Raw genomic sequence first — 68,790 nt, 5'->3', positions numbered from 1 at the left:
TGAGCTGTTGTTCAGCATCTTAGCTGTAGAGGGCAGTGTCACTGGCCCTCATATGTGGGATCCGAACTGGGGCCCTCTGGCGTCCCAAGCCGGCTCTTAACCAACACGTCACTCAGCTGCCCCCCCGCCCCCGTGACTATTTTGTAGCTACAAATTTGCCTTTGTTAATCTCTTCACCTTTTCACCCAGCCCCCAACCCTCCTCCCATCTGGCAGCAATCAGTTTGTTCTCTGTATCTATGAGTCTATTTCTGTTTTGTTTGTTCATTTATACTATACTTTAGATTTCACATATAAGTGAAATTATATGGTATTTGTCTTTCTCTGTCTGATTTACTTCACTTAGCATAATACACTCTAGTTCCATCCATGCTGATGCAGCTGGTAAAATTTGATTCTTTTTTTGGGCCAAGTAATATTCCATTATATTATATGTACCACCTCTTCTTTATCCAGTTGTCTTTTGATGGGCACTTAGGTTGCTTCCATATCTTGGCTATTGTAAATAATGCTGCAGTGAACATAGGGGTACATATATCTCTTTGAATTAGTGTTTTGGATTTTTTTCAGATAAATACCCAGCAGTGGATTTGCTGGGTCATAAGGTAGTTCTATTTTTAATTTTTGAGGAACCTCCATACAGTTTTCTATAGTGGCTGCACCAATTTGCAATCCCACCTACAGTGCACGAGAGTTCCCTTTTCTCCACATCCTCACCAGCACTTGTTTTTTGATTTATTGATGATAACCATTCTGACAGGTGTGAGGTGATATTTCATTGTGGTTTTAATTTGCATTTGTCTGATGATTAGTGACATTGAGCACCTTTTCATGTGACTATTGGCCATCTGTATGTCCTCTTTGGAGACATGTCTATTCAAGTCCTCTGCCCGTTTTTAAATTGAATTATTTATTTTTTTTGTTTTTAAGTTGTATGAGTTCTTTATAAATTTTTTATATTAACCTATTTTCAGATGTATCATTGGTGAATATCTTCTTCCAATCAGTAGGTTGTCTTTTCATTTTGTCAATTGTTTCCTTTGCTATGCAAAAAGTTTTTAGTTTGACCTAGTCCCATTTGTTTATTTTTTCTTTTGTTTCCCTTGTCTGAGGAGATATATATAAATATAAAATAACATTACTAAGAGCAACGTCAGAGAGTTTACTGCCTACGTTTTCTTCTAGGAGTTTCATGGTTTCGGGTCTTATATTTAAGTTTTTAATCCATTTTGAGGTTATTCTTCTGTATGGTGTAAGAAGGTGGTCTAGTTTAATTTTTTGCATGTATCTGTCCAGTTTTCCCAACGCCATTTATTGAATAGACTGCCTTTATCCCACTGTATATTCTTGCCTCCTCTGTCATAGATTAATTGAACTTATAGGTGTGAGTTTATTTCTGGGATCTCTATTCTGTTCCATTGATTTATGTGTCTGTTTTTACGCCAGTACCATGCAGTTTTGATTACTATGGCCTTCTAGTATATAGTTAGATATCAGGTAGCGTGATACTTCTGACTTTGTTTTTCTTTCTCAAGATTGCTGTGACTATTCAGGAACTTTTGTGGTTCCTTATAAATTTTAGAACTATTTGTTCTAGTTCTGTGAAAAATGCCATTGGTATTTTGATAGGGATTGCATTGAATGTATAGATTGCTTTGGGGAGTACGGACATTTTAACGATGTTAATTCTTCCTATCCATGAGTACAGTATATGCTTCCATTTATTAATATTTGTATCTTCTTCAATATCTTATAAGTTTCCGAGAATAGGTCTTTTATCTCCTTAGTTAAATTCATTCCTAGGTATTTTAGTTTAGTTTAGTTTAGTTTATTTTTAGTGCAATTCAACAACTATTTTTGAGTGCCAGCTCAGTCTTGTATTCAGCCTGATGGCAAACAACATGGGCAGAACTGCTGCCCTCTCAGATCCTCCATCTAGAAGGGAAGATGGACAAGTCACCGGGCAATTATTGATTACTTGGTTCCAAAGTGATGAATTTGTGATCAGCTGAGATAGAATTGATGAATAAAAATTGTATACATTTAGGGTATACAATGTGATGATTTGGTATACAAATACATTGTGGAATGATTACTACAAATAAGTTAACACATCCATCACCTCACAGAGTTACTTTGTGTGTGTGTGTGTGTGTGTGTGTGTGTGTGTATGTGTGTGTGTGATGAGAACACTTAACAACACTTAAGATCTACTGTCTTAGCAACTTTCAAGTACAGTATACAACACAATATTATTAACTATAGTCACCACATTGTAGGTTAGATCTCCAGAATTTAATTATCTGATAACTGGAAGTTTGTACCCTTTGACTAACATCTCCCATTTCACCCCACTGCTCCTTCCCCACCCAGCCCCTGGCCACCACTATCTCATTCTAAAGACACTGTTACATCATTGTGTCTTTTAAAACACAGTTAATTATGTTTCCCAAACTTCACTAACTCAGCAAAAATGTTTGACTTCTCAGTCTCAATAACCTGATTCTGTTTTGGGCACACTGTTGAGCATTTCCCTGCTTGAATAAATGTGATCCACTCACTTTCAGATAGTGAAATTTAGGACCCAAAAAGCACCAAATCTTCCCTCTTATTAGAATAAGAAGCTGCTGCTGGTGACATGAGGTGATAACTAAACCGACCAGAGCACCATCAGCCATCCCTTCCTCAGCCTTGGAGTAGAGATTTCTTTAGTGCAACCCTGTGTCCACGAATTGGAACTTTCAGGATCAATTTCCCTTTTGGCCTAATACATAATTTGCAAAACAAGATTATTTGGTGTCTGATGGCCTGCATCTGTAGTATCCACCTACTGGTTTGGTCAGCTGTCATTGATAGCTGAACTCTTGGTGCCCTCCTAGTCCAGTCTTAGTCTAATCCACTCAGTTTGCAAAGCCAAAGTGAATTGGATCTCAAATTGGATCTTTACCCCTAAACAAGAGCTCTGTCCCTGCTTTAATGCAGGGGAAATGACCCGATGAATGACTGAGGCATCTCTACTCTGTTAGATGTCTATTGAACATCTACTACATGCCAGCCTTCTGCCAGATGCTTTGTATACATTCCCTCCTTTAACCCCTCTCAACAAATCCATAAGGTAGCTACTTTTGTCCCCAATTTACTGCTAAGGAGATTGAAATTCAGATAATTTAGGTGATTTGTTTGCTCAAGGCCATGCAGCCATCACAAATAAAGCTGAGAATGTCCTTTAAAATCTGGTCCCCAGCATCCCTATCCCCTCATCTCATTCATCTATTAAACTCCTATTCATCCTTCGGATCTCAGCTGAGGCCTCACTTTCCTTGGGACTTCTACCCTGACATTCCGAATCCAGGTTCTGTGCCTCTTGTGTGTGTTCCCATGGCCCCCTGAAATTACTCCCATCCCATTTACTACAAACTCATGTGTCCTCCTCTGTAATTGCTAAATTGCCAGCCTTATTTCCCAGTTTCAGGTGTGTAGGAGATGTTCATGAAATAGCTGCTGGGACAAATGAAAAGATGTTGGACATCACTAATCATCAGGAAAATGCAAATCAAAAATGCAATGAGATATCATCTCACACCTGGTCGAATGGTTATCATAAAAAAGACAAAAAATAAGTTTTGGAAAAGATGTGGAGAAAAGGGAACACTGATTCACTTTTTTTAAAAATTTTTATTAGGGACTAGCCATGGTCATTGGTTACACATTGCTTTCATGTTACAATGGCATAGTTGACTCTATTAAGGAGGGCACAGCTAAAAGTGGCCCATGCGGAGATCGAACCAGCAACCTTGGTTTTATCAGCACCACACTCTAACCAACTGAGCTAACCAGTCACCCCTGAGTCACTCTTTTAAAAAAAAATAATTTTAATAAAGAAATGTTATTGGGGAACAGTGTGTTTTTTTAGAACCCATCAGCTCCAAGTCAAGTAGTTCTTTCAATTTAGTTTTGGAGGGCGTTTTTCCAGGACCCATCAGCTCCAAGTCAAGTAGTTGTCTTCAATCTAGTTGTGGAGGTTGCAGCTCCTTGGCCCATGTGGGAATCGAACTGGTAACCTTGGTGTTATGAGCCTGTGCTCTAACCACCTGAGCTAACCGGCCACCCCTCACCTGATTCACTCTTGATGGAATGTAAAGCAGCAACTATGGAAAACAGTATGGAAGGTCCTCAGAATATTAAAAATAAAACTACCATATAACCCAGCAATTCCACTTCTGGGTATTTATCCAAAAAATATGAAAACACTAATTCAAAAAGATATATGGGGCCGGCCGAGTGGCGCAATGGTTAAGAACTGGCTTGGGACGCCAGAGGGCCCCAGTTCCGATCCCACATATGAGAGCCAGTGACACTGCCCTCCACAGCTAAGATGCTGAACAACAGCTCAACCTGGAGCTGGGCTGCTGTGAGTTGCCGGCGATGGCGTAGGCTGCAGCCCCTATGGCAGTGGGTTGCCATGGGCTACCGTGTGTAGCCAGCAGCCAGCGTGAGCAGCCAGCGTGAGCGGCCAGCAGCCGCAGTGAGCGGCCATCCAGAAGCCGGCGACTAACCTGCCTCACCCGGGAAGAGCACAATGATGGTGCCAACTTGGGCCAGTGAAGCAACGTCCTCCACAACTAGACTGAAGAACAAAAGGAGAGCAACTTGTCTGTTCCCCTTCCCCCAATTCCCCAGCGCTGTTCCCATCCCCCAATTCCCCAATAAAAATCTTTTAAAAAAAAAGATATATGCACCTTTATGTTCATTGCACGTTATTTACAATAGCCAAGATTTGGAGGCAACCTAGGTGCCCACGGACAGATAAATGGATAAGGAAGATATGGCAGGTACATATGAAGGCTGACAATGAAGTTTGCATCTTGTTACAATGATGTTGTTAACCTGTTTTGATATCAGAGAGAGTATTCATTATGAATTTGTACCAACTGGACAAACAGTTAACCAAGTTTACTATTTGGAAGTGCTGAAAGGGCTGTGTGAAAAGTTAGATGACCTGAACTTTTTGCCAACAATTTATGGCTCTTGCATCATGACAATGCACCAGCTCACACGGCACTGTCTGTGAGGGAGTTTTTAGCCAGTAAACAAATAACTGTATTGGAACACCCTCCTTACTCACCTGATCTGGCCCCAGTGACTTCTTTCTTTACCCAAAGATAAATAAAATACTGAAAGGAAGACATTTTTATGACATTTAGGACATCAACAGTAATATGACAGCTCTGGTGGCCATTCCAGAAAAAAAGTTTCAAAATTGCTTTGAAGGGTGGACTAGGCACTGGCATTGGTGCATAGCTTCCCAAGGGGAGTACTTCGAAGGTGACTGTAGTAATATTTAGCAATGAGGTATGTAGAACTTTTTCTAGAATGAGTTCGCGAACTTAATTGTCTGACCTTGTACAATGGACTACCACTCGGACTTTAAAAAGGATAAAATATTACCATTTGTGACAATTGGATGGACCTTGAGGGTATTATGTTAAGTGAAATAAGTCTAACAGAAAAGGACAAAAATCTTATGATTTCATTCACATCTGGAATATAAAACAAACAAAAAAAGAAACAAATGAACAAAGAAAACAAAACAAAATCACAGATACAGAAAACAGATTGGTGGTTACCAGAGGGGAAGGGGGTGGGGGAGAGAGAGCAAAATGGGTAAAGAGGGTCAAACGCATAATGATGGATGGAAACTTGAATTCTGGTGATGAGCACACTATAGTATATACAGATATCGAATTATAATGTTGTATACCTGAAACTTATATAATGTTATTAACCAATGTTACCTCAAAAATGAAAAAAGATCTTAAACAAACAAAAGAAATAGCAGTTGGATAAGTGAATAAATGAATGTGTAACTGATGCATTCCAAATGTTTCCAGAGCCCCCTATAATCTCCCATCACACACAGTGTTCCTGCTTACTTAGGAGTCTCTGCCCAGTGCTGAGACCCCTAGGGTTGGTGGCAGAGGACAGAAATAAATGAATTCTGCCTGGTGGGTTCACTGCTAGTTGGAGAGACAATCCAGAAAATAACTGAGGGTAATGCAGTGTGCCCTGGCCTGGATGGTGAAGTGGAGGGGGGGCAACTGAGGGGAGGAAAATCTGATGTCATTTGAGATGAGGCAAATAAAGTCTGGTTTGTTCTAATTACTTTATCAATTCAAATGTGCATGAGGAAAATCACATGAATATAAATTATCAACTGGAGAATCGAACCTGACACTTTTAGAGTCAGATGCTGATGAATAGGATAAGCACACACTTTTACCTGTGAGTGAGTTATTATTTACAAGTGGGTATTAATACAAGTGACTTATTTTCTGTCAGTAATTCCAGTTCATTTTGCTCACCGCTTGTACTCTTCTCCCTGTTCTCACTTTCTCAAACCCCAGGTCCTCCATGGGACCTGCCCTCCTCAGTCACACATTCTCTTCCCTCCGGACTCCCAGCTCGGGTCCTTGTTCAGCCAGTTTCCTCTTTGGACAGTATAGGGCTGAGCTCCCAAGAAGGTTGGAAGCAGTTTGAGGACAATAATAATGAGTAACTCATATTTCTTTGCTCCCTCCACAGTGCTTGGGTCAGATCAGACCAAAAGATAGAGAAAGGTATATATGGGTGTGATATATAATGTATTGCTTCCTTATAAATGTGTACAGCCATCTGTTGTCCCAGACCCTAATTCAGAGTTTCCTGATTTCATAGTTTCAGATTTCACTGCTGCAGGCATCTGTAGTTTGCCTCAGCCAGAGATACATTAACTTCAGCTCCAGGCCAAATAGCACAGTTCTCATCACCCACTGTGTAGCCTGAGGGCAGGTGGATAAACTAGAGAAAATTTTAGAGGGAATAGAATTAGAACTTTAAAAACTGGATTAGGGGGCCGGCCAAGTGGCTCAGTTGGTTAAAATTTGGCTTAAGAACTCAAGTTCTGAACAACAGGGCCGCCGGTTCAATTCCCATATGGGCCAGTGATGCTGCACCCAAGCTGAACTGTCGCTGAGCTACCAACAGGTGGCAGGATGGCTCAGCTGGTGTAACAAGATTGCCTGTTTGATGGTGGGCTACGCCCACACACAAGTAAGATTGAACTCTGGCACCTTGAGCTGAGCTGCCACCCGGATGGCTCAGTGGATAGGGTGTGCACTCTTAACAACAATGCTGCTGGTTGGACTCCCACATGGGATGGTGGCTACGCCCACTCACAACTAAGATTGAACACAGCACCTTGAGCTTAGAGGCCACGAGCTGCTGACAGGAAGCCAGATGGCGACTGGCGCCCTCCACAATGAAGATTGAAGAACAACAACTTGGCTGGTCCCCTTCCCCAATTCCCCAACACTGTTCCCCTCCCCCAATTCCCCAATAAAATCTTTTAAAAATAAATAAATAAATAAAAATATATAAAAACTGGATTAGGAGCGGCCGGCTAGCTCAGGTGGTGAGAACGCAGGCTCATAACACCAAGGTTGCTGATTCGATTCCCACATGAGCCAAGGAGCTGTGCCCTCCACAACTAGATTGAAGACAACTACTTGACTTGGAGTTGATGGGTCCTGGAAAAACACCCTCCACAACCAGATTGAAATAACTACTTGACATGAAGTTGATGGGTCCTGGAAAAACACACTGTTCCCCAATAAAATTTATTTTTAAAAACTGAATTAATGGTATTTGGGTGACACTGGTTATTACATTATATAATTTCAGGTGTACAATTCTATAATGAATACATCATTAGGACTTTGATGAAAGGTTCCTGTGTTTCATTCAGGATTTTGGAAATATATGGAGCTTAATTCTTTATGTTCTTTTTGTCATCCTGAAAGGAAAAGGACTATCCTATTTTTGTATTTTACTTTTCTTTCTGTAATATATATTTTTTTCTTTGCTAATAAGGATAGACAATATCATTCCTTTAATTAGGGAGAATAAAAGCAAATTTGGCACATTGCTTTAACATTGCAACTAGAGAACCAGATTATAAGGAAAAGGGAGAAAATCCCCTTTGGATCAGTTGTTATGAAATTCTTATTATAAACAGATATAGGAAAAGATTGATACATATTTACTGTCCGTTGTTGTTCGAAAATGCAGGAAAGTCAGATAAAGGAGGGATTGAAGGTATGGATTTGGGGCTGGTTGGTTTGCATATAAATGGTGTGCTCAAGATCTAGTTGTTCCCTATGTTGCAAGGGGCAGTCTCTCCAGGATTAGCAAGGTCCCCAAATGTCAAAGCATAAAAATACATAAACCATAAAATACAGAAAAAAAATACAGAAAATTTAAAAAACACATGATTAATACATAACTCCACCAGAGAAGAGTAAAGTGATTTGTGCAAAGACCTCTAGATGTCTCAGCTCAGCTTACTTCATTCTCACTTTTCCCACAGCAAGTTAGCATGGCAGATTTCTCTCTATCTCCCTAATTGATAATAGATCCAATTCTCCATGAGTGTTGTGGCATTCTGTGTAAAATGAATGGAAAATGCTTTGCAAAAACCAAAGAAGCTTTGATGCAGCTTCCAAAACAGAACCGGTGCTGCTCAGTGGAGAATGATCTCAATTGGCATGCCCTTCAATTTGGAAATTTCCACCATTGCTTTTCACTTATGTCTCTGAAAATCTACAAACTATAGCTTTTGTTATAATCAAATAATTTAAAAATTGAAATTACTACTAAATAATTTTATAATAAACAAATGTTTCAGGGCCCGCTTTAAATCTCTTATATTTATGTTAATTGATTTAATCTTCACACCAACCCTATGAGGTAAACATTTATAATCCCCATTTTAAAGATGAGGAGGTTGCCAGATGGGAAGGCGGTTGGGAATGAGTGAGAAAGGGGAAGGGATTAAGAAGTACAAATTGGTTGTTACAAAGGAGTCATGGGGATGCAGGTTATAGCATAAGGGATATAGCCAATAATATTGTAATAACTATGTATGGTGTCAGATGGGTACCAGATTTACTGGGGTGCTAGATGGCAGGGGGTTTTTCAGGAGGGGTGAAAAAGCTGAAGGAATTAAGAAGTACAAATTGGTTGTTACAAAATAATCATGGGGATGTGAAGTAAAGCATAGGGAATATAATTAATAATACGATAATAACTTTGTATAGTGTCAGGAGGTGGGTACTAGACTAATCAGGGGGATCACTTCTTTTTTTTTTTTTAGCTGAGCCATCTGCTACCTGTTGGCAGCTCAGCGGCTGCTCAGCTCGGGCTGGACCTGAACCGCTGTTGCTCAGAGCTCAAACTCCTGAGCGAGCTCTTAACCAACTGAGCCACTCAGCCGGCCCTAGGGGGGGGGATCACTTCTTAAACTATATAAATGTCTAATCACTATGTGTACACCTGAAATTTATGTAAAATAATATTGAATGTACAAATAAATAAATAAATAAAAATAAAGATGAGGAAAGTTTGACAGGGAGACATTAAATAACTTACATAGCTAGTAAGCGGCAGAACTAGTATTCAAACCCAAGCTGCCTGACTCTGGGGCCCCCCTCTTCACCACCACACACTACTACTGCAGGAATTTTGGTTCAACTGAAAAGAAAGGTTTAGAAGTTGCTAATCTTCTTTTATTTATGAAAAGATGATCAAAATAGTAAAAGGACAAACCACAGGTTGGAGAAAATATTTGCAAAAGACATATCTGCTAAAGGGCTGTTATCTAAAATTTCAGAAAATTCTTTAAAACTCAACAATTAAGAAAACAAGTTAACTAAACTTATGGTAATTATTTTGCAGTTTATCAAATATATCAAATTATTATGTTGTACATCTAAAACTAATATGTCAATTACATCTCAGTTTAAAATATAGTAATAAAATGTTTTAAAAAGAAAATGAACAATCTGATTAAAAAATGGGCCTGAACAGACATCTCACCAAAGAATATAGGCAGATGAAAAATAAACATATGAAAAAATTCTCTACATCATATATCATCAGGGAAATGCAAAATAAAAAAACAGTGAGATACCACCACACACCTGTTAGAATGGCCAGAATCCAGAATACTGGCAGCACCAAATGCTGGCAAGGTGTTGGTTGTGGATGAGGGTGGAGCAGGCAATATATGGGAACCCTGCACAATTTCTGCTCAATTTTGCTGTGTACCTAAAACTGCTCTAAAAAAGTTTAATTTTGAAAGGATTCAAACCAACAATTCTGTAGTCATTGTAGGCATATTGGCATTTGGAGATTACAAACAAGGTTATAATTATAAATAAGGTTATGGTTATGATTAATCAAAACTATGTAATTTGTAGCAAACTCTTCCCTCAAAAAAATCTCTGAATTGTAAATTTGTGAGCTGAGTGACTATGCAGTAAAAAACACTATCCACCATTCTTTCCAATTTTAGAGTAGTTAATGGTAAAAAAAAGGAACCACCACTCTTCTGTCTTCTTCATTCATTTCGGACAGAGAAAAGCAATTCTTAAATTGTCTTTGATGGTATTTGTGTGACACCATTAATTCTTGTCATTCAGCGTTTTTTTTCTCTTTCAGTTCTCTGCATGGGAAAAGAGGTGGAACAAAGAGAACCCCAGGCCTGACCCTGTGAGTCTTCTCTGCCTTGTGTTAAATCACTGGCTTTCTAATTGGGCCACCGGTGGGGAGGAACCCCCCTGTTTCCCCTTCCTCCCAGCTCCCCCTGCCCCCTGCTGTTCCCCTGCCTCGCCCTACCCCCTGCCCCCCTGCTCCCCGGCTGTTCCTCTTCTTCCCCCTTGGCAACGGTGGGATAAGAAGAGACCCCTACTGCCACCTTCTGGGTGAATAAACAAAGTCAATGTTTGATTGCAGTCAAAGGGGGACACATTGGGATCTTGCTGAAGATTCTTCCTTTTAATGAATTCCTTTACTAAGCAGTTGACACGTGTTTGAAATCTTCACAGTAGAAATTCATACCTTTTAGGCCTTAGTCAGTCACTGAATTCTACCACCTTTGCTTGGCTGCAGTTCTCCAGTGATTCCAAAGGGATTAGAAATTGGTTTAAATATATATATATATATATATATATATATGTGTGTGTGTGTGTGTGTGTATATACACAATTTTTAATATGTATATTAAATAACTTTGTTGCATGTAGCAGTTTGCCAGGCAATGTGTAAGGGTAGTGAAACAGGCCTGGCCTCTCCTCTCCAGAAATTTATCACTGAAGAAGGACACAGTGGTATAAGAGAAAGAGCAGAATCAGGGTGACCCAATACAGGCATACAAAGCTATTTCCTTTGAACATGCTCTGACCAGAGACACGTACATTTTGGAGACAGGGTTAAGAAAGAGTAGCATATAAAGAATGAGGCCGCCAAAGAACAAAATTTTGACGCAGGCAGTTGCGATTAAATCCCATGTAATTAATTAAACAACGCCCACTTAGCCAAGAGTTCAAATTTTCCTACACCATTATTATTGTTATTATTATTATTATTTTGTCATCATCATCATCAGTTTCTCATATTATATATTATTATTACTATAGTACTCATATTATATATATTATTACTTCTTGGCAGCAAATATCACGGCTCCAAAATTCTTGTGCTTTTCTGTTTCTATGTGTTTGTGGGGCCACAGGAGAAGGATGATAACCATGGGCCACACAGCAGAAAATGTAACATTAAACACAGGACACTTACTTTCTTAGACGTCCTCTCAGCTTTTGCTGCTCCCAGGACACCCCAGTGTGTTGGGTACCTGGCTCCCATTTCTTCTTTCCTTCATTCCCCCAAAACTGCCTTGAGTCATTTCCTCAAGGTAACAGTCTAAGTTTACTTTTTGCATAGGGATATCCAACAGTCCCTGCACCGTTGGGTGAAAAGACCTGTCTTTTCCCCCATTGAATTATCTTCTACCTTTGTCGAAATCAATTGACCATAAATGTAGGGGTTATTTCTAGACTTTCAATTCTATTCCCTCAATGTATATGCCTATCTTTATGACAATACCACTCTGTCTTGATTACTGTAGGTTTATATTAAATTTTGAACTTGTGTAGTCCTCCCGCTTTGTTCTTTTTCAGAATTGTTTTGGTATTCTAGGTCCTTTGCACTTCCATATGATTTTAGGTTTAGCTTGTCAACTTCTACAACAAAGCCTTCTGGGATTTTCTGAAGGATTTCACTGGATCTATAGGTCCAGTTTAGGAGAATTGCCATCTTAACAATATTGAGTCTTTCCCATGAATTTGAATTTTTTCTCCATTTATTTAGATCTTTTTAAGTTCCTCAGCAATGTTTTAAGTTTTTAGTACACAAATCTTGAATTTCTCTTGTTAAATTTATTCCTAAGGATTTTATTCTTTTGGATACAATTGTTAATGTAATTGTTTCCTTAACTTTACTTTTGGATTGTTCATTGCTAGTATACAGAACTGCAATTGATTTTGTATGTTGATACTGAAACCTTGCTAAACTCACTTATTAGTTGTAGTAGTTATTTTTCAACACAATCCTTAGAATGCCATTTTCTACATATAAGATCATGTTGTTTATGAATAAAGCCAGTTTTACCTCTTTCTTTCCAGTATGCATGCCTTGAATCCCCCACCCCCTGCTTCTTTTTTTGTTTTTTTTGTTTTGCTGATTACCCTGGCTAGCACCTCCACTACAGTGTTGAATAGATGAATAGAAATGGCAAGAGCAAACATCCTGGCTTTGTTCCTGAAACTAATGAAACTAACTTTTCCTTCACTTCAAATAAGAAGCTCTATACAAAAATATTTTTGATGATGTTTGAACGATAGCAAGAGGTTACTTAACCATATCTTTTTCCATTTTTATTTTGGTATTATATAAATCATTTAAAGAATTGTGGGGCTGGCCGAACGGCTCATTGGTTAAGAGCTGGCTTGAGATGCCAGCTCTGAGCAGCAGGGCCCCGGTTCGGATCCCACATATGAGGGCCAGTGATGCTGCCCCCTACAGCTAAGATGGTGAACAACGACTCGACCTGGAGCCGTGTTGCTGTGAGTCACCGGAGATGGCATAGGTTGCAGCCCCTGCTGCAGTGGGCTTCCGTAAGCTACTGTGAGTGGCTAGCAGCCAGTGTGAGCTGCCGTGAGTCGCCATAAGCAGCCTACCAGTGGCCAGCAAGTGACTGCCTCACCCGGGAAGAGCGCAATGATATTACCAACATGGGCCAGTGAAGCGACGTCCTCTGCAACTAGACTGAAGAACAAAAGGACAGCAACTTGTCTGTTCCCCTTCCCTGATTCCCCAATGCTGTTTCCCTCCCCCAATTTCCCAATAAAATCTTTAAAATAATAATAATAATAATTTGTTATCCTTTGCCCATTTAAAAAATGTGTCATTTGTAAAAACCATACTCTCACAAATTCTTTATGTATGAAAAGATATTAAAACTTATGGCTTTTATTTCTGTGTATTGTTCCAGTTATTTACCTTTTATTTTTGTGTTGTATATTTTGTGAGAAAAGCAATTTTATTTCTGAGAAAGAAAAAGCGTAGATATTTTTGCTGATCTTGATTCTCATGGACCTTCATATTGGGCAACCTGAAGGACGGGTAGAGTGCCCCAGGCAGACCCTAAGGCCCTTCTTGTCCACCCCCTTGCCTAACCCCCACCCCACCACTTCCCCACATTCCTTGACTGGCTCCCATTGGCATTAGCGGACGAGGAATGCTTCCACCCATCCTTCCCCCGGCCCCGTCTCACCATGGCATTCCTTATCGCCTTGGTAAATAGAGGACAAATAATCCACTGGGTTTTTCTGGGGTCTTTACAGCTTCACATTGTATATCCACTCCAGCATGCCCACATCTTGACCCTTCTTGCACTATCTGGTCCCATAGTCCTGACATTTCTAGTTCACTTAGCATAATGCTTTCTCCAAGCTTCACAGATAGCAGTGAAACTTCAGAAGTGTAAGGATCAAAAGAAAACCCTGAAAATGTAAGAGAAAAAAAATAGATTACATTTGTAAGAATAAGGGTCAAGGTGATATTTCACTTTTCATTCGATTGGGTGAAGATAAGAGCTGTTTGTTTATTGATTTTCCTCTGATATATGCAGTCCCCAGAACAGTGCCTAGCACATAGTAGACAACAAATACTTGTTGTATGACTGGAGTCATATCTTTAAAAATACCTTTAAATCTAGATCTATATCAGTGCCCAGTTAACCTTCAAAAGTGAGGACAAAAAAAAATACAGATAAATAAGAATTCAATGATCAATACCCAGAGACCCTAGGTGAAAAATATACTAAAGGATGTATCCAGCTGACAGAAAAATAACAAAAGTAATGGGATGCAAGGGGCAAAAGTGAGCAAAGAAATTGGTATAGAAAAGTGGTATACACAAATAAACATTAACTATCAAAAAAGATAACAATAGGGCCAGCTGGGTGGCTCAGTTGGTTAGAGCACGTGCTCTGAGCAACAAGGCATCTGGTTTGCTTTCCACATGGGCCAGTGAGCTGTGTCCTCCGCAACTAGATTGAAGGATGACTTGACTTGGAGCTGATGAGTCCTGGAAAAAGCAGTTACCCAATTTAAAAAATATATAACAATAATTACATATTTTACACTTTTGATAAGCTAGAAATTAAATTACCAAAAATATAAACATGGGCCGGCCGAGTGGCGCGTTGGTTAAGAGCTGGCTTGGGATGCCAGAGGGCCCCGGTTCAGATCCCACATATGAGGGCCAGTGACACTGCCCTCCACAGCTAAGATGCTGAACAACAGCGCAACCTGGAGCTGGGCTGCTGTGAGTTGCCGGCGATGGCGTAGGCTGCAGCCCCTGTGGCAGTGGGTTGCCATGGGCTACCGTGTGTAGCCAGCAGCCAGCGTGAGTGGCCAGCAGCCGCAGTGAGCGGCCATCCAGAAGCCGGCCACCGATCTGCCTCGCCTGGGAAGAGCGCAATGATGGTGCCAACTTGGGCCAGTGAAGCAACGTCCTCCACAACTAGACTGAAGAACAAAAGGACAGCAACTTGTCTGTTCCCCTTCCCCCAATTCCCCAGCGCTGTTCCCATCCCCCAATTCCCCAATAAAAATCTTTAAAAAAAATTATCTTACAAGATGAGTGGTGAGTATTATATGGATTGTACTCATGAATGCTCGGCATTCTGTATCCATGCTCATATATTAGATATAATCTAATGATTGTAAATAGATACAGTCTGAAATTATGCAAATCAAGTTGATAATATTGGATATATTTTTAGAAAGTTGGGTTAAGTTTTTTTTTAATAAATTTTATTAAGAAGACTCATGAGCTCCAAGTGAAGTAGTTGTTTCAATCTAGTTGTGGAGGGCGCAACTCAGTGGCCCATGTGGGGATCGAACCAGCAACCCTGGTGTTATGAGCACTGCGCTCTAACCAACTGAGCCAACCGGCTGCCCCAATATTTGAAATATTTATTTTGTTACTGTATTTCTGAATTTTTTCATTATAATCAAGTATTATATTTTTATTTTAAAATTGTAAAATATATATTCACAAATTATTGATACTGGAAAACTGCATATAACAGTACATACAGAAGTGAAAAAGTATGATCCAAAATGATAAATACAAGGGAACCCAATTTTATAAAAATACATTCATGTTAATATAAATATGAACATTTAGAAATACATAAATGTAAAGTACAGAAATGAGAAATTGCTAGGATGTTGGGTTTATGTTGTCGTTTATTTCTACAACGTAGTTCCTTCTTTTATTTAAAACTTGCAAAAAGCGTGGATGACTTTTCTAAAGGTTAGCGGTAATACTATTTCTGAGATGATGCCCTCTTCCAGGCCTTTAGCTTCCATTATTTCCTGACAACACGGGAACTTTGTGGGACCTAACGTGGAGTTAATTAGTGCGGACTCACAAAGCCTAGGTAAAGTAAAAATGGAACTCTAGAAATGATATCTGAGTTTGCAGTTTAGACCTCAGATTGATTTCTGATTCAAAGAAGAAAGGCAACTGCAGCAGCAGTGAGCAGGTTTCCCGCAAACCAGGCAGCAGACAGCCTGCTTTCCAGAAGCTTCAGGTTAGGTGGCATTGTTTTCAAACCTGAAGGGTGGAAGGCCATGTAGATGGGGGTGGCCTGAGGGAGTGCGGGTGTCTTGGCATTTCTGGAGCAACACTGTCCCCAAGAGGAACCTCTGACAAAGCATCAAGTCATGTGGGCGAACAGGATGACCCTGCAATACCAGAAAGAAAGAAATTCATTGTTAGAGTGGAAAGTCCAGGAGTCCTGAGAAAACGCTCCTGAAGACAAGCTGAAGATGATCCCACTGATTATAGATGGGACAATTTGAGCATCAACAAGGATTATAATTTCAATGGCTCAAAACCCATTGAATATAAACATGCTTAATATCCACAAGTTCACAATGACACAAATAAAGATGGCTCTTTAGTCACCTTGGGAAGATGCTTGGGAAACAACTCTTTATATTGAAAACTGGTAAATACAGGGAAAGAATCAAGCACTTAACCTGTTTTTCTTACACTAGCCAAAGAGTTGGCTAAGGGAAGTTATCCTTTATAGATATATCAGGGCTAATAAATGAAGAAGGAATTAGAGATCTGCACATTCTATTTTGTCAGCCCTTGTGAATAAATGGATCCAGGCACTGCTCATCAATGACTGATGGCATCACAAAGAGAGAGAGAACCAACAGTATGTGCCTAATTATGGAGGCACAGAGCATCCTTATAAAGCTATCTTGAATATATATATATCAGGGTAATGTGAAGGCTGAATGATATTTGACAATATTTAGGAAATATTTTTTTCTACCTGAGAAAATGTGATTAGGGATAGATTTTTTAAAAGAGTCCTTATCTTTCATAAACACATACTGAGATTTTTTAGATGAAATAATATGATGTCTGGGATTTGCTTCAAAATACCTAAGGGGCCCATAGTGGGTGGGATGGTTTATAGATGAAATAAGATTAGCCACCAGGTCCATAAAGTTTCAAGCTGGGTGATGGGTATGGAATGTTCATTTTGCTGTTTTCTAGACTTTTGTGCATTTCTAATTTGCTATAATAAAAAGTAAAAATAAAATTTGATTACTTCAATTATGCTTTTTGCAAGTACAGTGCCCTTAATTGAGGGCTAGCCTTAAACACACTCTTAGAACATACTCCACTTATATAACGTGTATACAGAGAGCTTGTGTGAAATGTGACTTGAAGTTTTAGATATCCTAGTTTCATACAACCCTGAGTCATGTCACCACTTATGAGTCATTTCCCAAACCCATGGCACCCACGTACTGTTAAGGAAATAAGTTCAAAACAGTCAGAGGTTCTCAAACTTGCCCTGAACCATTTCATAGTTAATTGCACATGTAGGAAATTCCTGTTTTAACCACTTGTGAGAAATGAAGTGTTAGCTGTTAGCATTACTTAAAACCCTCCAGTGACTCCCTGACAAATAGAAGACACACTACTTCCTGTAAACTGTAAGGCTACCTATTTCTCCAGTCTCACCCCTCATTAAGTCTGCCTTGTACTATACACTCCGACAACAACTACAATCATAAGTAGCCAACACTTATCAAGTGCTTACTATGTGCCAGGCACTAATGTTTTAAATACTTTCCACATATTAGTCCAATAATCCTCACAATAATCCATGAGGTAGGTACTATACTCCCCATTTACAGATGAAGTAACTGAGGCACAGAAAGGTTGAGTAGGGCCGGCCGAGAGGCTCAGTTGGTTAAGAGCGCGAGCTCTGAGCAACAGGGTCGCCAGTTGGATTCCCACATGGGCCAGTGAGCTGCTCCCGAGCTCAGCTGCCGCTGAGCTGCCAACAGGTGGTAGGATGGCTCAGCTGGTGAGAGCACTTGCTCCTATCAACAAGGTTGCTGGTTCAGCTCCTGCATGGGATGGTGGGCTCTGCCCACCCGCAACTAAGATTGAACATGGCACCTTGAGCTGAGTGGCCTTGAGCTGCCGATGGGCGGCAGGATGTGACTGGACCTGAAGCTGAGCTAGCTGCGCCCTCCACAACCAACATTGAAAGACAACAACTTGGCTGTCCTCCTTCCCTAATTCCCCAATAAAATCTTTAAAAAAAAAAAGTTGAGTGACTTGCTCAGAGTCACACAAGGAATAAGTGGCAGAACCAAGATTTGAACCCAGGCTATCTGGCTCCAGAAGCTCTTTTTAGTTTTCCCAGAAATTACATAGAATTCTAGGTCACCATGCATTTGCCCACACTTCATCTTTGGCCTGGAATTATAGGCAAAAACTTACTCATTTTTTAAAAAAGATATTGCTTGTAAGTCCCCTTCTCTCTGTAGCAGTTCTGCTTCTCCCCTAGGTAGAAAAGACTTCATGACTTACCTCTTTTTGTTTTTTAAAACAAAAGAAAACAAACAGTTTAAAACATCATGGCTGGCAGAGTGGGCCAAAGTCAGGCTCTCAATATCGTTTTGCCTCAATCAAATTATATATATTTCTACTTTGAAAAATTTCAAACATATAGAAAAGTTGAGAGAATAATATAATAAATATCCATGTATTCATTATCCCATTTCAACAGTTACCAATTCACAACCAATTTTGTTTCCTCTATAGTCTCTACCTATTTCCCCATACTGGATTATTCTGAAGCCATCCCAGATAGCATATCATTTTACCCATAAATATTTCAAGATGTTGCTCTAAACTATAACTCTTTTGAACAAGCTAGCCATACATCATTATCATATCTCAAAAATCCAACAATAATTATTTAGTATCAATTATCTATTTCGTTTCTCTCTCTCTCTCTCTCTCTCTCTCTCTCTCTCTCTCTCTCTCTCTCTCTCTCTCGCTATTCCATTTTTCAGAATAATGTTCTGGTTTGCTAACATCCTGTAGTGTGGCAAATGATATATTTTAGCATCATTAGGATCTCATGGATAGTTCATGTATTTCAATCCATTGCAGTTATTATTTTTGATGCTCAAATCACTCCATCTTCAGCCAGTGAGAGCCTTTCAAGCTTGGTTGATGTGACCCCAGTAATTTTCCATAACTTCCTTGCTTTGGGGTATAACAAGACTTTTTTTTTTTAATTGGGGAATTGGGGAAGGGGAACATTGTGTTTTTCCAGGGTCCATCAGCTCCAAGTCAAGTTGTTGTGCTTCAATCTTAGTCGTGGAGGGTGCAAGCTCAGCTCTAAGTCCAGTCGCAGCTTTCAATCTAGTTGCGGGTGTGTGTGGGGGTGGTGGAGAGCAGCCCACCATCCCATGCGAGAGTGGAACTGGTAACCTTTTTGCAGACTGGGCCATCTAGCCGCCCAATGGCAGCTAGGGGCTGCTCAGCTGAAGGCACCATGTTCAATCTTACTTGCCGGGGTAGTGGGTGGGTGTGGGGGTTGGGGGTGAGGTGGGCAGCTCACCATCCCATATGGGCGTTGAATCTGCAACCTTGCTGCTAAGAGCACATGCTCTTGCCAGCTCAGCCGCAGCTTATTTTGGGCACAGCTCACTGGCCCACGTGGGAATTGAATTGGTGACCCTATTTATTGCTCAGAGCTCGCACTCTTAACCAATTGAGCCACTCGGCTGGCCCCAAGACTTTCAAAATAGAATATAATTATATAACATAATGATTATTATATTTACATGGTTTCAAATACAATAATAGTATGGTATATTCAGACGTAGCTTCTCTCCCTGTCTCCACCCCTTTCATCCCTCCACCCCTCTTCCCATAGGAAACCATTTTATCTTCCCTTTTTTTAAAAAAACAGCTATTTATATATATTTTTTGTTTTATCCTTCCATAAAAATATATAGTTAGCTACCTTTTAAATTTAAAAAGTAACTTCCTAGCAATGGAATTCTTGGATCAAAATATGTATAAATCGAAAACTTTGATAAATATTGCCAAACTTCCTCTAAAACTCTTGTTTAATTTTGTACTTCCATCTACTGTATATTATCACATTTCCTCATACTCTTGTTTCCACTGGATATTAGAACACAAATTTTTATCAATCTGAAAAGTAAAAATATTTTATTTAGTTAGAATTTCTTCACGTATGAAAGAAATTAAGCATATTTTCCACATATTAATTGGCTATTTGTCTTTCTTTTTTGTGAACTTTCTGTTCATACCTTCTGTTCATTTTCTATCCATTTTTGTATTTTCTTACTGATTTACAAATTAAAGAAGTTAGCCCTTTCTTTTGGGTTCTGAACCAAATTCCACTGTGGGGAGGGAGGGTTTCCTCACACATCAAACAAGCAATTCACAGACACTAGCTAGTTGTCCAACAATTCAATTCAATTCTGACACTATCTACCAAGAAACAAAATCAGATTCTGCAGGTTGAGGACTCAGACAAAGACTGTCCCCTGCCAACTTCAGACACCAATTGCCAGATAAGGTTATCAACTATGTTTCTGATCCACTGGCTATAAATTGGGAATTCCCACAACCCTAAACTTGGGTTTGATTAATTTGCTAAAGTGGCTCACAGAGCTCAGAGAAACATTCACTTACTAGATTGCCTCTTTATTATAAAATGATATAACACAGGTACAGCCAGATGAAAGAGATAGGGCAAGGTTAGGGAAAAGAGCACAGAGGTTCCATGCTCTCTCTGAGTGCGCCACTCTCCCCAAATTTCCTCGTGTTTACCAAATCAGAAGTTCTCAAAACCCCATCCTTTTTGGGGGGATTTTACAGAGGCTTCATTACAGGACATGGCTGATTAAATTATTGGCCTTTGGTGATTGAACTCAATCTCTCCAAACCCTCTCCCATCTCCGGAGACCATGGGGTGGGAAAGTTCCAAGCCTCTAATCTCTTGGTCGGTTCCCCCTGGCAACCAGCCCCCAGCCCTAAGACTTCCAAAATCACTTCCTTAACATAACAAGAGACACCTTTATCACTCCCATCACTCAGGAAATTCCAAAGGTTTTGGTAGCTGTGAGCCAGGAACTGTGGATAAAGACCAAATATAAATATGTAAGAGAAATATAAATCACAATACTACACCCTGTCTTTCATGTATTGAAAATATTTCCCACAGTTTATCATGTGTCTATTGATTTTGTTTTGGGTACATTTAGTTGTTTAGGAATTTTTCAACTATATCTTGTAAATTATATCTTAAACTATGAGTTTTGCTCTGAGATCAGATTTAGCTATATCTTATACATTTTTATACATAACATTTTGATTAGAGAAAATTTTTTCAGTATTATTACTCCAGATTGCAAATTTCACTTCATTTATACATTGATGTAAGAGTAACTTAGGAGAGATATTAAAATTTTTTTCTAAGCTATTGGAGTTTTGTTTTTCTTTTAAAAAAATCGACGTTTATTACATTATGGTCAGAGAATATGATGTGTATCCATTCTTCTTTTTTGAATTTATTGAACTGTTGTGTCCTAATATGAGCGTCAATGATTATTAATGTTCCATAGTCACCGACAAGATATATTCACAGATATAAGAAAATAAGCTTGCTAGAACTTTATTAACTATACTATTTTGCTGTGTCTACTAGATCTATCCTAGGCTGACAAAAATCTATCCTATTTCTCACATTTCCTGGAGGTTATACTTTTTACATCTTGCCATTCTATTATTTAGTACATTCAGATTTATGACGGTTATAGCATTATTATGAGCTGTTCTCTTTAGCACTGTAAGTGCTTGTGGAGTCATTTTGGATCTCCAGTGCTAAATTTTGAACAATGTCATACTTTGCTTTCTGGCCTTTTGACATGTTTGCAGTTAGCATTTATTTGTGCATTCATTTTCTTTAGGCTTCCAAGAATCAACTACTGCAAATATAAACACAGTATTAGTGCTGGAGGCTTGTTACAAGGATTCATGAGAATATGGTAAGATCGGGAATATTCCTTTTTTTTCTAATAATAGATAACATTTATTGATGTGATAGCATTACAAAAACTTATTGAGGCATATGCCATTAGTATCATTCCTACTTCACAGACAAGATAATCTTATCCATAAGATAATGTGCAGAGATGTTTACTTGAGAAAACAGGAAGATCCAGAATTTGAACCTAGATCAATCTAACCAGAGTCCAAGATGTTAAATATCTGCTCTTCAGGAATATTATTGTTTTATCATCCACCCAGTCATTTGGAATTCCATCACTTCCAAATCTGATTGCTTAGAGCAGCCCCAGAATAACTCAGCATCATTGGGAAATCACCCACACTGACATGACCCTTAGGTCACAGTCCTTTGTACCCTGATCATTTATATTTAATGCTGGTTGTCTTGTTTGTCAGCACTAACTCTGAGCCAGGCATCATGAAAGAGGACTTTAATTGCATTAAATTATTGAATCTATTGAACAATTTGGTGAGAATATTATCACCGTCATAACTTTTACAGATGCTGAAACCAAGACTTAGAGCATTAATTTCACCAAGAGTAAACATTCATTTAAAGTACTCTTCAAATATTTATTAAATAGCAACATAGGTCATGCCAATAAGAATTTCAGATCCAGAAGTCAAATCCAGTTTGAACTTCAAATTGTCTTACTCCAAAGCCCATTGACTCAACTGATGTTCACCATGCCTCCCTCTCATGTCACTTCCCAAAGAGAGGCTTTGATCTCAGCCACCCAATATGGGTGCCTTTATTGGCATGGGTTATTAGTTGATTTACATGTAGGTTTGCCTTCTGCTAACCCATCAACTTCTGGTCTTGTCAGCTGGGGCCAAGGTGGCAAGAAGGTTCTTAATCCATGGGGAAAGAGCCATTGTAATCTGGACCACAAGCACCAAATTGGACCTCCTGCTTCCCAGGGAGTAATGTAATTGGCAACTATTTCAAGACTTCTGGAATCTGGTATGGAGCTTGTGCAGGGAAGAGTTAACAGCAGGCCTGAGGCTATTGTCCTTAGAAAGGCCTGCATGCAAGGTTGGCTCTTGGTTAGTGTTATGGACTGAATTGTGTCCCCCCCACCACACACACACAAAGATGTATATGTTAAAGCCCTAACCCCCTAAAGTGACAATATTTGAGGATGGGGCCTTTAAGGGGCTAATTAAGATTAAATAAGGTCATAAGTATGGGGCCCTAATCCAAAGGACTGGTCCTTATTAGAAGAGGAAGAGACCCCAGAGATCTCTCTCTCTCTCCATGAACCCTCAGAAGGAAGGCCATGTGAGGACATAGTGAGAAGGCAGCCATCTATAACCCAGCGTCCTCACCAGAAGTCAATCCTAGTGGCACTTTTATCTTGGACTTCTAGCCTCCAGAACTGTTAGAAAATAAATTTCTGTTGTTTAAGTCACCCAGCCTGTGGTATCTTGTATGGAAGCCTTAGTTGACTAATACAGCTGGCATCTGGGAACTCAGATTTTGGGAGGGTTCTCACCACTCTCTAAATGATGAGTGGCTCACTGTGCCTAAACTGTTTGTACAAACACTGGTTTATGCTGAACACCTGCTTTCCTTCTGGGGATCTGGGACTTTGGTACATGCTAGCCAAAGGGTGCTTATGTGACTGGCCCCTGATAAAAATCTTGGACTCTGGCTCAGGGAAGTTTCCCTGTAGACAATATTTTAAATGTGTTGGCACAGTTCATTGCTGGAGGAATTAAGAGGGTCCTGTGTGAAGCGTCATAGAAACTTCTTCCTGGTTCCCTCCAGACTTCGCCTGTTTGCCTTTTCCCTTTGCTGATTGTGCTTTGTGTCCTTTCACTATAATAAATCATAGTTGGGAGTATGACTACGTGGAGTCCTGTGAGTCCTCAGAGCAAGTCATCGAACCAGGGGGTGGTCTTGGGGACACTCAACCCAGAGCCTCTTCTACAGAGGACCATGCCATCATTCTCAAAGCCACTCTGTTCATTGCTTTACTGCCTGTATTGCTGCCAGCAACTCAGGGCAGGGTCCTTACCTTATTTATTTATTTAAATTTTATTGGGGAACAGTGTGTTTTTCTAGGACACATCAGCTCTAAGTCAAGTAGTTGCCTTCAATCTAGTTGTGGAGGGTACAGTTCCTTGGCCCATGTGGGAATTGAACTGGCAACCTTGGTGTTATGAGCCTGCGCTCTAAACACCTGAGCTAACCGGCTGCCCCAGTGTTCTCCTTACCTTAATTATCATTGCATTCCCAGTGCCTGGCACAGAATAGGCTGTCAGTAAATGTCTGCTGAGTCCTTTTTTTTTTGGCTTAAAACAACGGAAAGTTATTCGGTAACAGTTCTGGAGGCTACTTCTGAAATGAAGTTGTTGGCAGGAGCATGTTCCCTCTGAAACCCATAGGGGAGGATCCTTTTTTGCCTCTTCCAGCCTCTGGTAGTTACCAGCAATCCTTGGTGGTCCATAGCTAGTGGACACATCACTTTAATTTCTGCCTCCATGGTCACATGGCATTTTCCGTGTGTGTGTCTCTGTCTCTTCTCATAAGGATACCAGTGAGTGGGTTTAGGGCCTACCCTAATCTTGTATGACCTCATTTTAGCTTACATCTTATTTACATTTGCAAAAACTTGACTTCTAAATAAGGTCATGTTCATAGATACTAGGGGTTAGGACTTGAATATGTTTTTGTTGTTTTTTAAAAAAATTTTTATTGGGGAATTGGGGGGATGGGAACAGTGTTGGGGAATTGGGGGAAGGGGAACAGACAAGTTGCTGTCATTTTGTTCTTCAGTCTAGTTGTGGAGGACATTGCTTCACTGGCCCAAGTTGGCACCATCATTGCGCTCTTCCTGGGTGAGGCACATCAGTCGCTGGCTTCTGGATGGCCGCTCACTGCGGCTGCTGGCCGCTCACGCTGGCTGCTGGCTACATACGTTAGCCCATGGCAACCCACTGCCACAGGGGCTGCAGCCTACTCCGGAGACTCACGGCAGCCCAGCTCCAGGTTGAGCTGCTGTTCAGCATCTTAGCTGTGGAGGGCAGTGTCACTGGCCCTCATATGTGGGATCCGAATTGGCGCCCTCTGGCGTCCCAAGCCAGCTCTTAACCATCGCGCCACTTGGCCGGCCCTGAATATGTTTTTTTGGCGGGATATAATTCAACCCACAACAGTCCGTTTCAGATGTATCAAGATGCCTCATTGTTCAATGATTATTGACAATAACTTCTAATTTTCACTGAGCACTTACTATGTTGCTGGCACTGTGCTAAGTACTTTATATGCATTATCTCATGTGATTGTCTTTCTATACTATAGACACTATTGTTTATCCTCATGTTACTGATGAGGAAACTGAGGCCCAGAGAGGTAAAGCAACTTGCCCAGTATCTCATGGCAGATTATAACCTCCAGAAATTATCACAGCAATATTTCTGGCCCCATGTTCCTTTCCAGAACCTCGTTGCTCCCCATGAAGAAGCAGAATATATTTTTTTCTCCATCTGAACTTGGGCAGGACCTTGTGACCGCCTCAATGAATAGCATTTGGGGAAGACAGGCTACATCACTTCCAAAACTAGGTCAGGAAAGGTGATGCAACTTCCACCTGACTCTGTCTCTTTCAGGATGCTTGGCCTGGGAACCCAGCCACCATACTGTGAGGAAGCCCAAACCAACACATAGAGAGGAACTGAGGCTCAGGCTATAACCACCATCAGTAGCCACACACGTTAGTGAGGGAGCCTTTAGATGATCCAGCCCCTGGCCTTGGATCTTCCAGCTGAGGCTCCAGATATGGAAGAGCAGAGACAAGCCATCATTGTTGACATATTCTGTGTGAATTCCAGACCCATATCATACAACTGGGCAGTTCAGGTGTAGTTCAACTTTAGATGAGGCTGGATCCGAGGTCTCAGATAATAATACCACCAACACTCAGAATCCCTGCATGCTTCAGCTTTGCCTTCTCTGTGTTGTCTTCATATTCCAGCTCCTCTTGGGGTTCCCTGGCAACCTCTGGTTCTCCATATCAAGTGATGTTTTTGAGGTTCATTCACATTATAGCGTACATCAACACTTCATTCGTTTTTATGGATGAATATTATTCCATCCTAGGGATAGACTACATTTTGTTTATGTATTCATCAGTTGACGCGCCTCCTTAAATTTTGCACTCTAGATGCTTTGTTCACCTCATCCTAGCCCTGGGAGGTGATTCCAAGAAGCATTAAAGCCTAAAATGGGTATTCCTGATGATGGACAGGTGGCTCTCCTCCAATCCCTGAAGCAGGGACCCTGGCTCCTGACACTTTCTCCACCAACCTGCATAAGAGCTCTGCTGAGTCTTTAAGTGTGTCAATGGAAAGCAACAACTGTTCAAAAACACACAAACACTTGCCAGATTAGCTAGGAGTAAAAGAAGAATAAACTCTTTGCAAGTTTTAATTATAGTTTTTAAATGTGGTTCATATTTTAAATATATCCAATAACTAACTCATAGTTAATGAGAATTATTCAATAGCTCTTTGGGGGACTTTTAAAATGACACACACTTGTAATTAGCACAACTTCTATACAAACGGTAGCTATTGACAAACTTAAACAAGATCTTTCCACTTCAGAAGGCTAAATATATTCCCCATGTTTTCACCACTTCACCCCACCCTTGAACTGGAGACCTGATTTTTTTAAGTTTTACTAAATAATTTTAACCAATAGTGTTTGTACTGGTTATCTTTTGCTGTATAACAAGTTATCCCCAAAACTTCGTGGCTTAAAACCACAAACATTTATTATCTCACACATTTTTGGAGAGCCAGGACTCCAGGAGTGCCTTAGCTGGGTGGTTCTGGCTCCAGCTCTCTCACAAAGTGGCGACTAGGATGGTGGTTGAGCCTGTTTTCTCACCTGTAGGCTCCTTTGGGTAGGAGGTTTTGCTTCCAAGCTTACTCACACGGTGGTGGCAGGAAGCCTTTGTTCCTCACCACATGGGCCCCTCCATAGGGCTGCTTGATATGTCCTCACAACATGGCATCTGGCTTCCCCCAGAGCAAGAGAGAGAGAGAGAGAGAGAGAGAGAGAGAGAGAGAGAGAGAGAGGGAGAGAGAGGGAGAGAAGCTTTGTTGCCTGTTATGAGCCAGTCTTGGAAGGTACACACTGTCACATCTCTAAATTGAGGGGAATTAAGCACCATCATTTAAATGGAGGAGGAGCAAAGAATGTACAGACATATTCTAAACCCAGCACAGTAATATATTACAAGCTAACATTCTTTAATAATTTCCTACTGAAAGATGATATGGAACCTAATATACCTTGTACTAAGCTACAGGCGGTACAAGCAGGCGCCCCCTCCTGGCCCTGAACCGCAGGGGGCCCCATGCTTTGGTGTGCCTTCCTCAAAGTGGTCTAAAACTGCCCTCTGGTGGCCGAGACTGGCTGATGCCAGAAGTACCATTTGAGCGAGGTGCCCTGAGTCTGGGCCAGGACCCACGTGGGCCCTGATCCCCACTTCTCCTTTCTGATGTTCTCTCTACCCTCTATACTGTGTATGGAGTCAGACAGATTCCCTGATGAACTCTGGTACTTATATATATATGGGGCTGTCCAGGGCTCCATGGCTAGCTCCAGGGGGGTGACCTGGCAAGTGGATTGCTCCCACTAGCTGGGGTGGCTTCCTTTTACAGGATCTCATGAGATGAAAATCAGTATGATGGTGACATGCTGACCTTGAGTGACTCATTCATGCCGTTTACAGGCCATTTTCAAAGCCCTAGGTCTGAACAACCCAGTGCTAATCCTTGGCTTTAAGGTGCATGTGTAGGCCCGTGTATCAGCTCTCCAACTGTGGGGCCACCTCCAGTCTAGAGCACCCAAAGGTGGCAGAGGTGGTGGCAGGTGCCTTTACCTTGTCTGTCCTGATGCTGCCGGCAGCCAGGAGAGTCATTTCCTCCACAGGCTCTGCACCACGTATTAGGGAGTCCTCTGGTCCATGTCTACCTATGCCAAGGACTTTCATGACTATTGCTCCACACCTCCAATGGGGTCACTTGGCTCATCAATGTAGTGACATCCTGCTCCCCCAGGTCAGTCTCAAGCCATGCCAGATGAATAATGGACACTCTTTGTACAAATGAAACTTCTCTTTTTATTTTGCCATGGGCCCTTTGTTTTCATCCTCACTGGTGGTGTGTGGAAGGCAGGGGTGCAGTCACACTCGCAACAGATCTCATTCTAGGGATGCAGTAATTACTATTTAAAGAGTTCAAGAGAATACACAGTTACAAGATGTGTTTTTCTATATTTATACTATAACATACCAAACAGTAAATTTAACATGACCAGAAAATAAAGTATTTTTCACACTTTCCTGCATACTCTGCATAAGGCTTGCTTGTTTTCGTGGTCCTTATCAACAAAGCACCATAACAACTTCTGAAGGAGGAGTCATTGGAAGCCAGTATTTATGAGCAGCCCAATGGATGATGCAGTGTTACAAGTAAGTTGTAACCAGCATTAAATAAATGTTATGAGGGACCTATAGAGGCAAGAAGATCTATATTTTCCCAGTACAAACAGGTTCTACAGAGCCATGGCATTGTAAGTAACAATGGTGTTGCTATCTTCTTGTGGTGGGAGATGAAGTTAGCCAGGAATGGCACATCTGACAATAAAGAACATAAATAAAGAACACAAGGAGATGGTTCCTGGACCTTAACAGGAAGAGATGGAGTCTGGACAATTACGAGGATTCCTCAGGTGCATTGATTGGACAATAAACAAACACACAAGTACTACCCTGCACTGTGTTCTAAATGTTCATCAATAAATCACAATAACTCATATGGACCCATGATTCTGTAATACATTTTTTTAAATTCAAATTGTGTATATAGACACAGGCCCTGCAAAAAATATTTGCCCAGGGCTCCACACAACTTAGAGGCAGTGTGGTAGACAGCCTATAAGATAGTCCCCATGACCCCTACTTCCTGGTGTTCATGCCCTTGTGTAATCCTCTCCCCTTGCGTGTGGCCTGGATTTACTGACTCACTTCCTTTTTTTTTTCAGCTCCAAATCAAGTAGTTGTTTCAATCTTGTTGTGGAGGGCATATCTCAGTGGCCCACGTGGGGATCAAACCGGCAACCTTGGTGTTAGGAGCACTGCACTCTAACCAACTGAGCTAACCGCTGCCCCCTGACTCACTTCTAACAAATAGAATGTGGCAGAAATGATGGGATATCACCTCTGAGGTTAGTTTATAAAAATACTGCAGCTTCTATCATAGATTCTGATTCTCTCTCTTTCTCTCTCTAGTCCTCCATCCCTCTCTCAATTGGAACCCAGACAATAATGCAAAGAAGTCCGGGCTATCCTGTTGGAAAGGCTGCATGTGAAAGAGAGGCCCTGGAGGATGAGAGGGCACATGGAGGAGAACTGAAATGCCTCAGCCAGCAGCCAGCAGCCAGCAGCCAGTACCAACCAGCAGCCATGTGAGTGGGCTTTCTTGGCAGTGGACCCTGCAGCTCTACTCAAGCCTTCATATGACTACAGCTCCAGATGCAACCTCATGAGAAACCCTGAGCCACAACTATCCTGCTAAGCTGTACCCAGATTCTAGATCAATAGAAGCTGTGAAATAATAAATGTTTGTGGTTTTAAACCATTCCAAAAAATTTTTTAGACAAAGTGTCTTTAAGATCAATGATTAAGGCTATTTTCAAAGAAGCCAGTAAACACCACATCTGATCTACAAAAAAGAATAATTGTTTTATGAAGCAAAAAATCTTGAGATATAATATATAATAACCCTAAGACATAGTATACATAATATGCCAAGAATAGCAAGTAAAGAGATTCTGTAAGTCTGCAGCAGGTTCTGAACATCTGTATTTTGATAAAACTTTATGGGTAAGTTCACTGATGTGCATTGAGAACCACTGGCCTAGAAGATGCTAGATTTAAATTAAAGAAGGTTGTGACCAAGTAAACACTTAAAATAATAACTGAGATCGTGGCTGAAATTCTATACTGCTGTTGTCTTATATCACCAGGCAAAGTACCACCAGGACTGACAAATATAGTAAAATTCAACAGAAATATTTCATAAGAGTTTGGTCAGTGTTTCCTTTGAGTTTCAACATACCGGGGTGGCAAAAAAAATGTATATACATTTTAAGAGATGTTAACACTTTGGTCAATGTTGCTCAAGCAGTAGTTCGCCATAATCAGAAGTGTCTGGACGCTGATGGTAACCACTTTGAGTACCTCTTGTAATTGCAGAAGTAAAACGTGACTTGTATTCATCTTTTGTTATAAGTATATATTAATACAGCTTTTTCCTGTCTTAAAATGTGTTTACATTTTTTTGGCACCCTCTGTACTATGAAAAGCAAGGGCACAAATCTCCAGGGAATTCCCATAAAGCATACATTTCTAAAATATTTATATTAATAAATAACATTTTAACCATACAAATTTAACCTAGGAAAGGCTGCGGATCTCTTCTTGTTTGCCAGCTCTTCCCATGTAACTCATCAATAGTAACACATCAGATAAGCTGAATTATTTCTAGTATCTTTTTTATAAATTAAAAAAACAGATCTTTGTGAATTTCCAGGGGCCCTGTGTGAAATCTCAAAGATAGTTTTAGGTGCAAAAGAGATCCTGAAAGCGGAATTTTATTTTGTTGATTTTTTTTCAATATTTAAGTCTGATTGGGGGAAGACAAAAATAAAAAATGCAGAGGAGACTTGGACACTTGATGAAGATAGGATCACAGGTGACTGAGAAGCAATATTGGTTACCTATTTAGCCAAAGTGACAATAAAACATAAAAAGAAACATAGAAAGTCACATGATTGTAAAGAACTTAAGTGAAAAAACTTTGTTTTTTTAATTTTTTTTCCTTAAAAAATTAAGAGCCTGATAAATTAAGAACATAATAAAGCAAAATTAAGAACATGATAAATTAAGAACATAATAAAGCTCAGAAAATTATTCTGGAAAAACAGAGTATTTGCTGTCTAGGCAGATTAGAGAGGAAGTAAAACAATAACCATTCATGTTGTGGGCGACGACAATAAACAGTAAACCAAGGAGATGAGCACACAAGTTCGTCAAAATTGAACAAACTGTGATAGGAACACATCACACAGCTTCTTCCAAGACTCACATATCAGAGACCAAGGCCAATGAAATTCACTTTCCAAATTTTGTCCTTCATTATTCTCTTTCATATTCTGTGACAAAGTGGCACTTAACTTGAGGACAGATGCGAGGGAGCCCACAAGGCCAGAACTAATTTCATAATACTAAGGTATTAGTTATGTTAAACATGCAATGCATTCATCATTGCTATCATCAACTGAATCCATAAATATTTAAATTTTTCTCGGCCTTAATTTCTAACCTGGAAAATATCAAAAGCTACCATTTACATAAATCAAAGCACTTTGGGGTTTTCAATAAGTTCTAAGACTGTAAAAGGGGGGTGGGAGACCAAAACGTTTGTGAGCCACTGCTTTTATTTTGTTACCTTGTAAAATAAAAGTACATGCACTGTTGTATTTCTCTGTCACTACTGCTTCTCAGTGTAGTTGCAACCACTTATATTAATTGTAACTTTTTAAAAAAAGATTTTTATTGGGGAATTGGGGAAGGGGAACAGTGTTGGGGAATTGGGGAAGGGGAACAGCCAAGTTGTTGTACTTCAGTCTTAGTTGTAGAGGGCGCAGCTAGCAGAGCTCCAGGTCCAGTTGCCATCCAGCTGCCGCTCAGCTCAAGGTGCCGTGTTCAGTCTTCGTTGCTGGTGGGCATAGCCACCATCCCATGTGGGAGTCGAACCAGCAGCCTTGTTGTTAGGAGCACGTGTTCTCACCAGCTGAGCCATCCTGCCACCTGTTGGCAGCTCAGTGGCAGCTGAGCTTGGGCGCAGCTCACTGGCCCATGTGGAAATCAAACTGGCAACCCTGTTGCTCAGAGCTCGTGCTCTTAACCAACTGAGCCACTTGCCCGGCCCCATTAATTGTAACTTTTTACTAAAGTAACTAACTTCTGTTTCACAGAGAAGTCAGGGGTGGATAATTGTGAACTGCCTTACCTTAATTATGTGAACCTGGATTCTTTAAAAGTCTCTAAGTTCGTTTACGAAAGAAGACTCTTTTCAAGTCTAGCACACTTAAAGTATTCAAAGTTCAGACACACAGACACAGAGATCTTAAATATTCAATTCATTGTTAGCCCCCGGGCAAGAGCTGTAAGAGGTGCCGATTAACCAGATGCCTTGTGGTCCCTTGCCCAACATTCATTTATTCATTCATTCGTTCATTCACAGAGCTCACCAAATAGTCAGATCATAAAACCAAAACCCCAATCATTGCTGCCACTGATGGGCAATAACTTGGCTGCAAACAAACCAAAAATGAACATTTAACACAGCTGGATAGGTAGTGTGGCCTGGCCTCAGCTACTTTCCCTTATTTGACCCATGTGAGGAGCAGGGTGAGATGCAGCAGTACAATTTTCTTTTTCTTGCACCTTTGTTCTTGCCTGCTGCTAGAATAGCCCTTCTAAAACTCCACACTTATCTCTTTGCACTCCTGCTCAAGAACCCACTGTGGCTCCCTCCTTCCTGTTACCATATGGATCCAGTTGATTATTTCTTCAGTTTCCACACCAGCCTGTCATCTGTTTGAATATGCATTGAGACCAGGGCTCTCACTGTGTCACAATCACTACAAGTGAGGCCAGGGGTGACCACTACTATGAGTCTGTATCATTGGATGGATTTTAGGGGTCATTGGGAATGTCGGTTTCCTGAGGGCAGAGATTTTCCTTGTTTTGTTCACTATTATATCCTGGCACAGTGCCTGGCACACAGTAAAGACTCAGTCAATATATGTCAGAAGAATAAATAAAATGACCCCCGAACGCTTAACTGAGTCTGGAGGAAACTGAGGCACAGAGCGGTGAGGTGACTGGCTCAGGACCATGGGTTGAGTAAAGGAGAAACCAGGATTTTATCTGGGTCCCCAGTTACTTACCAAGTGGCATCTGTTTCTTTTCATAGTCCCTTTCCTCATGCCTTTCTTGGCATTACCCAGAACACTTTCAAGGAAGTACTTGCTGGCAGCTGTCAGCTCCACAGGGTGGGCCTCATCTTTGGAGAACCTCCTCTCTGAGGTCACGCCCTGCCCGGGGCCAGCCCGCATGGTTTCTGAGCTGGGCAGCAGTACAAAGCCTGGTATTTCCTCCCAATAGGGAGTGTTCTGACAGGCAATGCTTGCTCCAGAGCTGTAGGCTGGGCGGCCAAGACTTTGTGGGGCCTGCACCACAGGTCAACTGTTCGTTTGCCCAACCCTGCTTCCTCCCACTTCCCTGCACAGGAATCAATCCCTAGTAAACAAATGTCTTATGCCTGAAACTTCATGTCAAATTTTGCGTTCACAGAACCCAACTTGTGACACGGCTGTTCAGCAAAGACCCAAATAAAATGCCCCAGTGATCCCAGGGGCCTGAACACTGAATCCACCAGGAATTACACCAGCTTGGGGAAAGCAGCAGAGTAGCAAGGCTACCTTGTTTATCAGCCGAATGTAGATATCTGACTAGTTGAAAGAGTCAATAAAACTCACCTGAGAAAATTGGAGGGAGCGGTGCAAGGTGAAAGGTGCAGGAAGTGAGCGTGTGAACTTTGCTGGCACTGTGTTCTGTGAAACAGCCTGGCAAACCACGCAGGTGGGATAGAGCATGAAAACACAGGGCTGGCTTTTATTCAGAACGTGTTTCCATCTGGCTCTGAGAGAATAAAAAAGTCAAAACGCCCAAGAAAACAGCAGATGGACTTCACTTTTCTGGATCTGGGAAATCAGTCTTCCAGGAGCTACTGAAACATGTAACATGCAGTGTAAAAAATAGTGTTGAACGGGTTGTTTTGCTTGAAAATATGAGGAGTAGGAAGCGATGGTACTTGGCACTTGAATAATCTTTGACAGAAGAACGAGTAATATTGCTGCTTTGGGAGCTGACCAAATCAAGCCTGTCATGAAATACTAGAGCATTGCTCTGAACAGATGGAGGAAACAGCCTCCTCCGAGACTCTAGCAAAACCTCAATGTGGTAGGAGGAGTTTGGTTGCCTTTTTTTATATAACTGTGTGCTAATTTCTAATTATTATTGCATTATGTTCTGAGATTATGGCCATTATAATTTTAAAAATAACTTGAGGGTTTCTTGTGGTTCAGTAATTGAGCAGTGCACATCTTTTTTTATTCAGATGAGGCTGTCAGGTAGAATTTGACCATCAGTGACTTCTCCCTTTGAATAAGCACCTGAAGATGGGCCTAGGAGAAAAAAACAAACAAAGAAACAAGCTCATTGATACTGAGAACAGATTGGGGATTGACAGAGGTGGGTGTGGGAGAGGGGGATGAAATAGGTGAAGGGAGTCAAAAGCTACAAACTTCCAGTTATAAAATAAAAAAGTCATGGGGATATAATGTACAGTATTAACTATGTTAATAATACTGCATTGCATATTTGAAAGTCACTAAGAGGGTACATCTTAAAAGTTCTCATCACAAGAAAAAAAACTTTAATTATGTGAAGTGATGGATGTTAGTTAACTAGATTTATTATGGTGATCATTTCACAATATATACAAATATCAAATTACTCTGATGTACACCTGAAACTAATATAAAATATGTTAATTATACCTCAATAAAAAAAGCAAAAAAATAAGAGATGGACCTAGGGTAGTCAAGTCAAGATTTACAAGATCAAGATCACTCCTCATAATAGGAGTGTTCAATGGCATACCTGTGGCCACTCATATTCACTGCAAGAGAGAATACCCAAGGACATAAGAGTGTTCTTTTTAGGGTCCAGGGGCAGGAAAATAGGTAGACCATGTGTCCACTTCCTCTATTTCCATTCATTATCCACTAAGCCTAATTCATAGATCTATTTCATTTTTTAAAGTTTTTTTTATTGGGGAATTGGGGGATGGGAACAGCACTGGGGAATTGGGGGAAGGGTAACAGACAAGTTACCTTTTTGTTCTTCAGTCTAGTTGTGGAGGACGTTACTTCACTGGCCCAAGTTGGCACCATCATTGCATTCTTCCTGGGAGAGGCAGACCAGCCGCCGGCTTCTGGATGGCTGCTTACAGAGGCTGCTGGCTGCCCACACTGGCTGCTGGCTACATATGGTAGCCCATGGCAACCCGCTGCAGCAGGGGCTGCAGCCTACGCCGTTGCTGGCAACTCACAGCAGCCCAGCTCCAGGTTGAGCTGTTGTTCAGCATCTTAGCTGTAGAGGGCAGTGTCACTGACCCTCATATGTGGGATCCAAACCAGGGCCCTCTGGCATCCCAAGCCAGTTCTTAACCATTGCGCCACTCGGCCAGCCCTATTTCATTTTTTAATGTCTGGTGTGGAGACTGCTAAACCTTATCCAACCATATGGATAAGCTGGCAAGGTTGAATTAGTGACCTTCTATTCCTGTAGCTAAAGGCTCGGTCTCTGGTGTGTGGAATATAGAAATTCATGACTGTCATATTTTCAGCTGACACATGCCTGGGTTAGTGCTCTAAAACGGGAATGTTGATGGTGAAATTACTAATAAAAGCCCTTGTTTAAGGTCAGGCCAGAGGAGCATTAGTAGTGGTAGCCTTATCAGAGGCCCAGTGGAAGGTAATACCACCAGAGGGGAACTGACAGGGGAAGAATTAACAAGGACCATGCCTCAAAGTCAGATCACAAGTATATTGATGGTAGAAGAGTTAATACACAGGGCTCAATAATACAACAGAAAAATCACGGGTGGTAGAATAAAGAGACCTAGATTTGAGGTCAGATAAGAGGGGCCAGGGTTTTTAATCAGTTATCAATTGTTTTGTTTGAATATCTAGACAGAGAGGTATTGATGTTGGAAGAGTTAGCAAATGCTTGAACTCAGAGTAGAGAGGCATTCGTGGTATAATTGTTACAGAGGCCCTGGTTTAGGGTCAGACCAGAGAAACAGGGATGGGGACAATCAAATAAATATCTAGGTTTGAGGTCAGTCAAGAGAGGAATAGATTCTAGGATAGTTAACAGAGCCTAGGGTTTATGAATGGGGTGTGAACAGTCAGATTCTAGGGGCACTGATGTTGGAAGAGATAACTTTACAAGTTCAATGACAGATCCAAAGGGCACAAGTGACAGAGTAGTTACCAGAGGATCAGGTTTGAGGTCAAACCAGGAGGGAATTGATGGTGGTATAGTTAACAGAGGACTGGGTTTGTAGGCAGGCCTGGAGTGGAGAAATAGGAGTATACTGAAATAGTTAAATGGCTGTGTTGGGTAATTAGATCAGAAGATCTTTGAATATGGGAAGAATAAACAAGTCCTGGTTAAGAATCAAACAAATGAGAGAGCAAGCGTAGTGGAAGAACTTTGATTAGGGACCAGGATGACATTGAAGGTAGAATTGTCGACAATAAAACAGACCCTGGTTTGAGAAGAAACCAGAAGGAAATTGATGTTGTAGTGGTTAATAGTAGATCGGGTCTGAAGCCATACCAGTGGAGCACTGTGGTTTAAGAGTTAAAATGACCTGGGTTCAAAGTCATATCAGAGAGGATTGAAGGTTAAATAGTTAAAAAGAAGTCCAAGTGCAACCAGTGTGGCATTCTTAGATAAAGAATTAATGGAGGACTAGGTTTGATTTGAGACCGGAGGGGCCTTTCAGTTAGAATATGAAATGAAGGCCTGGGTTCAAGGTCATACCAAAGGAGCAGTGATGGTAGGATACTTAACAGAGACCCGTTTTTAAGGCAGACCAGAAAGGTGCTGATGATGGAATTGTTAATAGAGGAGGTCAAACCAGAAACATAGAGATCTTGGAATGGTTCAAAATCATATCAGGGGACCTTGATGTTAGAATGGTTAACAATCTCCAGTCACAGTCAGACAAGAGGGCCTATGATGGTGGAACAGTTTATAGAAGTCTGGGTTTGAGGTCAGGGCAGAGGAACACCAGCAATGGAATAGCTAACAAAAGCTCTGAGTTTTGGTTGGATGAGGAAGCTGTCATGTTGAATTAGTTAAGAGATGTCCATGTGAGAATTCAGATCAAAGGGGGTCTTGATGGAGTAAAAACTAACAGAGTCTAGATTTGATGTCAGACCAGAGATGCCTTGATAGTTCTCGAGTTCAAGAAGGCCCAGTCAGAGCAGAAAGCCAGTGATGGTGAGATATTAACCAGAAACTCAGGTTCAAGGTTGGACCAAAGATTAGTCAGCAGAATTTTAGTTTCAAATAAGACCAGAAGGGTATTGATGGTAGAATAGTTTGCAGTAGCTCAGGTTCAAGGTCAGAAGAGAATGGAAGTGATGATGGAATAGTTAATAGGAACATGAGTCTGAGGTCTGCCCAGAGGGAATCAATGCTACAAGTATTACCAGAGCCCTAGGTTCAAGGTCAGATCAGAGGGGCAGTTATAGGGGAATAGTAAATAGAGGCCAGGTTTGGAGGTAAGATCATAGGGGTATATATAGATAGTGGAATAGTTCATTGAGGTCAGGCCAGAGGAGCATCGCATGTGGAATTTAACAGAGGCTCAAGTTCAAGTTTCAAAACTGAGGAGCATTGATAATGAGTTAACTGAGGCCTGGATTGAAGGACAAAAAGTTATTGATGGTGGAATCATAAGTAGAATCACAGGTTGAAGTTTAGACCACCATGACACTGATAGTGGAAAAGTTAAAAAGACTCAGGTTCAAAGTAAAATCATAGGTCTTGATGGGTGGAAGCACTAGTAGAGAGGCCCAGGTTTAAAGGTAGACCAGATGGATGCTGATAGCGGTAGAGTTAAAAGTGCCTAGATTTGAGATCACACTAGCAAGGCATTGGTGGAGGAAAGGTTAAGAGATGACATTTGAGGTTAGACCAAAGAGATGTGATGGTAGAATAGCTAGTTAACAGAGGCCTGGACCTAAGTTTGAGCCACATGGGCATTAATGGTACAACTGTTAATATAGAAGTGCAGATTGGAATTGACACCATATGGGCATTGATGGTAAAATAATTAATAGAGGCCCAGATTCAAGATCAGGACTAAGGGTCCTCAAGGTTGAAATGGAGCAAAAGGGCATTGATCACAATTAACAGAATCCCAAATTCAAGGTCAGATCGCAAGACAGTAGCTGGTAGAATTTTATACAGAGGCCCTAGTTTGAAAATTGACCAGTAGTACACTGATGGGGTATTAATTAACAAAGGCCCGATTCAAGCTCAGATCAGAGAGGCTCTTGATGAAGTAAACACATGGGTTCAAAATCAGACAAAGGGCATGAATAGTTCATTGAGGGCTGAATTTGAGGCAAGACTAGAGTGGCATTGATGGTGGAATATTTAAGGGTTCCAGACCTGAGTTAAACCAGAGGCACAGTGATAATGGATAGTTAACAGAGGCCCAAGTTTGAGTAATAAGATTGTTTTTTATTATTTGTTCATTATTTATTTCCCCTTAGTCTGTAAATCAAGAAAAGGTATCATAAAGATGAATTTAAAGCAGAATATCAACTCTACATCCTCAAAATTGCACAAGGAGGAAACCCCCAAACCTGTATATGACAATATCCATGGTCAGCCATCTTGAATCCAGACTCGATAAAAAACATGAAGAGTATGAAAAGAAAGTGTTAATATAAGAGAAAAATGAGGTTCTCCCGAATGATCTTGCCCATCCACCAACCTTTGTTGAAATGGAACTCCTTTTGATGTTGCAAACTGTGCATAAAAGAGTTAACAGAGCATGCCTGAACTGCTCTCCTTGGAAAGGCCTGCTTCAAGGTTGGCCCTTGGCTGGCATCTGGAAAGACTTTGAAAGGGTTCTCATCACTCTCTAAATGATAAGAGTGGCTCACTGTGCCTTAGCTGTTCATACGAGCACTGTGGTTTATGCTAGACACCTACTTCCCTTCTGGGAGTCTGGAAGTTGGGTATGTGCCAGGCAGGGGCTACCCACGTGATCAGCCACCAATAAAAACCCTGGGTGCTGAGTCTCTAACGAGGTTCCATTTTGCACTTATTGTCACAATTCAAGACTGGGGGAATTAAGAGTCCTGTGTGACTCCAGTGGGAGGGGATCCCTGGAAGCTTGTGCCTGGTCTCCCCTGGACTTCACCCTGTGGACTTTTTCCCTTTGTTGACTGATCTCTGTATCTTTTTGCTGGAAGAAATCATAGCCGTGTATACAACCATATGCTGAGACTGAGAGTCCTCCTTGTGAATCTTTTGAGTCTGGGTGGTCTTGAGGACCTCCAACACACATCCATACATGATCTTGATCTTGAAGAGTCCAGCTCTGATATCCCTATCTCACCACCATTTACCTTAAGGTCTGTCAGATGGAAGTACATACAGTAAGGCCTCACTTAACATCCATGATAGACGCTACGACTTTAAGCGAAATGACATATAATGAAACCAATTTTTACCATAGACTAATTGATAAACAAGAGTTAAGTTCCTATGGCATCTCATCAACGTTGTATTCGAGGACCTGCTCTACCAGGTAGAAATGCTTCTGGCTCCAAGTAACCACACTGTCAAATAATAGTGGCTTGAAAAAACAGGAGGCTATTTTCCTCCCTCAACAAGACTGCTGGTGTTAGTTCAGCAGCTCAACAATGTTGGGCCAGGTTGGAATCTCCTGTGACTGTGGACTGACCCTGTGGTCTCAAGATAGTTGTCACACTTTCCACTGATGTCTCTGGACATGGCAGCCTATGGAGGTGCAGGGAAGGGAACAACTAGAGCAAGAGGCTCTTTGACACTTCTGGCAACTTCAGCATTTCCTGATAACTCAGGTCATTGCCAAGGGATTTTGGTTATCTACCCCCTATCTAAACCCCAAGCTCTCTCTCCTCACTCAGGGCTCCCTTCAAATATTGAACACCACTTGATGGTCTCTGAGCTGTTCAGGCTTCGACTTTGGGCCCTGGGTGGGGATGGGAGGAGCTGTGGGTGGTCTGGGGTTCCTCAGGGTTGGAGCGAATTTCCACCCGCTCCACCCCACTAGCAAGAGCCACTAGCTCAGCCTTAGGGCCCATGATTGCTCCCACACCTGCGTGTACTCCAAGTCCTCAACACCTCTGCTCCTTACTTGTGGGTAACAACCTATCACACAGACAGGTGTGGGGCCCAGGCAGCGGCTGCCCTGGGGGTGGGGGTGGGCGCCTTGGCCTCCCCGAGGAGGCAGCAGAGCCCTGCAGACTTAGGATGAAACCCTGGGGTAGAAGCCAACACTCACCACCTCAAGGCCTCTGCAGCCACCGCCCTGGCGCGAGTCCCCATCAAGCTCACCTCTGCTACTGTAGGGTCTCCTGACTGGTCGTCTGCTTCTGCCCTTGCCCCCCAGTCTGTTCTCTTCATAGTGTCCAGAGGGATCCTCTTACAATCAAGTCAGATCCTATCCCTCCTCTGCTCAATGCCGTCTGTGGTTCACCCTTCACTCAGACAAAAAGCCCAAGTCCTCATTGTGGCCCACGAAGCCCTCTAGGATCAGGCCTGACGGACCTCATCTCCTCCTCCACTGGCCTCTAGTCCTGGCACACTCCAGCCTCAGTGCCTTTCCACTCCCTTTTCTCTCTGCCTAGAATGTTCTCCCCTACACACTATGGCTTCCTCTCCCACTTCATTCAGGTATTTGCTTTAACTTCACGCTGTCAGGAATATCTTAGCTGACCTAGGATATATTTTTTTGCCCATTATCTACCTGCTTCCACTAGAATATGAGGGCAGGGATTTCTGTCAGCTTAGGTCAGAGCTGTACTCCCAGGGCCTAGAACAGGTCCTGGCACACAGTAGGTACTCAGTAACGTCTGTCTAATGCATGACTAAAACACTTAAAGTGGTGCCTACGACATGGCAGACATTCAGTAAATGGTTACTGAATGAGTGAATAAATCAATGCGTGCATGAATGAATAAATGAACCCCATCCCATTTGGGTCCTAGAGCTGCCCTCTCCCCCATCCCACCCCCAGAAGCCCTGGGAGCCAGCCATCAACACAACCACAGGAACTTTATTTACAAACACAAGGCTGGAGCATGGGCCAGGTGGGAAGGTGGACACGGCAGGGCTGGGAGGCTCCTACTTCTGCTCCCGCCTCCAGACGATGACCATGCCGCTGGCGTCACTGGAAGCCAGAAGGCTCTCGTCACAGTTGAAGCTGACATCCAGCACAGGGGCGCTGTGGCCCTGCAGCTTGTTGACGGCGGCCTTGGCTGCCCGCTCCACGTCAAAGAAGTGCACGCACATGTCCTCACTGCCTGTCACTGTCCAGGTGAGAGGGCGAGGCCATCAGGAAGTGTCGTAGGAGGTGGTGGGGTGCCCCAGGTGTGAATTCTCTGAGGTGACTCAGGTGTTGAGGGATTTAAGTTCAAGGTATGAGGTCCCAGTGTGCCTTGGGGGGGACTCTGGAGGGACCATCCCTAGATGGGAGGTCACCTGTTTTGGTTCTGTGTTCAGAGTGTGAGGCCTCTGAGCTTTTTGGGGGGTCTGTGTCTCATGTTATGAGGCTTCTGGGCTGGTTCGGGCTCTGTGTTCAAAGTGGGAGGCTCTCGGGGCATGAGAGATCTCAAGACCCAGGAAGTCAGGGTATCAGGGTGTCATGACGTCTGAGCCAGATCAGCACCAACCCTGTGCCTGCCCCTACCTGGATACCCCAACCCTATGGGACTCACCCACACAGGCTCCCTGGCGGAAGGACATGAGAGGGCAGAAGATGCTGCGCACGGGATGCGAACTCTGCTCGATGGGGAAGCTTCTCTTCAGCTGCAGGGTCCCCTCATTGTCTACCACCCTGAGGGGAAGATGAGAGCAGGTCAGGGCACAGCCTCAGCCCCAGAGAGGGATAAATAGGTGCACTAGTCTATGTCCCTACCCCTGCGCCTGAGTTCTTTTCAAGGTTCATGAAATCCAGTTTTGAGATGACTGCATAAACCTATAAAGCATGGGCTGGTATGTGGGGGTTAATGACAGTTCGGACACTGTATCTGTTGATATAAATGGGGAGCCTCTGCAGTGTAATTCACTAGTTTCTCTTCCTAAGGGTCTCTGAGATCCTGGCATTCAGATGGGCACAAAGAGAGGAAATGGCTGCCCAAACTATGGCTCCTCTGTGCTGTGGATACCACATAGCCATTCAAAGGAATGAACTGAAGCTACCGCAGGTGACCTGCAGCATGTCCACAGGTATCATCTGGTGAGAAAAGTGAGATGTGGAAAAGGGTGTAGAAGGAGCCCACTTCTGTAAAAACAATGACCCTCCCTCAGAAATGTTTGGGTGTGTGTGCACGTCAAGGACTATGGGAGAGGGAACAAAGTATGGAACAGTACATACAAAGTTGTTAATACGCCTGACTGTGGCAGGGGGAGGCCAGGGCGGCAGAAGCAAGGAGAGAAGGGAGAGGATTGGCGAAACAGTCCAAAACCTTAGAAGCACACTTAAATTAAAAATTGTTTAAGTGTGCGTATACATTTTTTCAAAGGAGAAGAAATAGAAAATCGTAAAATGGCAAGCATCCTGTTGGGCAATCATTTTAAGGCTTGGCTGACATCACTTGGGGAACTTCTCAATATACCAATGCCCAGCCTGCCTCAGAGCTTCTAAAATCCCTGACCTGGAGTGGAGCCTGACCATGACTTTTGAAGCCTTTCAGATCATTCCAGCATGTGGCCCAGGCTGAGAACTGCATTTGGGTAACATGACATATGTGAATGAGGACAGTAAACTCTCTGCCTAAGATAAAAAAAGAGGCAAGGAAACAGACCACTGCTCTAAGGGGGCCCTAGCCCATTTTATGCCTTAGTTTGCTGATCTGTAAAATGTACACAGTAACAGCACCCATCTCACAGGATTGTTATGAGGATTAAATGATGTGATATGTATGAGGTGCTTTGAACAGCACCCGGTCCCAGCAATTGCTGCCTAAGTACTAACTACTGCTATTACTATTACTGCTACTAGTGAGGTCATTATTATATGATGATGATAATAATGATGATGCTGCTGAGACCAGACCTCCCCATTCAGTGGTTAACCTGATGGAGGAGACAGGGCTCCCATCCCAGTCTGATGGAGCCAGCAGGCCCTTCATCTCCAGGTGGCTGGACAGGGGAGACCCACCTGTAGAGCAGCAGCTTGTTGAGGCAAGCATTGATAAGCAGCGAGGGGTCCCGGGCCTCGCGGCTGACCCAGGAGCGGGCAGAGATGCTGGTCACAGGGCTACCCTCATGCACCACCAGACGCTTGGCTTTGGTCAGTTTCCCTACGACAACGGAGAGAAGGCAAAAGTAAGGGCAAGGGCTACACACCAAGAGCGCAGGAGTGTGAGTACCCAGATGCAGGCCTGGGCCTGCCTACCTGTGGCCATGTCGAAGAGGAAGGAGAAAACACTGCCACGGTCATCGCCTGCCCAGAGCAGCCGGCCAGGGGCATCAAAAGACAGAGCGAGGACACGGCCTGTGAGCTTGCTGGAGCCACCCTTCACTTTCTTGCCCGTGGAGATGTTCACGACATGCACGTTGTGCTTGGCATTCCCTACCTGTGGGTGAGAGCCGCATACCATCATCCTGCTCCCAGCCAGTCCCTCCTTGAGTCTGACCACAGTGGGCTGCTGTTGATGGGAACAGCTGCTGCCTACTGAAGTCTACTCACAGTGGGGCCGTGGCAGGTAGACTAGAGGTGACCCAGGCTTGTAATCCTCCCCAACCAGCCCCTTTCAATCTGACCAGAGTAGACAGCTGCTCTGGGGACTAAAAGGGTTGCAGACCCATAGTGCTGCCTCTTGGCTACGCCCCTTGTGGTGGGCGAAGCTTTGGGCTGTCCCAGGCCCATAATAGCTCGTCTGCTCCCTGACTGGTCTTTCCTGGAGCCTTGACTATACTGGGGCTGTTGCTGCTGCAACCTGAAAGGATCCCAGAGCACAGGCTCACTCGGCCAGCTCCCCCTACTTCCTGTTCAGGGCCAGGCCAGATTTTCATTTCCTCCCCTCACTGTCCCCCACCCTCTGATTCTCTACCCTTGGGTCAGACCACAGAACTGCCACTGAGGTTTATGACTAGTAACCCTGCTTCCCAACCAGCAGCCATTGCAGTTGAAAAATGGTAGGACTACTACTGATGGGACCGAACGGCTGTCAGACCTGTGGCCCTACCCGCTGACCAGTCCCCACTGGACCACAATGAGGCCATCCCAGACCAAGAACTGTGTGCCCCCATTCTGACTCATTTCTCTCTGAGTCTGACCACCAGGGGACTGCAGCAATGGACTAGAGGGGACCCCCCCCCACATACTGATGCCCCAGAGCAGCCCTCTTGGCCCTGGAGCCTGACCACAGTGAGGTTGTTGTTGACCGGCTGGAAGGTGCAGCAGAGCAATTCGGAGCCATCAGGGTCAGGGATCTCCCGGATGCAGCGGCCATCCTCAGAAGCCCAGATGCGCATGGTAGCATCAAGTGAAGTGGACACAAGGATGTCATTGGAGAGGGACCAGGCGAAGTCGGAGACACCACGGGTATGGCCCCGCAGGACACGGAGCACGGACGGCGGGGCAGGCACCAGCTGGCACAGTGAGATGCTGCCGTCGAGTGAGCAGCAGGCTAAGCGGTGCCGGTCGTCATTGGCGAAGCGCACCCTTGGGACTGCAATGCCAAGAGTCACTTGTGGGAGTCAGCACACCTACCAGGCGCTTTCGTTTATAACAAGTTCTGACATGTGAGCCGGGGTCCAGGACCCACCGCACTAGGCACAGTGACCTCAGCAAAGGGCTTTCCTTGAATGAGAAAGGGAGTTGGAACCCCAGAAAGCCCTCTGCCAAAAGCTCCCTATATCTTAGCAGGTACTTTATAGATTGCAAAAGACTTCTGCAATGTGAAAAGGCCCCTACATCTTAGCAAGCACATTACAATTAGAAGGTCTTGGCAGTTTACAAGACTTACACTATTCTTTGCAAGGGAATTTCACTGCAGCAAAGGCTTTGAACTCATCCAAGTGTCTCATGACCCCAGAAGCCTTTTTAAAGGGCTCTTTTAAGCTGCTGAGACCCTTCATGGTAGCAAAAGTACCTGAGATTTTGCAGACCACTTTGCAGAGGGTTTTTAGGTTTGTGAAAGGCTTTATGGATGTCAGTTCCTCTGGAGGCGGGCTGGACACTTTGCATTCCAGAAAAGGATGCACTGGGTGGTTGTCACAGTTTGGGCAAATGCATAATGATAGGACCTTCCATCTACTGGCTCACCTGCCTCATCCACGTGCTGGTCAAAAACATGGTACATGCCCGCAAAGGCATAGTTCTCGCTCAGTGATGTGTCCCCAGCCATGGCTCGACTTGCTTCTGCCGCTGATGTGGGCACCACACTGCCAGGGGGCCTGGGCCCCAATAGGAGTCGGGGGGGGAGAGAAGGTAAGTAGTAGCATTTGGCCTGCCATTACCCCACAGCATGGCTCCTCTCCTCACAAACCACCAGCCCTCAGCTGCCCCTAATACTACCTGTCCTCATAGACGGCACGGTTCATCTGTGCCTGCAGCTGATAGGAGCCTCGGCTGACAGAACGTCGGTGTCCACGGGCCCCCAGGGCCCGAGGATCATCCTCAAAGTCCTGCAAGCAGAAATGGTCAGGGGTGGGCGCATCTTGAAAACAGCCCTCAACTACCTATGAGGTCTGGAGCTTTCAAAATATACCCAGAACCAGATTCCTTCTCACTTCGTCCAGTGCCACCACCATCACCTGTACTGTGATGGCCTCTGCATTAGTTCCTCTGCTCCTGCCCTTGCCCTGCTCAGTATGTTCTCTGAACGAAGAATGAACATACCCCCTGAAAACTACTCAGCTCAGTCTCTTGCTTCATTCAAGTTTCAGCTCAATTTTTACCTCCTCAGAGGCCTTCCCGCATCATCCCCATCAAAAATAGCTTCCCTCTATCCCCCACACCAATATTGTTTTATTCCCCTAGTCTGCTTTATTTTTCTATCTTAGCACACCTCACTATAAGCCATGGTAATTATTGACTTATTTATCTGGTTTGCTGTTTATTGATCTATTTATCTTGCTTATTGCATATTTATCAACTTATCTTGTTTATTGACTTATCTCATATATTTTTGCCCTCTGCTCATCCTAAGAGCCTGGGACAGTGCCCCCCTCACACATAGCAGGTGCTTGACAAGGGTGTCGAGTAAAATACACATGGAGGCAAGTGGTATGCATGGCAAGTGACGGTGGAGGGAGCTCACCTCCATACGGTCAAGGGTAGTGCGGCTGCTGCGGACGATGCTGTTGCTATAGGCACGAGCACTGCCTGGCTCAGAGAGGGGCCCGTAGCGCTGGCCCAACAGCTGTCCACGCAGCCTCAGGTACTGCCGACGCAGTGCTGGGGGGTGCCCAGCCTTGGCATTCTCCCGTAGTAGCTGGCTGCGCCGTCGGATATACTGTGTCCGAAACTGTGGAAACGTTGGTGTGCGATACGCGTTGTACCTGTGATGGCAGTAGGCAGGCGAGCAGCAGGCACAGGACAGAGGGAATCAATCAGCTCAGGGGATAGGGAAGGAGAATGAGGTGTGTGGTAGTGAGGGGTCAGGATGGCAAGTGATCAGCAGTGGTGATGGGGGTCCCTCTGGTGCTGTGATGAGGGTGAATCTACTACAGTAATAACGGCATGGAGATGAGGTCAGTGTGGGGACAATGGAGGCAGTCTGCAGCTTTGCTGAAGTTGCTATGCAGGGGTCAGTCTGACATGGTGATGGGGGTTAGTGTGGGGCAATGACAGGATAGTGATGGGGTCAAACTGGAGAAATGATGGTGGGGGAAGTCTGGCGGGCAATGGTGGAGAATAGGAATGCCACCAGCCTGAGCCCCATCACCCACTCACTCCCAAAGGTTCTAGTAACACAGCCTCTTTGCGCATGCCCACATTTGACTTCATTTTCCCAGCATGCTCTTTAAGACCCGCTCTGGCCAGCCCTTTGCGGGCAAGCCCCCAAACCATGCTACTGCGCATGCCCACCTCCGGCATGCCCACGCAACAGCTTCAGGCACGTTCTCCGCCCACCCTCACTTATCTCCATTGCGCATGCACCACAGTAACTTCCGCTCCCACGGGCTTCGACCCCACGCCTCACCTCGCGTCTACTGCTAAGACCTGCTGCCACACCGCGGCCATTCCCCGGCCTCCTCTTCCGGCGTGTCCGCCCGCGGGCGCCTGCAGGACAAGGGCCTGGAATGTCAGCGTCTCAGGTGAAGGGATCTAGTTCCGCCCCTTCTGCCAGGCGATCGTTGCCACAGACACTGAGTCCCTCCACGCCAGAATGTCGTGAAATCCCACCCGGCTGTTAGCATGGTCATCACCGCAGCCCTGCCCTGGCAGCGCCCGGATAACTCACAGCAGCAATTCAGACCTGACTCCGCCCCTCCCTGGTCGCCATAGCAACACCCCTCCCCCAGCCTAGCCATCCTTCTTGGCCTTCACCGCCCATCTTGCCCCCCCCCCCGCCTTTCCCTCTCTGGTCCAAGATCGGGGTCTGGGATCAGGGACCACCTCCGGGGCTGCCTCCGGCTCTTGAGGCCCCCGGGGCGGCCCTGAGACCAGTGTCGCCCTTTCCTTCTGTCTTTCTTCTCCCTTTCTCGGGCTCCAGGCAAAATGGCCGCCTGCTGCCAGGACGCGCTGCCAAGCGCAGAGCGAATGGATAGGGATCTTCCGAAGAGCGTGGGAGAACCACGCAGGCGCACTAAGGGACAGTAGCTTCCCGCACACGGATGGAGGCTCCGCCCCTTTAAGGTCTATCCGCCTGGTCTCTAATACCACTTTTTATATACTCAAGAGGATAGGGGCGAGTATGCGAATCACTCACTAAAAACCAGAACTACAACTTTAAAAACATATATGTGATTTTCTTTTGAAAGAGTGGTATAAGTTGCTGTTTAACAGCACAATCTTGGCCAAGCAAGTTTTGAAACACAGAATAAAACAATCACACATGCAGAAGCCCCTAAGAAAGTCCTCCAATTCTTAGAGTGACTGATGGGCCCCCGGACACTCCCAAGAGGAGAAGAGTCCATTCTGTGGGGAGGATGCAGGGGGGTGGGGGTGGGGGGGAGTGGTTTGGGCTTGGTGCTCCCAGAAAGCTTGGTCCGGGCATGAGTTCTCCAAAGGCAGAAGATATAATTAGTCACAACGAGCTTTGGGGTTTGGATCCCAGGAGCCTATCTGAATCATCCTTATTTCAATTTCAACAGGAAGCTGCGTCTCTACTCATCTTAACGTGATTAGGATATACAATTTACAAAGTTGAAATACAAGGTTTAGTAGCTTCTTATTGGATCTTAACATCAACTGACACAATTCTCAAAATGTACTTTTCACACTATTTTATAACAAAAACTATAATCTGAACAATGTTCTAAAGTCACCTGAAATGAGGAGACACATCCAAAAACGTATTGCTCTTTTTTCATGTCCTAGCAAAACTAGACTACACTGTATTGTATCGACTTGGCACCTCCCTTGTCTATGTAACTAAGCTATCTGTGTCTTTCCAAGATATTAAATACCCTTCTATTCCATGATTGCTGAAGAATAAAGTATTTTACTGTACAAATATGTAACCATTAACATTTATTGGACAATATGCTGGATAGTATTCATGGTGATTTACATGTATTAATCCATTTAATCCTAATAACTGAATGTTGTGGGTCCTATTACTATCCCCATTTTACAGATGATAAAATCTGAAGCCCAGGGAGTTCAAGGGTGACATTTTATTGAACTGGTCCCCTATTTGTGACCAGCATTGGTTTTTCCCCATGTTCATTTTCCTATAAAGGATGCTGTGATCAATGCATTTCCTGTTCACCTTGACCCTCTCTGGACAGAGCCCTGCCCTTTCATCCCACCACTCAGCTTCCTAAGAAATATGGTGGGAAGAAATCACAGGAGAGTCAGAGATGCCAGGGAGATTTACTGTCTCATTGCCGGAATTGATTCTTTTGTTGTTGTTTTTACAATATTCATATATTAAATTTTCAAATATTATTATTTTTGTCAAAAATTATTTTTAAAACCTCATTCCTATAAGGGTATAAGATACCAGTTAAAACAACCTAATGACAGGTTTGTTATAAGTATAAATTAATTAATGCATAGCAAGTGTTCACAACATGTGTTGCATGAATGTTTGCTATTATTCTGAGAGATAGTATAGTACTTCTCAGAAGGCAGTCAACTTGGCCACTGCCACAGGCTCTGCCAACTAGGAGCTATGTGTTCTTGGGCAAGTCACTTAACCCTTTTATAATTCAGTATCCTTATCTGAAAACACTGCCACATAGGGTTATTGTGAGGACTAATGAGTTAATACTTGTAAAGTTTAGCATCTGGAACAGAGAAAATACCCACTAATTTTTACTACTGTTAGTTGTTTTAAAAACTTTTCCCAATAATAGATTCATCTGCCAGAGGTAGATCTGGTAGAGAAATAATGTGAATTAGAATGACCACAGCTGCCTTTCACATTTGTTATGTGCTCTGCATTTTTTCAATTTTTGTTCTTAAGCATTTACACACTCTCACTGGATTAAAAATTAGTTTCGAACAACAAGTTGATGATAGAAGGCATTTTCAGTTTGTTGGATGCTTGGAGAGAAAGGGGCAGAGTTTATCAGCATGAATGAATGGCAGGTAAGTGGGTGGGAAAGGAGGGCCTCAGACCTGGGGTATCAAGTCATGAGTGACCTTGGTTATAATCATGACATCTAGAAAGAAGCTCAAGCCCATAGGGGACCACAAGTTCCATTCATTCTAACAGGACTAGGGCTATTTTACTGTCAGAATGATGGTTGAGGGTCCTAGCCAAATGAACAAACAAAAACAGATTTGGACAGAAAAGACAGGTAAGCTAGAGCTGTTTGAAGATAACACTACATCACAATAGCAACTCAAATGGTGGCAGAAATAGGCAGGGCCATGTCTGTTCTGGACTCCTTCTTCCTTAATGCGCCTCCTGTCTATTTGGCCCCCAGAGTTTAAAAATGCAAAGGCGAGCACTGAACCACACTGGCTGTGTCCGCTTTTCATTACTAACACAGGCTAAAATGAAATCTGGAGTTGGGCCCCATCTTCAAGAACAAACAGGAGCATGATTTGAGGGAAAGCCTGGGTAGCTTGGGGTGACAAGGGTATGCTGAGAATCAAGGCCAGAGAGAGAAATGGGAGGAGACATGGAGCTGAGGTGTAACGAGTGCAGCCGCTGAGTCCTCATTCACTTATCTCATCCCCGAAGTTTCTTCCTAAAAGGGACAAGTGGGGGTTGTGACATAAGGTCATAACTTAAATGTTACCATTTCCAGATGGGAAAATATTTGCCTCTGACGCCAAAGTTCTCACAATCCCTAAAGTCTTAATCGTGATAATTTTCCATGGCCTGAGTCAGAAACAAGATTCCTGCAAGTAGGGAAAAACCTCAGACCACTTGAGCACCCCCAGCAAGCTGCAATAGTGAGCCAGCCTTCCAACATATTGATCAAGCCCCCACTAGGTGCAGGCACTGGGGCAACAGCAGTAACTCAGACAAACAGTCCCTGCACCCATGGAGCTGCCATTCTATCAGGTTGTCGGAAAAGTCATGACGTATTTTTTCTGTTTTTTGTTGCAAAAATGCGTCATGACTTTTCTGACAACCCAATAGCTGGAAAGAGAAGTGATAAAGGTCATTTAGAAACTGACACTATCATTAAAATAGGAGTTTGGTTAGTGTTGCTGAGCTGTTGGGGGAAGGGGGAGGAATGAGAAGTAGATTTAAGCTGGAATCTGAAAAAAAAGGAGCCAGAGACACACAGCTGTGGATGCTGAATGTGCAGATAAGGCCTGTGAGGCAAGTCAATGACCAACTCCAAGAAGGGGAGAAATCACTTCGCAGGCTAGAACTGGGGCTGCTCTGCCCTTAAGATCTTAATTCTTTTTATCTAGTGAGGGGTTTGGGGCCAGAAAAGAATGGACCCTGGGTATGGTACCTCAGTCCTAAGCAATATAATTAAGTGGGCACAGCCCTTGGTTCTTCCCGCTTTTATTCTGCTAATACACTAAACTACATCTCATTGCTTTTCAAATGTTAAGCTACCCTTGCTTTCCTGGGATAAGCCCTGACTGGTTTTGGTGACAGCCTGCATTTACTGAGTTCTTACTACTACATCCATCTTATGTAATTGTCATAACCACTCTAATAAGGTAAATGCAACATTGAGCCCCACTTTGAAGATGAGGAAAGTGAACCCTAAAGGGGTTTACTGCTCATGACCACAGAAGTAGATACTATTAGAACAAGCATTTGGACCCAGGAAGGAAGTAGAACTGGAATAAGTTTCTTATCCTGGACACTAGAAACTTGGTAACCAGCCAGCAGTGTTGACAATAGTGCCCCATCCCTCTCTCTCCTCTCTGTGCATCCCCCTGCAATAAATCCCAAATAAATTTCTGCTTTTGTCTCTCTTCCAACCCCCTGCAATGGTAGATCCACACTGAAATCCACAATTGCTTCCAGCTGCTGTGAGGAGAAGCTGATTTCTTAGGCCTCCTCTCCAACTTCATCCCTTGTTGCTCTTCCTCGATCAGGGTATGTTCCAGTCACATTTTTTTTAAAAGATTTTATTGGGGAATTGAGGGAGGGGATCAGCGCTGGGGAATCAGGGGAAGGGGAAAAGACAAGTTGCTGTCCTTTTGTTCTTCAGTCTAGTTGTGGAGGACATTTCTTCACTGGCCCATGTTGGTATTATCATTGCGCTCTTCCCAGGTGAGGCAGATCGGTTGCCAGCCTCTGGACGCCTGCTCACGGCGGCTCTTGGCAGCTCACACCAGCTGCCAGCCGCTCACGCTGGCTGCCAGCCACACACAGTAGCTTATGGCAGCCCACTGCAGCAGGGGCTGCAGCCTACGCCGTCGCCAGCGACTCATGGCAGCCCAGATCCAGGTTGAGCTGTTGTTCACCATCTTAGCTGTAGAGGGCAGTGTCACTGGCCCCTATGTGGGATCTGAACCGGGGCCCTGCTGCTCAGAGCTGGCGTCCCAAGCCAGCTCTTAATCAATGCACCACTCGGCCGGCCCCCAGCCACATTTTGACTTTCTTGCTCATCCTTTGAAAACTGCACAAACTGTTTCTGGGATCTGAATGCTCTCTGATGTGCACTCATGAGCTGAACATGTTAACTCACCCTACAGTAATATTACTAATACCAAGCACACTGTGCCAGGTACTGTTCCCATCACTTTACAGGCATAGAAAACCTTTAATCCTCCTAACAACCCTATGAAACTGAAACAGTTATTATCCCATGTCATAGATGTAGAGATGGAGGCAAAGAGATGAAATGACCTGCCTAAGATCACACAGTAAGCGATGAAGTTGGACTTACACCCAGACCTCCTGGCTCCAGAATCCTTGCTCTTAACCACTACACTGTTTAACACTAACTGCAAAATTACTCTCTGAGCTTCTCCAGTACGGATTTATAACAAATATTTTCTGTTCTACACCCTCCTCATGTGATCTGTCAGCAAATCTGTCAGTCCCACCTTTAGAATTTATCCAGAATCTGTCCTCTCTTCTCCACGTCCACTGCCACCACTGCCTGGACCAATGCAGTGGTCTCCTCACTTCTGCCCTCGCCCTCTGGTCTGTCCTCACAGCAGCCAGAGGGGTCATGTTATAACACCAGTCAGCTCACTGCCATCCTCTGCTCAGATCCCTGCTGTGGCTCCAGCTCTCCCAGGAAAAAAGCCAAAGTCCTCCCCATGGCCAGAGAGGACCAGGTTCCTGTCACCATTCTGACCTCACCTCCTGCCACCTGGCTGTCTCTGTTCCTGCTGCACTGACCTTGCTGTTCCTCACACACACCAAGCAAACTCCCACCTCAGGGCCTTTGTACTTGCTTGCCTTTCCTTCTGCCTATAATTCTCCTTTCCCAGAGGCAAGGAGGGCAGCTTTGGCCAGTAAAGAAATAGCCCTTGGGCCAGCCAAGTGGCGCGTTGGTTACAAGTTGGCTTGGGAGGCCAGCTCTGAGCAGCAGGGCCCCGGTTTGGATCCCACATGAGGGCCAGTGACGCTGTGCCCTCTACAGCTAAGATGGTGAACAACAGATCAACCTGGAGCTGGGCTGCCGTGAGTCGCTGGCGATGGCTCAGGCTGCAGTGGGGCTGGCCGGCAGCTGGTGTGTGCTTTTCGTGAGCTGCCGTGAGCAGCCTTGAGCGGCTGTCCTATGGCCGGTGAGCAACTGCCTCACCCTGGAAGAGCACAATGACAATACCAACATGGGTCAGTGAAGCGACGTCCTCCACAACTAGACTGAAGAACAAAAGGACAGCAACTTGTCTGTTCCCCGTCCCTGATTCCCCAATAAAATATATATAAAAAGAAAGAAACAGCCCTTGTTCGATTCAGGTGTTTGCTGCTTACAAAGACAGCAAGAATAGACACAGATGCCAGCTCATGTCCCTCGTGTGCCTAACAGTGAAACAAAAAGCACCAGGTGACTGCAGCATGGGTGGTATGCTACCCTGATGCAGAGGACCTGATTCCACACTAAGTTCTGTAGCCTTAAGTTGGGGAGGGGAGGGACAGAAAGCCTCATACCTCACCAGAACCTCAGGTGATCAGAAAATATCTCCTGACAATCTCCTTGGTAGATAAGATTAGGGAGGTTAATGAGAACTGTCCGCTCATGCTCTGTGTTCCGAGGATCACAGGTAGTTTTGCCAATACTTAGATAAGCTTGCCTATGTGGCCTATGTGGAGACATGCAAGGCAGCCAGAGCGCTATGGTGGAACCATTCCCAACACCGGATTTCCTCCTCCTTGCTTGCTCTTCCTCTACCTGCAGGTTTCCTGTGGGAGCTCCCGCAGGTCCAGGGGTTCCCTCAGGTGGAGGCGGAGTCTGCGAGGAAAAGGGAAAAAACAAGTGGAGACACAGGAGCACTTTTTCAAGAAGAGAAGTGTCTCACTTTATTTTTACAGCATGCCCCTTTTTACACCTGGCAGTTTAACCATTGTTCCATTAGTATCAGGGTTTTACTTCCTCATAATTCTTATGTTCCAGGGTACAGCTATAGCTTTTCTATGCTAAAGACTAACTTATTTTAACTGAGTCCAAGTCCCTCCACCTACAATGACTGCAACCAAGGCCTGAGCCTCTACATAATCGCCTAAAGGATGGTTATCATGACCACCCAACAATTATTCTAAAAACTCTTGTCTAAGCAGGACCTTAAGATTTACAGGGTGTGTACTTTGACCTTTACTAAGAGACTAGTAGTGTGACTAGAATTGCCTTTAATATATAAAATAGAATTATTGTGATATATCTATTAGAAGGGGAATTTAAATTCTTTAAGATATAAAGCAGTATCTGTTTCTCAGTCAGAGCTTCAGAATTTGTCACAATTGCAGTGTGCTTGGCCATGTCACACACTGAGGCGCAGCTGGCTCCCAACAGTTTCCATTTTAAGGTTACCTCCTTCTAGTTGCCTTCCCTGACCACCCTGTGTAAAATACACATCCCATCACTCTCCCCCACCCTATTTTCCTTAATGCTTGCCACTTCCTAACATTACATTGTGCACCAATTTACTACTTTATTGTCCATAGACCCCACCAATACATGATTCCTGAGGAAAAGAAATTTGTCATATGTATCCTTTGTTGTGTCCCTATTATTTGGCACACATGACAAATGTTAACATTTACTGACTACTTCTAACTACCAGGCACTGTTCTAGGTGTTTCCCATGTCTTGACTCATTGAATAGGTATTATTCCAACATTAGAGGTGGAGAGACAGGGTTTTAGAGGCCCTGGGTTTTGGACGGGGGAAGGCAGGACCTCTGGTGCTGGGCAAAGGGATGGTCACTCTGTCTGGAGAAGCCCGCGGGGTCCTGAGGGGAACAGAAGCAGGAAGAAATTCTAGGGCCATTATCAGAAAGTATTACTGTATTCCCCCATGTATAAGACGCACCCTTTTTCGAAAAATTTGGGGTCTAAAAACTGGGTGCGTCTTATACAGGGTTGTAGACTTTTTTACTTGCATTTCCCACAAGTGATGAGGAGTTGTATGAATTTTATGATGAATAAAATTTGAGTTCTATAACTTTATGCAATACATTTTTTTCAAATTTCAGGCCCCAAAATTAAGGTGCGTCTTATACTTGGGAGCGTCTTATACATGGGGAAATACAGTAACTTAAGGAATGTCAGATGTCAAGAAATAGAAGCTAGCATTTATAGAGCAGAGTGTCTTGATGCCCTTGGGAGTAGAAATGTCTACAGCTATGGAGAGGGCTTTGGTGTAGAGCAGGCCTGCAGAAAACAGATGACAGCTATCCACCTCCCATGCGAATGTGGAGGTCCAACAAACCAAACCTCTAACAGTTTTCATCTTTTTATTATGAAAAACCTCAAACTTATTAGTACTGATAGAATGAACTTTCATGTACCGATCACCCAAATTCAACAATTATAAACAAAGCATTTTTCAAAAACTGCAGGCTCCCTAAGCATTTGAGTGGTTTGGGGCCAGCTGACTTTGTTAAAATACAATAAACTAGGAAACATCAGGGAACTTTGCATATTCCATTCACTAAACCTTTCTTCCACTTACACAGACAAATGGGTAGACTGGACCCCAACTAAGAAAAATGTACTTCTTACTATTGGTTCCAATCATAAAGTTTAAAACAGACTGCAAATTCTGTGCCTGAACAACTACTAAGAACTAGACAGAGTACAGTAAGTCCCCAACTTACGAACGAGTTCCATTCCGGGAGAAAGTTCGTAAGTCGGATTAATTCATCAGTCAGACAAAGTGAGTCTTATACACCTTTGACACTTCCTCGCAGTCCCCTCCACATCACCACTGCTTTTCCTCTTGCTTCTGGACATCCTGGGCTCTGATTGAGCACTGTACTACTGTACACTATTGCACTGTACAGTAAGCACACAGCAGCGCAACTGTGACAATGTCCAGCAGACACGTGAGCTACTTCCGCACTTTGTTCATTCACATCTACGAATGTTCGTAATGCGAGGTCCGTTTGTATCTGTGAAAGTTCGCAAGTCGAATGCTCATAATGGATAGTGTAAGAAATGAGTTTTACTTAAAGGAAGTTTAAAAGAGTTAAAAAATTTGACTTGATGGCATGTTAAAAATTATTATAAAGAACAATGCCACTGAATGTTTATCTAGAAGCCCTTTCTTTCTGCATGTTATGTTGATGATCCTCCAATAGGATCTAGGGAGGCTCTCCATAACCAAACATTCCTCCAATATATTGTATGCATATTCACACTGAGCAGGAAAAAAAATAGATTATGAAAAGCTTCAGGTCAGGCCTTGTCACCAAATTAAAAAAAAATCTCCTGGTTTATCAGATCCTGGCGCACTCTGAATGATAAGGGATCATGGCCCTTATGTTAGTCCGAGGAGGGGTGGGAGGTGGAAGAGGAATGTAGCTGGGCAGGGATGTGACATGTTTTATCTTGATAAGTAGTAGTAGGAACACTGGCTACTGATCTTATCCAATGTTTTACATACCTGAAGTATTCACAGCAACTTATTTTAAAAAGCTATTTGAAACTTTTCTACACTCCTAAATCTAGAATGAGGGGCAAGGGTGTGGGGATAGTATCGGGTACCTGCCCTGTTCTATACATGTCATGTTCAACACCCTTAACCTGGCCATCAGATGGGCACTATTATTCCCATTTTACACATTGACCCTGTGGCAATTAAGCTAGGAAGCAGGGTCTTGAAAACTGAGTGATTTCAGCCCACATGGGGTGGGAGGGGGCAGGTCTTCGGATTTATTGTGGACCTTAATAGTGAGGGGGGGCTACCTAAGGGATGATTATATCTAAATTTTCAGTATAAATAAGCAAGATCCAGGGCTTGAAAATACAAGTATTTGCAGGCCAGGGATCTGGCCTTGAGACACAGGTTCTCAAGGCACCTTTTGAGTGTTTGGGAGTTCCTGGTTTTGGTGGGTTCTTGGGAAACTCACATTAATGAAATCCTGGACAAACTGACGCAGAGAACTAATAAATACTTTTGTCTGGAAATTTCATTGGTCAATGATTTTAGAGCCAGAAAAACTAACTGCGAATCTTCTAGGTCCCTTTCCTTAGAGCAAAAAAACAGCAAGACTGGGCCTCCCTGGGCTAGATTACAAGGTACTTTCCGAAACCAGGAGCAGAGCAGGTTCATCAAGTTGTTCTTCAGGTCTAGGAGGCTACTTATGGTCTTTACTGATGCCACTCAGGGTCTTTTTTTTTTTTTGCAGGAACTTTGTGGTTGTGGGATTCCATCTCAGGCCATACCGGGGGTCAGATGGACATTTTACTCCCTGAGGGGCAGGGGGCAGAGATGCCCCTCCTCACCCACTCACAGGACAGTAATGGTGGTGGTCCTGCCAGCTCCCACTTGCTTTAGCTCCCTGAAGGCCCAGCACAGAATGCCCTCAGACCTAGTACCTAACTGATGGGGGTAGCCACAATGCTTCTATCTGCGCCTAGCTCAGTGGGCCAAGCAGGACCACATGGATGAGGATGGGTCCTTGGGGCTTGTTCCAACTAGCTGGGAGACATGGGAAACAAGCTAATACTGGTACTCAATACAAGGACCCCCAGCCATTCAGGGTGCTTTTAAGTGGCATATACTGGGTGGCTTACAGAAATTTCTCAGTTCTAAAGGCTGCAAGTCTAAGATCAGGGTACCGGCAGGGTTCAGCTCTGGTGAGGGTCCCTTTCTTGTAGCCTCACGTGGCATGGAGACCAGGGGGAAAGCAAGCTAATTCCGAGGGCCTGACCATTATGACCTCATTTAATCTAAGTCACCCCACCGAAGTCCTCACTTCCTAATATCATTATATTAGGGAGGGTTCCAACATATATTATTTTGAGGGGACATACTCAATCCATTAACACATGCCCCAGACATGAGGTAATAGGCAGTTCAGGATGTCCTGAACTTGCAATCTGGTAGCACTGGCTCAAGACCAGGCAAGTGGAAGCCTTGGACACAAGTGACCAGAAATTCCAAATGGTGGGCTAAAAGCCCACAGGACTCCAATGCAGCCACCAAAACCTGGACTAAAGGGAGAACTGAGGAATTCAGACCAGCTAGTGGTACAAAACCAGACCAGGTCATTGCCACCCTCTTACCACTGAATCTCTGCAACTGAGGGCTTGGGCAAACTGTTCTCAATAGCTATCTATGCCTATTATATGTAGTTTACCCTCAACAGTTAAGTGTGAAATGCCCAGGAAGCTGAGGCACACAGGCTCAATGACTCATCAAATCAAACAGCTGGGAAGCAGCAGAATCCAGTCTTCACTCTTAGAACTATTTTCTCAAAAAAGGATTTTGTGATCCTCAGTCTTCTCCTACCCCATCACTTCAGGGAAAAGAACAGGAACCACTGGGGTATGTTTGACTCCCACCAGATACAGTCTCAGAACAATCCTGTGAGGCGGGCACCCATCTGATGCTCAGAAAGGCTGATTCAAACCCAAGCCATCTGATTCCTAAGCAGACACCCATCAAGACAATGGGGCCAAGACACCACCTCAGGAAACCTGATTTGAGTTGTTAGGGGATTTTACCTGTAGCCACCCCACCTCAAGATTTCATGTCATAGGCATACCTGATTTTATTGCACTTCATAGACATGTTTTACAAATGGAAGGCAAAGCCTTCCACCAGCAAAAAAAATGAGTTGCTTCATTGCAAGACTTGCTCTATTACTGTTGTGGTCTGGAACTGAACCCACAGTACCTGAGGTATACCTGTATACATACCCAAACCGACCAAACTTTCTACTTGAGGTCTCTGTCTTTTTGGCAGTCTAGGCCCACCCCCTATTTTCTCAAGAGTCTCCCTTCCAATCTTACTCAATTTTCAATTTACAAACTGGGTAGAATAAGGAAAAAGCATTATCGGTATCGATTGTTTTCAGGTTTCATCTTTTTAATCTGCTCCATGAAGAACATCCTAAACACTACGAGACACAACAGAATAGTTTTTCTTCCAGTATTAAAAAAAATGGACATTCACAAATATTTTTAAGAAACTTCTATATAATCAGTGTGGTGATCCGCAGTAAAAAACATCTCTAAATAATCACGTTGATTTCTTGTAGTTACATTTGGAAATTGCTTCCTAACCATGATAAACATTGTATATGGGTTTTTAATGCCCCTAGATACACATGATTTCTGAAAATAAAAATCAGTCTGGCCATTTTTTGCCAGAACCAATCCTGAGAGCCCAAACTAAAAAACTGGTCAAAGGAAATACCCAAACTCTATAAATGTTCCAGAATTTGTCTTTAAATGGGAGAAAAGAAAACTTTTAAAAACATACGGAGCTTTCTAAAAGGTCTTTTAACAAGCTACCTTGGGAGCTCAATTCAAAAATAGAAGTCAATATACTAAAACAGATGTTTCAGTGCAGCTCCAAAAATCTTTATAAATACAGCCATTTGGAAGGACGATCCTGGATCAGAAGTCTTATTCCTTGTGTATCTGAGAACAATAAGAACAAGGAGAATTGTGATGTAGGGAAGAAACACGTTCACCTCCGGGAATAACCTCAGTAAGGTTACAGCCCCTTATCTCCTCCATGGCCAGAAAATTACAGGGGAGACAGGTTTTCAGACCCCTCCCTCCACCCTCCAGGCCAACTAGCCCTGACCCAGCACCTGAAAGCAAGAGGCCTAGGAATGGTGTCAGGTGGGCCAGGTGAGGTATGTGCAGGGCAAGGGGAAGGTGAGAGGAATATAACAGGGCTGATAAATAGAGGTGTGTTCAGTGACAATATACAAGCCTCACCTACATTAGGTGTGCATGCCTCATCTCAGTTGTCATAATTGTCTCTGTAATTTCCTCCTGAGTAGCGGTCATAGCCACCCTGGCTTCTGGGAAAAAACACAGTAATTACTGGAATGCTATCAGATACCCCGACATTAAAACCCATATACTTAAGTATCATATCAAATTTATATACATGAGCATAAATGAGCAAAACAATATATTAAGCATGGCTATCACGTAGAAATCACAATTACATGGTATATAAATTACATATAGCAAATTAATCATTAAATGTTAATGCAATAGACACGACCAACAATACAATAAACATTTACTGTATACTGCAATTATACAGTCTTTCAATTTATTAACACATTACACGTAACTTAAAACATGGTTTCATACTTGTACGGTTTTGTTCAAATTTGTAAAAGCAAACACTGGTAACACCATGGTAAAATATTTATGAACATCCAGGCAGCCCAGCTCTTAAGAAGAAAAGCAAGACTGCCAGAGTACCCTGACCCCCTGGATACACACCTGCCGCCATAGTCTCTGGACCTTCCATATCCGTATCCATATCCTCCAGGCCGATTGTCATACCTGCCACTCCCATAGCCCTGGTCCCCTCCACCTACAGCAGATAAGAAATATTTCAATTGTCCAGACAGGCTGCTAACAGATGGCTCTCCTTCACACCACATCACGACCACATTTACCACTGTACTTACCTCTAGAATAGCTGCGGCCACGCCCATGGGACCCAAAGGCACCCCCTCTGGTTCCCCGGGCCGATTTGCCTGCGTGGTCCACACGGATCTGGCGACCATCCAGAGACTAGGTGTGGGGAAACACAAAGAGGATGTAGTGGTGAGGGAGGAGTGGGTAGGGCAAGTGAGCAAAAGAGCCCAGAAACTCTTGCTGGGCACCATGTTCTGGTTGCCACGTTCCAGAACAAGCTCCTTTGATCAAAATGGCCTTATTAGCTCTAGAATCCCACAAAATGACCTGAATCCACCGTGTTCCCCTACTACTACTTACATCTTCACTGAACTCAGGTGAGTTCTCCTCCCCACTCCTCTAAGCTGCCCAACTATTAGGGATAGATAGACACCTCTCTTTGTTTGAGGCTTCGGAGTCCATCCCAGAAGACTCACGAGGTCCTCTCCGGGCCAGGCCCACAGGTCTGCAGACTCTACTACCTAAGCCCAGGGCAGGTCAACCATCCACTGGTGGCTTCTCGGCCTCAGGCAGGACCAGTCGTCGCCTCCCAGGCAGCCTGGCTGTCTGCCGCTGCCCTCCACCCCCTAGAACAGAAGGCAGTCAAGCTCCTGTGAGTGGGCACTGTGGGGGGTTTGGTGGCCGCGCTGCCTCTAGCACATACAGAGGAAAAATCAGAAAGAATAGTGCAAGTGGTAGATGGGGGCAGTACCCCTATGCAGGTAGATGGCCTCACCTCTCCATTCATGGCTCTCATGGCATCTGAAGCATGTTCTGGATTGGTGAAGGTTATGAAGCCAAAGCCCCGGGATCGCTGAGTCTCCCGGTCCTTGACAACGACCACTAGGGAAGGGAGAGAGAAAATGGTTAAGAGGAAAAATAAGTGACAAAAAGTGTAAAGCAGAGAATGAACCCCTTTCACCAATCCTCACTTGAAAGTTATCAGATTTTTCCAAAGCTTAAACCTACATACCTTATGCCTAGGGACAAGGCAAGTTAAAAGGTACATGAAGGACTGGGGCCTGACTTATCTCTCAAAGTTTGTTGAAATGCAAGGGCCGCGACTTCCTCTCACCCCTCCCCCCACCACGGGTCTGACGTCTCACCCTCGGAAATAGGGCCGAAGCTACTGAAATGATCTTCCAGAGCCTGCTCATCAGTGTTGAAGTTGAGCCCTCCAACGAAGAGCTTCCCTTCTTCAGAAGACATGGCAGTAAATTAAAGTCCTGTGGGGAGAATATAGAGAAGCGTGGGACAAAGAGATTGGAGCAGTGAGAAAGGTTAGAGGAAAGAGAGAATAGAAAATAGACAAGAAAAACAAAGTAAGGAGTAACTAAGGGATGACCGAGAAGGCAGGCCCAAAAGATAGAAATCGGCTGGGCCAGCTCAGCGAGGTAGCCATTTGGGGGCCGCCTTAGCGCATGCCCACAACATCCTCTGCCACCACGCCCGTCATTTTGTGCCGCCGCGCAGGCCCAAAACACCCTTGCGTTCCCTCTGTGCCCGCAGAACAAGATGGCGGCGGTCACGTGGGAAACGGGAGGCCGCAGGTCTCGGCCACAGCATGGTCACAACCGCCACCAATGCTACCAGCCCCTCTCGGCACTGCTCACACTTGGATATACGCGCTAGCCTCCCACCAACCCCAAAATTTGACCTCCGAGGACGGGACCCGCCCGTCCCTGAGAAGCCCAAGCCTACGTGTCCGCACCGCTCCTCTCCGCACTCTCGCGCCTCGCTCTAGGCCGGCGGGGCGCACAGCAGTGAGGCGAGAAGGGGCCGCTCAAGACAGACGTCGCTTACCTGGAAATTAAGTAAAAGGACTGAAGGCACAACTACCACCAAGGAGCAGAGAAACTGAGAAGGGTGCCGCGCGGGAAGACGGTTAATAAAGCATACGTATCGTATACGTCACTGAACGTCCCCCGCGCGGGCCGGCTTGCGTGCGCGCTCATTGGTGGGAATGGCCGAGCAAAACGAGTGAAGCGCTCAGCGCGCTTCCGGAAATGGGGCGAGCTTAGTATGGCCGGTGCGTTCTGACGTCAGAGGGACTATTTTCTCTTCTCTATGTCTATTTTCTGTTTTCTCCTTCCACTGGCCCCAGCTGTTCTCATCTTTTATGTTCATGAACGTTTTCGCTCTCACACCCCTTTCCGTCTTTGTCCTCACTTCCTTGACGTCATTTCCTCCGTTGGTTCCGACGTCTTTCTCACCATCTCAGTCAGGTTCCTCTAGTGCCGGGAAGACAGAATTACCGTCCTCTGATAACCTTCACCTTCGAGTCCTCTAACCTCATATCCCTTTAGGACCCTGTTTTACCCCCCCAGGGGTCCGATGTTTATCCCCCGCAGTCCCTGATGTCATCACCCTTCACAGTCCTTAACATCAGATCTGCGTTTTCTCAGGGTCTGATCTTGACCCCTACTGTTTTCTCTGTGCTGAATATCTAACCGCCTGTCATGGGACCCTTTTCCCTAGCACTATTCTTTCATATTTCTGACTTCAGCCCTCATCCTTACCTGACAACCTCCCGAAGCCAGTCTTTTGATTTCTCTGCCAGTAGACTGCCTGAGGTGCCTTCTACAAAATAGGATGCTCTAATCTTCAGAGGAAGTAAATCCCAATCCACACAATGATTTTTGCTGTCACTCAGAGTTGCTGAGCCCTTGATCCACAAAAAGGACTTTCATAATACACAATGCACTTATCCAAAGCGAGGTGTGTCTGAGCCCACTACCCACAATTTGGTCTTGCCCAGCCTTCATTCAGAGTGTCTGAGCTACCTTTGCAAAGAATGGATTTAACCAACTTCATTTCTGAGCTCCCCATACAGAAAAAGTGGGTTAGTTTGCCCTCAGAGAGTCTAAGTTTCTTATCCACAGAATGGACTTGTTCAGCCTTATAAGGGTCAGCCACCCCCCAAACACAGACTAGCTTTGTTAACTTTCTGAGTACAGTATAGTATGCATAAAGAACTTGTCTGGCTTTTGCCGTATTCAGACCTCCTATGCTCCAGATGGAAGTGAACAGATTTCATTGTCCACATACACACTGGTCTTAGCTAGCCCTCACAGAATCTGAGTCCCATGCAAAAAAAGAGGTAGTTGTTTGACTCTCAAAGTGTCTGACCTCTGATCATATTCCACAGTTCGTAACACATTGTCATTGTTGTTCCATGCAAAGCCCCTCATTTTGTTTATTCTCTTTTATTCCTGCACCCAACTATAATTCCCTTTCTCCCACAGTTAACCATTTTATTGGATTTAATGGGTACCTTTTTGTGTGATTTCATATAAAAATCTACATTTTTGTCTATGCTTTTAATTGAAGTAAATGGTAGTGTCATTCTATTTTTTAGTTTTTTACCCCCCTCCATCAGCATTATGTTTTTAAGATTCATCTGTGTTGTTATGGGTACATCTAATCTGTCTGTTGCTTCTAATGGTTGCCATAAACTCCAATGTGTACATCCACTGCATCGTTTTACACCTAGGTGCTCTCAACAAGGGACACTGGGCTTCCTCCAACACCCCATTTCAATAAATGCCTTGTAAATGCTCCCTTATGGGCCAGTGTGAAAATTTCTTTAGGATGTATACTCCGAGAAGAATTGCTGGGTCATAGGGGATGTACATACTTAATTTCTGTAAGCAGTGCCAGATTGTTTTCTGCAGTGGGTGGAGCAATGTGCCTACATGCCCCTTTCTCTGCCAACACTTAGCATTATCCAGCTTTCTAAAAATTTCCAGTCTAACCGGGGCAGTCATATTTCATTAGTTCTTTAATTTGTATTTTAAATGATTGATGATGATTTTGAGTACTTTTCATGTGCGTGTTCAATTTTGGGTTTTCTCATGTAAATTGCTTGTTCATATCTCTATTCTTACTAGGCCAATTCCCATATTCCTCTTCTTGTTGATTTTCAGGGCTCCCTTACATAGTCTAATTATGAATCTCTTGGATGTTGCAAATTGCAGATACCCTCTCCTAGTCTGACATTTGTGTAATTTATTGTAATTAATATTCATAGTTGAATAAAGATCCTTAATTTTGATATTATCATTTTCCCACTTATAGTCTGTACTTTTAAAGAAATCCCTCTCTTTCTCCAGTTCACAAAGGTGTATATATTCTTCTGTTAACTTTATAGTTTTGCTCTCATATATAGGTCTTTAATCTATCTAGAGTCCACCCTTGTATGTAGTGTGAGATATGGATCCGGTTTTATTTTTCTCCATATCTTGAGCCAGATGCCCCATCACTATCTACTAAGCAATCCTTTTGCTTTTGTGTATGTGGTACCACTTCTATCATATATTAACTTCCACGAATATAAGGCTTTCTCTGCTAACCCTTTTTTTCTGTTCCATTGGTCTACTTAGGTCAATATCAAGTTTTGTTTCCTTTAGTTACTAAGTAAGGCCTTTAGTATGTCTTAATATCTAGTAGGGCAAGTTCCTATCATAACTTCTTTTTGAAGGTTATTTTAGGTATCCATAATCCTTTACTATTCTGAATTCAAATGTAAATTTATTGCAAGTGGAAAAAATAAATGGAAATTTTGTTGCGATTGCATCTATTAATTTATAGATGTAGGCAGAAATAACATCTTAATGATATTACCTGTGGAAGTTTTAATACATGTTCACAAACTCTTTGATACTGTTCCCTTCAAGTATTGGGGTCTAACTCTCTTGCCCTTGAGTGTGGGCTGGACTTAGTGATTCACTAGTAATGCACAGAATGAACATGTCACTTGCAAGACTAGGTCATAAAAGGCACTTCAGCTTCCTGTTCTCTCTCATACAGATTGCTCCCTCTGTGGGATGATAGCTGGTATGTCACGAGCAGCCCTATGAAGGAACTGAGGCCTCCTTTCAATAGCAATGTGAGTAGGCCTTCTTGGAAGTAGAGTCAAGCCTTCAAATAACTGCAGCCTCCATTCACATCCCGACTACAACTTCATGAGAGACTCTGAGCCAGAACCATCCAGCTAAGTCACTTCTGGGATTCTGATCCTTGAAACTCTGTGAGATAATAAATGTTTATTGTTTTAAGCCAACACGTTTTGGGGTAATTTGTTACCAATACATAATACATCACCAAAATCTTCCCAGCAAAGAGAATGGAATGTCTTTCCTTTTATTCAGATAATCTATTTGTTATTAGAGTTTTGTTTTTGTTTTTTCCTATAAAGGTCTTTTGTTTTGGTTTAATTATTTTCTAGATACTTTATTATCTTGTTTGTTATTGCTGGTGTAGAGAAACACTTTTGATTTTTATAGGCTGATCTAGAAAATGCCTGCTCTCAACAGTTCTAACAGTTTTTCTGGTCATTCTCTTGGTTCTTTAAGGTAGTCAGTCATACAATTTGCAAATGGGTTTTATCAGTTCCTTCCTAACTTACACCTCGTTTCTCTTCTTTCTTTGCAGCATTGGTCAGTTGTGTATAAATAGTAATATTGAGAGTGAACATCCTTGCCTTGTTCCTGGTCTTAAAGGAAAAATGCATTTAAAACTATTAGGTGTTTTTGCTGTAAGTTTTTGACACATAACCTTTATCAAGTTAAGGAAGTTCTCTTATTTTGTTGCTAAGAGTTATTTTTTTAAAATATCAAAAACAGGTATTGAACCTTATCAAATATTTTTTTCTGCTTTGAGATCATAGTATTTCCTTCTTTATTAATGTGGTAATTCACTCATTAATTTTCTAATTTTGATCATGTTTGCACATTTCTAGGATAAACCCTCCTTGTGATTGAAAAAATACACATTGAATTCAGGTAGCTAATATTTTGAGAATTTTTGCATCTGTATTCATAAGTGAAGTGGGTCTATAGCTTTATTGTCTTGTATCTTTCTTGTCTGGTTTTAGAATCAAGACTATACTAGCCTCAAAAAATGACCTGGGCAGCTTTTGCTCTTTTCCTATTTTCTGGAACAATTTGTATATTTGGGAATTAACAGTTCGTTGAAGGTTTGATAGAACAACATCTGCAAAACCATTTGGGTCTGGGCCTGAAGCTTTTTGTTACAGTAAGATGGGGTGTCTTTGCATATCATTTCAATTTTTATTAAAACTTTTTATATTCAATTTTTTTATCTTTTTGTATCAATTTGAGCACACATTAATTTTTCCAGAAACTTATGCTTTTCGTGTAGGTTTTCAAATTTATTAGCTTACAATATTTAGCCTCTTTTTGTGTCTATAATTTACCCTTTTTTCGTTCTGTATTTTGCATTCTTTTAAAGCAATCTTGGCAGAGGCCTATCATTAATATTTTCAAAGAACCAGCTTTTCATTGTTATTCTTTATCATTACTTCTCTAATTCTCTATTGCACTTTTTCCTTCCTTAGATTATTCCCTCCATGGCTCATGGGTTTGTTCTTCTGCATTTTCCAACTTCTTGAGTTGAATGCTTAGAGCTTTATTTTTCAGCCTTTCTTCTTTCCTAATAAATGTATTTACATCTATACATTTTCTTCTATTAACTGATTTTGCTATGTCCCACAAATTTTGCATATAGTGTTATTACTTAGTTCTAAACATTGCTGAAGTTCCTTAATGATTTCTTCTTTTATCCAAGGGTTATTTAATAATTGGTTCCCCAAAATGGGGGCTTTTTAAAGCTTTTTGTTATTAACTGCTAATTTTATTGCATTATGGTCAGAGAACCTGCTTAATATTGATACTTTTGAATTCTTCAAGGCTTTCTTTGTGCCCTAATATGGTCTTACTTTCGTAACTGTTAAGTGTAAGCATAAAAAGAATCTCTATTTGTTAAGTGGAGAGTTATATAGGAATGTGTGATATATGAGTTTATGATTATGTGTCAAGCTTAAAAATGTATTGTTCAGGGCTCCTTAGGAGTTATATGTGTTTATGGCAGACATATTTCCCTGTCAGTGAGCATATGACCTTCTTTGTCTTTTGTGATCTCACTTGTTGTTAGCTATTAGGATGGCTATCCCAGATTTCTTTGAGTTTTTATTAGTCTGCTACATCCTTTCTTCATCCTTTCATTTTCAACATTTCTAAATCTTTGTATATGTGTGTACACTGTTGGACCTTTTAAAAAATACAATAAAGGTCTCTGTGTTCTACTTTTGTAATTATTATTAAAACTTCTGATATCTCATATTCTCCATTTACAGTATTTTTCTGTTTTTTCCCTACCATCATGCTCATACCTAGTACTTTCTTTGGGTCTTTTTTATATTTCTTATTCCTGTTTTATCTTCTAATATGATCTCTTATTGTACTTATTTAAAATTCTTCATTTGTTCCCAATACTTCTGCTTCAGATATTATATGTCACCCAGTGTGGTAGCCAGCCTCCAATACAGCCTGTAATGATCCCAGCCTCAGGTTATTCACATCCTGTGTTGTTCCCTCCCGTGTTGTACTAAGATTGGTCTGTGTGACCAAGAAAATACAGCAGTGATGGAATGTCATTTCTGAGGTTAAGTTATAATAGACACTGTGGTTCTGTCTTGGTCATGGTCTCTCACCTGCTTGTTGGGAACACATGTTGTGAGGATCCCTATGGTGAGGCTCAGGTGGTAAAAAACTAAAGTCTCCTGCCAACAGCCTCACAAGTGGGCCTTGTTCAAAGCGGGTCCTTCAGTCAAGTCACGCCTTCGGCTGACTGCAGTACTGGCTGACAACTTGACTGAAACCTTAGAAGAGACCCTGAGTCAAAACCACCCAGCTAAGCTGGACTTATCATGGTGATCACTTCATTAGGTACATAAATGTTGAACAACTATGGTATACCCCTGAAACTAATATAGAGGGTGCCAAAAAAATGTATATATATTTTAAGGAAAAATGTATTAAAATTGTAATATAATGAATGATGCTAGTGTTCATTTGATTAATGCCATCTTTTGAGCAAACATCATATGACACATTGCTTCTGAACTTCAATTCAACTTTGAAAAGTAATACATAGATAACATCTCTTAAAATGTGTAAATTTTTGGCACCCCACAGTAATATTGTATGTTAGCTATATTTTTAAATAAAACTCTTTAAAAAAAACACCAAAACACCCGGCTAAGCTGCTCCCACATTCCTGACCCTCAGAAATTGAGAAAATTAAGATTTGTTTTATGCTGCTAAGTCTGGGGGTAATTTTTAATATGGTAATAGATAACTAATACATCCAATTTATTTTTCTCTGGAGGTAGTTATGCTGCCCCGGTGTCTAGTTATTTTGATGCTGTGCTCATATTCCCAACATGAGCAGCCGTTATGGCTGGTAAAATGTATTGAGGGAAGGCTG

At 43.0% G+C, this 68,790-nt stretch overlaps 2 protein-coding genes and 1 long non-coding RNA gene across 6 annotated transcripts; all 3 read right to left on the bottom strand.

The window, feature by feature from the left end:
- Positions 1–13,721: 13,721 nt before the first annotated feature.
- LOC109374783 (uncharacterized) lies at positions 13,722–32,982 on the bottom strand. Its single transcript, XR_002122455.1, has 3 exons — positions 32,920–32,982; positions 16,062–16,192; positions 13,722–13,936 (listed from the first exon to the last, which is right to left on the bottom strand). It is a non-coding gene; the product is annotated as an uncharacterized LOC109374783 (long non-coding RNA).
- A 7,950-nt stretch (positions 32,983–40,932) lies between these two features.
- WDR13 (WD repeat domain 13) lies at positions 40,933–47,601 on the bottom strand. Of its 2 annotated transcripts, none has more exons than XM_019629671.1 (10): positions 47,469–47,601; positions 47,053–47,132; positions 46,168–46,408; positions 45,423–45,532; positions 45,171–45,301; positions 44,267–44,574; positions 43,296–43,476; positions 43,059–43,200; positions 41,614–41,732; positions 40,933–41,205 (listed from the first exon to the last, which is right to left on the bottom strand). In XM_019629671.1, the coding sequence occupies exons 2-10, from the start codon at positions 47,091–47,093 to the stop codon at positions 41,021–41,023; spliced, it is 1,458 nt and encodes a 485-aa protein (XP_019485216.1). In that variant the 5' UTR covers positions 47,094–47,132; positions 47,469–47,601; the 3' UTR covers positions 40,933–41,020. The 2 variants fall into 2 exon arrangements, with proteins under 2 accessions (XP_019485216.1, XP_019485217.1); XM_019629672.1 differs by having other exon boundaries at positions 46,168–46,374.
- An 11,310-nt stretch (positions 47,602–58,911) lies between these two features.
- On the bottom strand, positions 58,912–62,414 carry RBM3 (RNA binding motif protein 3). Of its 3 annotated transcripts, none has more exons than XM_019629600.1 (7): positions 62,305–62,414; positions 61,608–61,727; positions 61,238–61,344; positions 60,513–60,618; positions 60,322–60,415; positions 59,800–59,885; positions 58,912–59,493 (listed from the first exon to the last, which is right to left on the bottom strand). In XM_019629600.1, the coding sequence occupies exons 2-6, from the start codon at positions 61,708–61,710 to the stop codon at positions 59,825–59,827; spliced, it is 471 nt and encodes a 156-aa protein (XP_019485145.1). In that variant the 5' UTR covers positions 61,711–61,727; positions 62,305–62,414; the 3' UTR covers positions 58,912–59,493; positions 59,800–59,824. The 3 variants fall into 3 exon arrangements, with proteins under 3 accessions (XP_019485145.1, XP_019485147.1, XP_019485148.1); XM_019629602.1 differs by having other exon boundaries at positions 59,804–59,885; XM_019629603.1 differs by having other exon boundaries at positions 59,800–59,882.
- Between the last annotated feature and the right edge of the window lie 6,376 nt (positions 62,415–68,790).

Source organism: Hipposideros armiger, unplaced genomic scaffold (assembly GCF_001890085.2).
Source record: "Hipposideros armiger isolate ML-2016 unplaced genomic scaffold, ASM189008v1 scaffold_862, whole genome shotgun sequence".
NCBI lineage: Eukaryota > Metazoa > Chordata > Mammalia > Chiroptera > Hipposideridae > Hipposideros > Hipposideros armiger.
This window is presented reverse-complemented; position numbering and strand designations above follow the sequence as displayed.

Bases quoted from the DNA above. Each gene is read 5' to 3' on its own strand.
- RBM3 (XM_019629600.1), bottom strand. From the start codon at position 61,710: ATGTCTTCTGAAGAAGGGAAGCTCTTCGTTGGAGGGCTCAACTTCAAC. The intron at 61,345-61,607 runs GTGAGACGTCAG...TCCCTTCCCTAG, and splicing joins CTTCGGCCCTATTTCCGAGG to TGGTCGTTGTCAAGGACCGG. The intron at 60,416-60,512 runs GTAAGTACAGTG...TATCTGCTGTAG, and splicing joins TGGCCGCAGCTATTCTAGAG to GTGGAGGGGACCAGGGCTAT.
- WDR13 (XM_019629671.1), bottom strand. From the start codon at position 47,093: ATGGCCGCGGTGTGGCAGCAGGTCTTAGCAGTAGACGCGAG. The intron at 44,575-45,170 runs GTGAGCCAGTAG...TTGGCATTGCAG, and splicing joins CCAGCACGTGGATGAGGCAG to TCCCAAGGGTGCGCTTCGCC. The intron at 41,733-43,058 runs GTGGGTCTCCCC...TCTTCCCCTCAG, and splicing joins AACAAGCTGCTGCTCTACAG to GGTGGTAGACAATGAGGGGA.